Source organism: Octopus sinensis, unplaced genomic scaffold (assembly GCF_006345805.1).
Source record: "Octopus sinensis unplaced genomic scaffold, ASM634580v1 Contig14024, whole genome shotgun sequence".
Lineage (NCBI taxonomy): Eukaryota > Metazoa > Mollusca > Cephalopoda > Octopoda > Octopodidae > Octopus > Octopus sinensis.
This window is the reverse complement of record NW_021833079.1, coordinates 8,806-80,894: the sequence shown is the minus strand read 5'-3', so window position 1 is coordinate 80,894 and position 72,089 is coordinate 8,806. Positions and strand designations below refer to the sequence as shown.

The window sequence follows — 72,089 nt, the reverse complement described above, 5'->3', positions numbered from 1 at the left end:
GAACGTGCATCTAAATTACAACAAATGCGATATAGGCGAGGTGAAACTAGAGAGGGGCATATTACAGGGCGACAGCATGTCTCCGCTGCTGTTCGTCCTCTGCCTAGAACCGTTGAGTAGAGTCCTCACTGCCCAATTCGAACAAATGTCGATCGAACATGAAGGAGGGTGTTTTAGCACCAACCATCTCATGTTCATAGACGACATTAAGCTGTTCGCTCGGTCTTCAGAGATCCTCCACTCAATGGGTAAAGTCCTGAAAGGTTTCATGAAGGCCGTGGGGTTGGAGCTCAACTACGACAAGTCGGCGACTAACACCCCTGTGTGCGGTGACCTAGTCAAAGTCTTGGAGGAACACCAAGGATATAAGTATCTTGGTGTGGTTGAGAGTCCAGCCTCATTAATCACACCCGAAACGAGAAAGTGTGTAGTGGAGGGTGTGCGTAGTAGGGCGGCAATGTTATGTAAGACTCGGCTCAATGCACGGAACTTATTTCATGCCTTGAACGAGTATGCCATCTCATTGCTAAACTACTACGTTGGCCTGATCGAATTCGAGCCGAGTGAGTACGATGAAATGGACCTTATTGTCCGAAGAGTACTCCGAGAGAATCATGTCCACGTGTTGGCAAGCAATAAGGAGAGATTGTACTTGTCTCGCGGGCAGCTAGGACGTGGACTGAGTAACATCGTACACTTAAGTGAGCGAATTCTTACTAAGATGCACGACACCTTGTGGAGTGGGTCGAGTGTATCCCAAAGGAAGGCTGCCATCCTTGCTGCTGAAAAAGCGCGTGGTACACACCTAGGGACCATAAAAGGCTATGTGTCGGCTAAGTATGGTCTAGGTGCTACCCAAGTTAATGTGAAGGAGTTGATCAAACTTCAAAAGGAGTCTTTAATTAAAAAGATCAACTTAAAAGTCCTTCACAAGACTCTCTTTAGCAGCCTGGACAACCCGCACATTGACGTATCGTCGTCATCTACGTGGCTGAAATATGGGAATAACTCTCCCCGATCAGAAGGGTTGTTCTCATATTTGCAGGATAGAAACTTTTTTAATGGTCAACGGAAACAGTGTAACCACTGTAAGAGTAAGGCAATGACCGTTGACCATTTAGCCACGAAGTGCGGGAGTATGCTTTACCATGATTACACATGGAGGCATAACGAGGTGGTGAGGTCCCTCCATCTTTTGCTCTGCAATAAGTACGGCTTGAGGCGGTCCAGAAAGTTGCGAACCCATCGAGTTCAATCGGTGTGTGAGAACTCGAGGGTGTGCATTAAGGTGGATACCCCCATACGCACCTCGATTGTTGTCCAGCACAACAGACCCGACATTGTGGTCCACGATAAGGTCACCGGGGAGATTGTTATCGTGGAGGTGGGCATCACGTGCTTAGACCGTTTGCAGATAGTGGAAGTGGAGAAAAAAAGGAAGTATGACCTCCTTGCAAACGAGCTAGGACTGATGCACCAGTGCAAAGTCCATGTCATCCCGTGTGTGATGACATGGGATGGACTGGTCACCAAATACCACAAGCGGTACTTAAAACAGTTGGATGTAGATAAGTCTCTACAGGCTTATATACAGTCAACTGTTTTTAAGAGGACTCTGGAGAGTGTCTCGTTTGATGCTCGCCGATCCAGCCCTTTCCTGACGTTTAGTCAGCAAGAGGCGCTGGACTGCACCTTCTCGAAGGTCTACAGTGCCAGAGAAGAGGAGGAAGAAGGGGAGGAGGTGCGTGGAGTGCCGCCTTCTGCTCACTTCGAAGGCTCTGGACTTAGTTAGTAAAATTACTTAGTTAATTAGTTTCTTTCTTAATAAAAAACATCACAATTTACCTTTTCCAAATTTGAGTTGAAGTAATATTTATTTCAAATTTTTTTCTATACACAATTTTTCTTTTTTGGGTCGGTAATAATTCAAAAATACATTGAGCAGAAAAGATTATTGATCTAACACAAACTCTAAATACTAGCTTAATTTTACGGTTCAATTTTTTCAAAATTTATTCGTTTTTAAATGAATAAAAGCAGGAAAGATCGAATAACCAAATTTTTTGTCGAGGGGTGTAATTATTTTATTTAATTTTTAATAATAGATAATATATTTGCTCATCGGTCATGTTAGTTGGAACATTTTGTAGACGGGCCCATTTTTTTATTATTATACAATTCGTTTGCGGATCATTTTTAAGCCCTCGCAGGTCAAATTAGGCCCCTCAGGTTAATTAGAGTTCACTTTATTACATTGAAGGCAGGATTTATGGATGTATTAAGACATTACATCAAATTGTTAAGTAACAAAAACTATAACTCCAAATCGTAACTAATCTATGAAAAACTGCCCAGTATGAAATTATGAATAAATTATGAGATTGAAAAACATAGTACTGAGTCAGATCAAAGCATTTAAGGAAAAAGTGAAATAACTGATTTATAAAAAAATAAACTAAAAAGTTAGCTTTTGTCCGAAATTGGAGTGTTTAGATGATCTTTTTAACCAAAAAAACAAGGTTGAGTTTATATTATTTTTTGGTTCCCGAGGAAAATATTCTTTAAAATCCTATAATAGTGCAATTTTTTTTATTAGAAAAGTTAAAATCCATTCTCTTCTTAACAATCTCTGATTCCAAATTTGCTTTTTTTTAGTTAAAAATACAATTTTTTAAGGGGCAAAATTTCTTTGTTTGTATTGATTTAAAAAATTTAGTTTTCAATAATGTTTTAATGAAGTTAGTATGAATGTTATATTATTAGTATTTTAAAGTGTCTATTAATAGTTAGATTAAGTTTTCGTATTTATTTTATGGCAACTTGTTACGTTTCCAACTAAAAACATATATAATCAAATGAACTTTTAAATTCGCATATATAATTTCTTTTTGAGGTACATGGAATAGTTTTCCAGTATCCACACCCCTTTAATTCGACACATTTGAACATTCTCGGCTCATAGCGTCCCCATGCATAGTACAACTTAAGATAAATATAGTCATTTTTAACCAATTTTGCTTTCGTCGTCTCTTCCAAAAAAGAAGTCCCTATCTTCATCATATTTAATATAATATTGTTTTCATTGCTCACCATGAATTGGCCTATATGATATTGATACAAATAAAACCATAAATATAACTATTTTCTGGCTGATTTTTTATCGTCAAAAGTTTTCCACCAATATTCTTACATTTTTCTTGGGCTGTTTTTAGCGTAGAACTTTCGTTGAAATATAAGTAGCAATAATTAGAATGTTGACTACCACAATTACATCGAACTCTTTCTCCTAAAGACAATGAGAAATGAGCAAAACTATTTGAACTGCAAACAACCGCCCTTTCCATGTTACAATCTATAGATTCCCATTTCCCACAATCGTTCATTATAGCACAGGAAGTATCCTTGTCTCTAACATTTTGCCAATTTGAATATTCCATCTATTTTAAACAAACAGAAAATAAACATTTGGTTTTGTATCGATCCACAAATCAGTGTTGTATTTTACCACAAACGAATCTTAAACTAACATAAATATATTTACTGTGAAGAAAACTATTTTCATCAGAAGTTGTTATATATGGCAAACTCATATCATATTTTTGACAAAATTCAGCAGCTTGCTTTCTATTCATATTTTTTTGTGGATTAAAATAGCATTCCATTTTAGTGCATATCATTTGTTGGCCACTACTGGAGACTAAAAATATATTTGATAAGTTACCAATTTTTAATAAAACTGTTAAAAATGGTAATATCTGATATACAAGCATTTTAGAATCCATTCAATTACATTTTACTTGCTAAAATATGAGATTATTTGCAACATATTCTTCAAAGTTGATATTAATTACCACTTTGGACGATCAAGTGCATACAGGTATACCATATGTAGCAAGAGTCCGAGTTTGTTCGATATTTGTAATTTCGAGTATTTAAAATATATATTTTAAATTTGATTATTTTAACCATCCCAGTAATTTCAATCTTAACTAATGGTCTAATAATTATTTTTTTAATTTTAGTAATAAAATTTGTAAGTGGACTAAAAAAGAACAATGGAAAGGAGGTTATCCGCGACTATAGCTATTGAGGTGGAGTAATTGATGAGGTGATCTGTATAATCATTATCTTATTTCTTCCGGCGTGACTTTGGGGGCTAAGTGGCAATTTTTTGTTTTGAAAAATTTGGGTTCTTCATTATGGCAGATCAATGGCACAAGAATAATTAATCAATTAGACAATTCAAGATTTTCTCAAATTAATTAAACGTGTTAGGCTTTTTTAAATTAATTTCTTGTTTTAATAGTAAAAAAAAATTAATTAAAGATTATTCTCAGAATTGTTTCTAAGGAGATATCAGTTATCAAAGCAAGCTAAATGTATGAAGATATCTACGACTTTGAAGAACAAAATGAATTTCAATTGGAAAAAAATGTATTAAAATTTAAATAATTGAATTAATTAAACTTTTATGAAAGAACTTAATCGATTAATCTGTCGTTTTTTAAAAATATTCTTTAAAAATCAACAGACTGTTCAAAAACGGCAAATCAGGATGACTGCAATTAGAAATATGAACGCGGACTCTAGACCAATAACGGCAATTGCTGGCGCAGGATACAAGTCTTCATATCAAAGTCAGCATGCCACTAAATTAAAATTTTAGCAACAACCGACGGTCAGAAGAAAAAAATAAACACAATAAGCCAACTAGAGAGAAAGGAAGACAGTGAAAGGTTTCCTAAGTAAATCAATTTTAAGTTTGGATGTTAAAATAAAAAAACAAGAACTTCAAATCGAGGCTCTTATTTTGGATTCTTGTTATGCAAGCGAACAACGAAATTATCAACAGGCCCTGGAAAAGGCAAGAGAAGCGATTAGATACGAAAAACAACTCCAAAAATTAAGAGAACAAGATCAGAATTATGATCAAAATCTTGACATCAGTTTTTCTGTGAGTTTTTAGATATTGAGGATTCAGGTCAATCTTAATTTGGCTCTCCAATTGACATCAAATGGACTTTACAATGAAGCTCTCAACACATATAGCAACATTGTTCGTGACAAGAAATATATTTCTGCAGGTAAATTTTTGGTCAGGTATAAAAGGTCGTCTTAGAGTAAATATGGGAAATATTTATTTCACTATGAAAGATTATCGAAATGCAATAAAAATGTATCGAATGGCTTTAGACCAGATCCCCAAGAATCACAGACAGTTGAGGTACATACCAAAAATCAATCCCTGATAGAAAACGGATAATGATAAACATTGGAATAAGCTTTATGACAATAGAACAACTTGCTGAAGCTATTTCTACATTTGAGCACATCATTTTAGAAAAGAAAGATCTACAAGCTTCATTTAACCTCCTTATCTGCTATTACCTAATGGAAGATAAAGATGGAATAAGAATGGCCTTTCGACAACTTCTTAGTTTTTATAAATCAAACGACGCAGACAAATATTCATCTTATTTTACAGTGAAACACAAAAATTATATTTTAGAACGGAGATAAAAAATTGGAGTTGCTTCTTAATGTCATTAAAAACGACGAATTATCAAAGTATGAGATCGCCTGCCAACAACGAGACATGACATCGATAAAAAGATCAGCCAAACTAATCTCGAATGTCATCGAACGGGAGTACGAAATAGGATATAATTGGTTTTTACAATAAAGAATTATCTCAGGTGCATTGAGCAGGCCAAAATGACTTCTAACAGTAACCGACTAGTGAATGAACTTGTTATTGACACCGCACTTCTCCACTTAAAAAAGAATAATATTCCAAAGGTTACTTTCCCATGTAAAGCCAGGCAATTGACATCCTCAAATCTTTTCAAAAATCTGACCCTAGGTCATCTGGGACGGCATCCTGTAATCTATCCTTCATATATTTTTTGGTTTGATTATATATGACATTTGAATAGAACGGAGATGTTGAAGAAGCAGAAAAATATGCTGATTTTGCACTAGAAGCTGACAAGCTGAATCCAAATAGTTTTAATTTTGATCCTCAATATTCCAGCTCTTGTCAATAAAGGGAACTGTTATTTTGCACGCGCAGATCTCGAGACTGCTCTTAAATATTATCATTCGGCACAGGAATTCGATCCATTTTGTGTTGGAGCACTGTTCAACATAAGTTTAAAATTTTAAATAATCATTTAGTAATTGTATATAAAATCAAGAAGGACTACAATCGTGCCATTGAATATGCGTTTAAACTTCGAGGAATACTCCCGAATGAGCCACAAGTATATTACCACCTTGCAGACATGTAATAATTCTTAACTATGACCATAGATACTACCAAGTTCAGGATTACGACCACGCTCTAGACTGGTTCATCCAATTAATTGGAATAGTACCCAACGACGCCTCAGTCCTGGAAAAGTTGGGCGAGATACACGAAGCCAGGGGAGACAGGGCACATGCATTTCAGTACTATTCGGACGTATTAATTGGTCTTAATGTTAAGGCTTATAAATGTTATCCAGGCAACTCAAAAATCGTTCAGTGGATTGGAGACTTTTTTATTGACTCTCAGCTCCCAGAAAGAGCTGTATCCTACTTTGAGACTGCGTTGCGAATTAAGTTCATTTTACCTTTTTAAAACGTTTATTAGTCCAAAAGAAATTCACTGGTATCTCTGCTTAGCAAATTGCTATCTCCAAATGGGGAACCAGCAACAGGCATATTCGCTTCTTAAGACAGCTCATGAAGAGTTTCCAAATAACACAGATTGTGATTAACGTCTTTCATACCACTAGGTCTCTCAAACATTGTTCAAATTGCCAAGAAAATAGATCCTTCAGAAGTTCAAGAATATTCCAGTCGATTGGATAAAATATGCAGAGAAAGACAGCGTCGCAGAGTTATTTTGTATATAAAAAATAACAAGGACTCAATTTCTGCTAACAAATTACACCGTCACAGTGTCGGGACTGAAGAAGAACGTATTCTGATATGAATAACTTGCAGGCTCAAGTTCTAATAGGGGACAAAGTGGTAACGAAAAAAGATCAAATTTCACGGCCAGTCACTCTGATTCCCTAGAGTGTAAGTATATAATATAATAAATAGTGGAGGGTACTAGAAATTATAAAACTGAGGAAAAGAGCGATGACGATTTCCAAGTGATGCTCCCTTAGTGTATTAATATGGAAAAAACGTAGATATTTAATTATTTCGATTAAAAACAAATTAATGGTTGTTAATTTGATAGTATTCAATAAATCAAATAGCAATAACAGAACGCTAACTGAGTTTAAAAACTAAAAAAATCCAAACATTATTAAAAAGTTATCAATTAACTAATCATTACAATTTTATCCGCTCGTTATCTGCTGAAAAATAATTTTCTCCTTTTAGAGGAAGAAGTAACAAACACCACTACTTTATTATCCATCACCAAATTAGTCAAGGCTCCTTATCCCTATTTTCTATACTTTCTTCATAAAAACGACTTGCTTCAATTATGAGGCTGCTGGCTGAATTTATTTCTTTATCAGTGATTCTGATCCCGTGCCTTTGGCTCAACCAAAAATCCAAAAATATTAAATTTCAATTGGATTTTATTTTACTTCCAATCTCAATAAAATCCCAATGGTAAGGTGTCTATTTATAGCCAGAATATCAAATTAACTACTTTGGATTACATTATCAGCAGGGCAGGTAAAATATGTGAAACATCATTCCAAAAAATTTTGATTTAAAGAATAAAAATTTTGTAGGAAAAAAAATAAATGTAAAAATATAAAATTAAACACTTAAATTTCTAATGAATCAAAATCACTTAAGGAATCCGAATCAACAGGCGACTGTTCATAATATTTATTTTGACGCATATTGGACTCCTTGTCATCTAAAAATAATAAAAACTCATAAACATTCAAATTTTTTATTCATAATTTCATTTTGAACATTAATCAACTCAGCCGACGTCTTGCACGTAGAGTAAGCTGATAAAAGAGTTTCATTCATATTAAAAAAATTGACAGACCACGGAAAAGGGTCCATGATTAAACGAGCAGAGCGTGAATCCCCTAAAACAATATTTTAGCCTTCCTCCAACCAATAAGACATAAAGCTGATGCAAAGGCTTCAACGCAGCTGAGGGTACAGGCCTGGCCTCCGCGAGTGGGATTTCCGGCCACAAGAAAGGGGAGAAGACGCCCGTGTTTATAATTAAATTTTAAACGACTGAGGTCATCAATTTTGTTCCATGAACAATCGATGGCACATATTCCGTATTTTTCTATTATTTCTCTGTTATTTTTGCATAAATTAAAAACTTGTCACTGAATGAGAGCACGTTTGTAGCCATTGGAGTTAAGACTATTCCATTAAAGCGTTTTTTTAAAGGAATAAATTCGGCAAAGCCGAGTTTTACAAGGCGGACCCCGCTGCATTTTTTCCTGTCACAGTGACCAAGGTTCCAAAGACGTAGAACATAATTAAACGATTCTTAATCATAATTTATAAATTTACTACCACATGAAGAAGATTCAGACATGGGTATTTTAATTATATATTTTATAAAATTATTTTTAAATTATTATGAAAACTGTGAAAGTGATAATGTCAAAAGCAATGAATTAAAAGTTAGATTAATTAAATTTTTCAATTTACTGGTCCTGGGCCTCGCTGAACAGGGCCATCACTTTTCATGATCCTCTTGCTATTAATTTTCCCTTCCTCGGAGTATTCGGTTTTTGTCACCTCATCATGTCTCCTCTTCTTCGAGTTAGCTCCACTTTGGTAAGTGTTCCACACTGCATAATCTTTGTTGAGAATCAATGCTTTAGTCATTACGTCTTTGAAACCATGTTTATATTCTACGAACATTCCTTCTAACGTCTTCTTTAATGCAATCGTTTGAATGTACGCCAGAACATTGTCTTTAATGGCAATCAAATCCATATATATATTTAAATACTTGGAGGCGATCGCATCCCAGGTAATAACAATCGGAAGTATTTTGACTTTGCTTTTGTAAATTATTACTAATTCACCTGTCAGAATATCATATTTATGAAGTTTTTCAACTTCAACTGCTTTTAAATTATCCATACACGTCACTCTAATCTCTATTAGCCATATCTGGTTTAATTTTTTGTCGTATAGGAAAATTTCCGGCTTGTTATATTGAATTTTTGATTCGGTAGGGATTGCAGTGTCAACTCGTATTTCAGCACGATCGTTGGTATAGAGTGAGTCTTTACAAACTGTAAAAAATAATTAATTAATCCGAATGATTAGAGCAACCAATGTTCCGCAAACAATGTGAATAAAGACAACTATGAGTGTTAAGGAGGATTTATTCACGACAGGATTGTGAAGAAACTTGACTCTTTGGAGTTATTGGAGGAGCCATTATTTTGGGCGATTAGACACGTTTCGGCAGCGTGGAAACATACGATTATTTGAATGATACTAAAACAGAGCAAATCGACACTGCTAGTTGTCAGCTATCTCCCAATTAGCTTTATCTCTAAAACAATCGAAAAGATCTAAATAAGCAATTTCTAAATAATCACAAAATTTGCTCCCATTTGTAAATGTGGATTCCGAGAAGGAAGATGCACAAGAGACTGTTTCAAAGAGTTAGAGCATTAACTATCCCGTACTTACAGTAAGAATGCCTGAGTAACTGTGTTTTATTTGAATTTCGCAAAAGCTTTCGATACCGTGTGGCACCTAACCTACTTGAGAGAGTTCATGTAACCGAAGCCGGCATGAAGATCTATCGATGACTGAAGAGAAATCTGTCTGGAGAGAAATCTTTTGTTCGCTATGGGAACTGCCTATTATAGTGTGTAGAACTTAGAAGGAGCCTGGCGGAGATTGGCAAGCTCATCATATATGCTCATGACATCTTGGTCATGAATACCTATCGTCGCCCAATTGTTTAATGCAAACAAATTTGAATGATTTGTTTGATTTTTTAATGATTTAAATCACTGATTTTTATGTTGATTAAAATCAAACAACCCTGACTGACAGCAATCAATCGGAGAAAGTGAAGATCGTCCCTGTCGTTATGACCTGAGACAGGACTGTTTAAATTCTTCAAGAACCATTTGGAGGTGCTCAGAGTAGAGGACAGGGTGAATGCATATATCCAGACACTTATGTTGCCCAAAGAACTTAGAGAGCATGCAACCCAAGATAAGGCACGGGTTAGTGATGCCTGCTGAGAAAGTAGCCCCTAAATCTATACCGTATGTTGACATGAATGTCCCCTCCCGTGCACTGAACGTGGGCCCTAAGAAGGTGAGATTGATGTATCAAATACTAAAAATTACGGAAGCAAACTAACTATTAAAATTGTAAAAAAAATTTTGTGTAAATAAATCAATAATAAATGATTTTTATGGCTAATTTGTTTTTTGCAATTTCAACAAATAAACGATTAATTATATCCTTTCCAAGCAAAAGATGTTACAATTCCGGTATTTTTAAATTCGCTGGAAATTTGTCTTCTATCAGATTCTTGAACTGGCCGTTGTTCCGAATATAATCTTTTATTCTAAAAAAGATTATTTTTATTAAAATATAAACCAATTCATTAATTTTTGTACTTTTCTTGCGTGATCGTTGGAATGTCTCAATTAGTCTTTTTGATGGAGGTGAATAATAGAGACGATCAACGACTCGTTGTATTTCACGTGAAGTCAATTTTTGATATCCAAAACTGGATTGAGGTTGGATTATTCTCCCCCAAATTAGTTTTGGGGTTTTATCAAAAATTGACGACGTGAATGATCTTGTCTGCTCCATCAACAAACCAACTATTAAAATTAACTTTTATACAAGCGTAAATAAATCAATATTTCTTAAGCACAATTAATTTGTGACGCTTATTTTTGTTATCGATTCAATTTATTTAAACACGTCATCTGATAAAAATCAAGACACTTGTGTCTCATAGAGAGTTTTGTTAGCTATAGCCACGGGGTACTGTTAACTATTCTACATCCGTTAAATTTATTTAATAATGTCACTCAATCCATGATTTATCTTATAAAATTATTAGAATTGTGAACGACAACTATTTCCCGATTGAAAGTTATATTTCGACCCAAAAATAAAAATTAACGTTTACATGATAAATTTATCATTACGTATGGAAATATATAATTTAAAGGTTTTAATTTTATTTCTGATAACTTTTAAAAAACTGGAAAATAAAGAATAAGTATTTTTTCATTTATCTCTAATCCAGAGTTGAAAGTATACCGGAGTTGGGCTTTTAAGACATGGGCTCGATGTTTTCTGATACATAACCGACAATAAAAAAATTCAAGTGGTTATTTAAGAATTTAAAAACAATATCGTCAGATCTAAGCATGAAATAAATAATTCATTTGCTAACAAATTATATTTATGCATATCTTTTACTTGTTGTTTCTGTTGTTGTATTACCCGGATAACAAATAAGGGATGAGACCAGCAGCTACCAGAAACAACAGCGCCTTCCTGTGTTGTTCATAAAGGATCTCAGGAGAGAGAATATCAAATTGTCTGTGGATAGGGAGAAGACCGGGAAATTGGAAAAGGTGATCAGTTAAATGGTCGTCAACACGTAAAGGTTGCAAAGAGGAGAGATCGAGTAGTCTTTTTTGATTTCATACATTCAACCAAATTAAGATTGATATACTTTAACACTTTATTATGTCTTCGAGATAATCACTGTTTAGCATCCTACCACACTGCGAGACCAGATGGTCAACAGTCTACCTACTTTTTTGCAATATACGCATAGTGATCCCATCTCGTTTATGCAGAAAATAAATTTCTATCTTGCAAAAAATAGTAAAATTCTTCGCTTTGTGGGTATTATTCAATTGGACAACCATTACAAAGGAGATATTTCAACAGTTAGTTTCTCCATACATTTAAACATAATCAAATGTAGTGATTTACAATTAATTTGGATAAGCAAGTGTTTCCTCTAAGTAACTTAAGTATCAACAATTTCATATTTGAAAGCAAGAAATCCTGCGCTTGTAGGTAAGTGCAATTTTTGTGTTTAAAATTATTCGAAGAATACCATAACTCCACAAAAGACTTTTTCTCGCAAAAAATAGAGTTTTGCTCTTAATATCAAAATTTTTTAGATGCGAAGTCTTTCCTTCACCTACTTATAGACCCGTGGTTTTTGACGATCTTTGCCGAGTAGAAATAAAGTGAGCTTTACGCGTAATATAACGCAAGAAAGACAACACGATTTTAAAGATATACCCATTAAACATCTCCCTTACCTCCAAAAACAGCGATAATTAAGGATCCTGACAGTTTGATCCAATCGCAACGTGGATCGATGCCATAAATGTATTTAAATCTGTAAATCAAAAATTCTTATGTCAAGTGCTTGACACTCAACGATAAGAGGATTGGAATTGTTAAACTAGAAAGAGGAATCCTAGAAAGAGACTCACTCTTTCCCCATTTTTCACTCTCAAAATTGGAGCTTGAATGTGAAGTTTTTGAAGGTGTGTAAAAGTGATCCACATGCGGTCTTATACTCAAAAATATCATGACGCAATATAGATGATGTCAAATATGTAATTTTCGTACAGGCAATGCTCATGAAATACGCAAAATATTAATATAAGTCCATACGTCCGTTTACTTAATGCAATTGAAGCATGTTTCGGTTACATTGATTACTTCAATTAATATTAAAAATGGAAGTATTCGTGACGATTAGGATGGACCTCACTGCCAATGAAAATATTAATAAAAATAATTTATGCTATCCGAATAATCTCACGATTCAACAAAGAATTGTAAATCAAAAAATTATATATTTAAGGATTTTGTTCAAAACCTTCGCGTAGAAGATCTAAAAGTAATTTTTATAGAAATTTAAGTTGAAGCAAAATAAAATAAAAACTGGAACTAACTGTTATAAAAATAATCGGGATTATTGTCAAAAAAAAGTGTTTGATTATTAAACCATAATTGTTTAGGTGAACCATAAAAAAATTGAAAATAAAGACACATATAAAAGACCTGAAATTAAAATGACAATACCTGCAATCGAAAGAAAGAATGAAAATAATTTAAAAATTTGTAGTAATTCTCAGTTAGGAAAAATTAACGAAATGCAGACCATAAATAAAAATTCCAAAAACAACAGGAAATCTGGATTATTACCGATTCAGGATTGTTTTTCACATGACAGACTTCTATTTGAAAAGTATAAAAAATATTTTACACCACCAAAATTTATCGATGTGACGCATTAATTTTATAATTTGATAATAATAATTTTAAAAATATTAATCTCATGATTTATTGATTTACTATCATCTCACTTTAATGAAAATTTATTTGATTTTTGGTTTCATCGGCTTTCATTAGTAAAAATTTCTCTAGGCTTTTGTCGATAATAAATTTTAGGATCAACGATAAATCAGAATTTACCCTGAGGTTCAAGAACGAGGAGAATGTCCTAGCTCTCTATGGAGAGCTGCAGAAGTTAGTATAGTTCAAAAAAAACAATCTAAGATTGAAGAAAGAAAATCTAAAGGAAGGTATTTTTCTTTGATGTTCATGTAAATCCAAGGAGGTACTTGAGCAGTTAAAGGTGGCCTTTCAAAGTATTTTACCATTGCACGCTTTAAAAGAGGAAAGACTCTGAGTACTCTTCGGACAATAAGGCCCATTTCACCGTACTTAGTCGATTCGAATTCGACCAGTTTTTTTTGACTAAAAATCTGTTCCATTGTTTCTGTAACTTTGTCCACGATTGATGCAACTTAGTATGTCAGTCCTGAGTTGCCGATGAAGTATTTTTAATATTAAATTACATTCCCTTTGCTAGTGGTTTGAATTTTTTGTTGTAGATAAAAACAAGCTTCTGAAATTTGAATGGAGTAATATTTTTTTATTTTCCATGGCAAATAGTTTTCAATTCATAATTTTTTTTCGATTTCCTTAAACCAATTTTGATTTGTTTAATTTTCCATAAATTTTTGATTGGATAGAAGTCTGACGATTAACTTGGCCATACCAAAACATTTATTTCGGTTCTTAGTAACCATAAAACAATCATTTTGACTTGTGTTTTGGAGTAACTGTACGAAGGGACATTACGTAGCGTAAAAGTAATTTTACGAAAGGATACTGATGTTCTTGTAATCTTTAAAGCATCGGCCAATTCTTTTCGAGTAATTCTTCATTTTTGATCAACTATTCTTTACATTAACGAGCACAAACGTTGATTTATTTTTTTCCGACACTTTTTCACATCGAATTTGACATTTTCCAATTATAAAATTCATGAATATAATGAATTGAAATTAAATTAAAAAATATACGATTTCATAATAAACGTTATAGAAAAAAGTTATCATTACAAATTGGAAGGCCACCCCTCCTAAAGTCGTGGGGGGGGGGAGGAGAAGGTCGAACAGTTTTTTTTCATGCAGAATATGCACTGGGCGCCACCACAACGACAGGTGAACCGCATCTCAATTCACCCTCTTCACTACTGATAGAAGATTCAAGTATGGACCGGAACTATTCATTGGAGACAATCCTATTCCCTCGTCGCGTACCCAGAAGATCCTTGGCGTGGTTTTCAACTCCTTAATGACGTTCTCAAGTCACGTGGAGGAGGCCCTAGCTAAAGGTCTTCGGAAGTGGAACGTCTTGAAAGCTCTGTTAAAGAAGAGTCCCTTCCCCCTGAAAAATTGTGTCAGCAAGGTCTACCAACAAATGATTGCCCCGACGGTTGAGTATGCCTGCTCAGCCTGGAGGTTTGCAATTGCTTGTTCGAAAACGGAACGCTTGAAATCACTCAGAAGGAAGATTATGCTCCACACTGACCTCTCAGTTGACAGCCTTGCTCCAAGGAGGCGACACAGAAGAATGGACAGGGTTTCCTACGCTTCTGCAAGGAACTGGGAAACCCATTCAAGGAAAAGGTGGCCCATGCAGAGGAATTTCGGTCGGTTATAAAGAAATGCACTCCGATTGAGTTCCTCTGCAGAAGGAAGAGGAGGCGTTTCCGGGTGACGGTTGGGTCATCAGAAGATCATGTAAAGAGAGTCCGGCTGTTGTTGGAGGCAGGGATCACCTAATTAGTTAGTTCTGACCTATCTTTCTCGGTGATCTTGGAGTTAATAAATAATAAATAAATCATTAAAAATCGATGAAACAAGGGAATCACAATTTTTGATGCTATTTCATGTTCCAAATTGGCATGGGACGAGATTACAGACACTTCAATACAACATTGCTTTAAAAAGTTTTGGAATATGACTGTCGGGAAAAAGAAAACATCGGAGAAAGTTTGATTGATTCGGATATTGTGGGAAATGCGATTTTAGAGTTTCTGGGATGATAACAGTAGTGATGAAAAGGACTGCAGCGAACAATTTCTGGAACATTTTGATGATCAACAACTTATAAACAATGCGGAATGCCCATTCAAAATTTTGCTAAATGTTATTAAGCAAGAGACTCCGGAAATGTACTTGATATATTCAGATTCAAAGCAAATATTATAAATTCGATGCGAAAAAAACAAAACACTCAATTAAAATTAACTGATTTTTTTATTAAAAAATAAAAATTGTAGTTATTCGTCTTGGTTATATTATTAAGGTAGATCGAACAAAAGAAACCTAAATTGAACAAAAGAAACCTAAATTTAAAGAAAACTCTCGTTTAGGGAGAAAAGCTCAACATTGTGGATAAATTTCCCATTATGTCTTTCAAATTGATATTTAAGCAAGATATTTTTGTTTATGACAAAACCAAGAATACAATCAGGCTCATTGAGATTGGAATAATTTCGAAAAGTTGCTGGAAACATATCAAAATTGAGAAAATCTATAAATATGGACTGTTAAAAAGTGATTTTTGAATTATTATTTTTCAAAAGTGAGAATAATCCCCGTTGTGCTTATGTGGGACAGAATTGTTCAAAACACTAAAAAAAGCCACTTATGCTAATTTAAAATTGAAATGCAATCAAGGTACATATCCATTTGGTCGTTCTCGAAAGACACTGGAGAGGCTGCAATTGGAAAAATATGGGTTTTCTATCTATGAAGAAAAGTCTGATATTAAAACTTAACTTCTGAATACTTCCGAATATGGATTGCAGATGGATGATCAAACCAATTACCCATTTAGGCTTTTCTTGATCTCTTTAAGAGGAGAATTTTGTATACAGAGTCGATATAAACAAATCAATTTATTAGTTTAGCAAACAAGAACTCAACACTAACAATTTTAACAGTCTATTAATAGCTAGATCAAGTTTTCTTATTAATTGTATGGCAACTTGTTACGTTCCCAACTAAAGACATATATAAACCAATAAACTTTTAAATTCGCATATATAATTTCTTTCAGCTGTACATGGAATTGTTTTCCAGTATCCACACCCCTTCAATTCAACACATTTAAACATTTTTGGCTCATACCGTCCCCAAGCATAGTATAGCTTACAATAAATATTGAAGATTTTAACCAATTGTGATTTTGTTGTAGCTTCCAAAAAAGAATTCCCTATCTTCATAATATTTAATATAATATTATGTACATTGCACACCATGAATTGCCCTATTTGTAACTGACATAAAATACCGTAAATGTAGTTATTTTCAGGGTGATTTTTTATTGTAAGAAGTTTCCCGCCAATACTTTTACATTTTCCCTGGGCTGTTATTAAGGTCGAACTTTCGTTGAAATACATGTAGCAATAATTAGAATGTTGACTACCGCAGTTACAGCGAACTCTATCTCCTAGTTAAAATGAAAAAAATTGGCAGAACTATTTGAAGAACAGACGGCTGCTCTTTTCATGTTACAGTCGACAGATTCCCATTTCCCACAATCATTCATTATAGTGCAGGAAGTATCTTTGTCTCTAACATCTTTCCAATTAGAATATTCCATCTATTTTAAATAAAGAAGAAATGAACATTTGATTTTGAATCGATCCACATGTCAATGTTGTATTTTACCACAAACGAATCTTAAACTAACAAAAATATATTTACTGTGAAGAAAACTATTTTCTTCAATGGTTCTTATATGTGGCAAGCTCATATTATATTTTTGGCAAAATTCAATAGCTTGCTTTTTATTCATATTTTTAGAGGGATTAAAATAACACTTTATTTTATTACATAACATTCTGGAACCACTACCTGAGGCTAAAAGTATATTTTATCAATTACCATTTTGATAGAAAAATGTTAAATATAACAATATGTGGTAAACAAACATTGTAGTATATATTCAACAAATTTTAACTTTTAAAATATAAGAGTATTGGCAACATATTCTTCAAAGATGACTTTAACTACAGATTTAGACAATTACATAAAAAGCTTGTACCATATGTAGCGAAAGTCTGAGTTAATACCGATAAAATCATTTTTAAGTAAAATGAATTTGAATTTTGGGTATTTAAACTTTTAGCAAAATCTAATTAGAACATTGGTGATTTCAATATGTCTGCATTTTCAAATAGAAGTTTATTTTGTATCTAACTTTTCGGTCAATAACAAATTTTTAGAGAAATTACAAGAAAACTAACTAAAGGCTACTTTTCAGTCGATTATTTATCACTAGTCATCACAAATCTCTATTAGAGGCCTACAATGTTATTTAGCGGATTTAGATTTTTAATACTTTTTGGCTGCAAATAAATTAATATTTTTTTAAATAGAAGTTGTTAATAAAAAAAATAAGTCTGTTTTTCCTACGCAACGTAGTGTTTAGTGGACAAAATCGAACGAAAGAGTGGTCCAAATGACCCACTTGTTTTCTCCTCGAATAGTACACTTTCACACGCGGTTAAATAGACTTTCAAAATCTCATTTTTTAGCAATTTTGCCATACTAATTTTTTCCAAGTTTTACTTTAAACCTTATTTTTAATAATTTTGGTACACGTTGAATTATCAAAAAACTAACTGCCAGTAACATAAAAGTTTTTTTTATTGATTATCGAGAAATCTATATCATGTTAACCGTTTTTTTAAATATAGAGATTTTTTTTAAGTAACAAGTAAAATAGAGAAGTTAACTAATTTAGATGAGTCGCCGAGCGGATGGACAGGCAATTTCCACGTAATATCGCGAACGATATCCGCTGAAAAAGCCAGCTCGTTTCACGACTGCCGTGACTCCTCCTCGAGATGATTAAACCAATCTCTGTTAACCGTTGGAAAATAACGATTTAAAATTGTTCAAAATCGATTAAAAAACTTTACATTAGAAAAGCTCAAAAAATTCTAGATTTCATATGCAAGCTTCTCCTACTTTTAACACTAACCCTATGCGCGCTTTCCCCACCCATAACCTTAACTCAAATCCTAATCAAATCTTAAACACAAAACTAGATTTGAAAAAATTTAGATGAAAAAAATTCAAGCAAAATCGTTAGTCAATTTTTGTAATTTGTGATATATGGACGTTAGTTGTTTCACTATTCTCATCTTCGATCAAGTACATGTGAATGTTTCAAGTTTAGTTTTGTTTCAAGTCACAAATGATCATATCCCTTATTAAATTTCGCTTACCTCCTGAGACGGTACTATTCATTTTCCGAGTAGCCATTCTTCCTGTGCTGACGTATGGGCTAGAAGGGTGGATCTTGTCCCCTTCTAAGGCAAGAATTATTAAACTACTGGAAAAAACAAAGTGACTAGCGCTCAAGGTGACCTACGAGATCAAATACCAAGCTTTCAGGAAACTTTTCCTATGATTAATGACCTTGTCGAAAACCAGTTCCGAAAGTTTCTAGAGAGGAGAAGGAAATAGCGGTGAACAACTTTGTGAGTAAGGCCTCCTACTGGCCCTTAACTTTATGTCCGATATCTTTTTTGTGAAAATAAACCTATCTTATCTTTTAAACAACTCTCAGCTTCCAGAAAGAGCTGTATTTTATTTGACTCCTTTAAGAATAAAATTCATTTTATTTTTTAAAGTTTTTTTGTCCGATAAAGATTCTCAGCATTACTTCTTACTATATATCTCGTGAATCTCTCAATGAGAGTTCGGTTTGTCCACGGGTCTTTCGACTTTCTGTTAATATTAATTTTAAAAATCTTTTAATTATTAAATAAAGGTATTTTTTAAAAATTACACAAAGAGTATGGAATAAATGATTAGTCCTGGTGATGTTTGCATAAACTTTAAAAATTAATTTTTCTAGATAAAACTCAAAATACTCAAAAAACCATTAAATAAATTAATTGATGGTAAAAACATGATGTCATTGTAGAAATGAGATCATTGTGTCCCTCCATTAAATTCAGTTTGTTTAAACTTATAGACTCCGATATGACATTCTACCCTCTAGCAGATAATGTGACTAATATAAAGTACTAAAACTAGATCTTGGACGACAAAAATACAAATTTTATCGTTATTGGAGCTGTAGGACTCGAAAGTGTTGGAAAGTCGACTATTCTATCCAAATTTGCTCCGAATCTTGAAAAAAATAAAAATTTTCAGCAACAAAATTTTGCAAATATTGAAAATGCTAGACACGAAACTTCAAGAGTGGAGGTCCTTAAAACAGAAGATATCTTTCTGCTTATTGATACGCCTGTAGTCCATAGATTTGATAGCCTAGCCGCTTTTTTCGATTTCAGTTCTTGACGAGCTCATTTACAAGGACGGAAAATGGGAAGACTATAAGATTACAACTCCCGAACTGGTAGAAGTCAATAGCTATAGGCTTCTAATGCTTATCCTTACAGTCTGTCATGTAATTTTGGTCGTTCACAGTGACATTTTTGACCAAGATTTATTGAGGTTTTATATAATTCGGGATTTTAGACGAATGGAGGTTGCGCAACTTTTTAGACCTGTTCCAATCTTCTCGAATGACTTGATAGAACAGTCAAAAATTGCTGATTATAAACCTCATTTGAGTTATAGCAATGGTTATCAATTTAGTCCATATATTTAACAAATTGGAAGAGGACGTTTTATATGATAATCGGTTTTTTAATAAGTTGGAGACTTTGATGACTTCCTTTTCAAAAAATACTTATTTCAGGCATCGAGGGTCACTGGGTGGTGATAGAGCAAATATTGTTTTATTGCCTCGTATTGAAGGCAAATTAATTGAATTTTAGTTTTATTTAGCTGGGATGAGCCAATTTGATCAAAGAGTTGATAGATTAAGGAGACAACTTGCAGAAATTGAGAGACCACATTTAATTAAGAGTGATCTTTCAGAGTTAAATTGGTCAGAAGTTTTGGGGTTATTTTTAGGTACCATTTTGTTGGGGAAATATGGAAGGTGATTTTAAAAGATAATTCTATCAAAGAATTTGTGGATAAGGAGGCATTATTATATAAGTGATATTTTTTTGTTTCTTAATAATGTTTTATATCTTATATTTATTAAAAAATACAACTCATTACTAATTTTTATGAGAAATTGTAAAATTATTACCCTCTAGTCAAGTTGATCACGGATATTGAGTCGATCATTGTATATAAACATATGTATTGCTAAAAATTAGTTTAAGTTCACGAATCGTGGAAAAAGTCTATCAAAATCTTGTATTTAAGTACAAATTATCACAATTCTAAGGAAAACTAATTTTGACTACTCTTGAACTAATCAAATAATAAACTAACCGTAACATCTTTAAAGAAAATAATCTTCAAATATTGTCAGAATTCACTTAAAATTATCAAGATTTATTATTTTTATCCCCAGATAAATATTATATTCCTCTCCACTCTCTTAATATTATCTAAACGTGTCTATTCTCAATAGATAACGTTAACTTTTCCCCTTAATAAATTACCATTTAAACAATCCATTTTAATAGAAATAAAAGAGGATAACTAATGACAATACTTCAGTTTTTTTCATCACGACAAGAAATTGGGATATTGTACAAAGAGTAATAATTATTCTACAAGCGAATAGTAAATGTCTCAGCCGTATGTAGACAGGCGGAGGAAAATATTGACGTTCTTTTAAACTAGTGGTATTTTTATTTGAAATCTAACTTTTGAAATTAGTCCTCAAAATTCTTTAATTACCAAATCATTAAATAAAAAAAAATAAAAACGGAATAAGCTAGTTATTAAGTACCGGCTCGCGGGATTGAGAGACAATTCCCGCGTAAAACATCCAGCAAGATCCTCTGAATAAGGAATATAAATTCACTGGGATCTCTGAAGCGATGGGTGCACAGACGGCCAAGTTTCTTTGCCCCGAAAACACAGGAAGTCTCAACGGCAATTGCCGAAAGCAAAAGAGATCGCACAAATCCTCGTATTTAGTCAGTTTCCTGGATTCGGCCTTGTCGGCTGACGAGCCAGGTCTACAAGCAGTGGAATTCAAGGCTTCCTTGGCAAAAGATTCGGCACAGGTAACGTCCCAAACAAGCTGCTTCCCGGATTCAAAAGCGAAAAGCGTATGACCGTCGGGACATTTTGCATCTTCAAGGTCGAAACCTGTCGGTTGCAGAATTGAAAGGAAACCAGCTCTTTCCAGAGCTTTGTGAATTAGATTGTTAATTTCAGGGTGCCGAGGAAATCGGCCGGCACTCATTCGACAAGACAGAGGATGTAGCCCAAAGGCGTCAACTTTATCCCCACAACGACAGGGGTGAGGTCTGCAGACAGGGAGTTCAAGGCGATTGCAGATACCCAAACGGAGTGAATCCCTATCGAGAACAGTATACAAAGGCGAAGGAGGGAGTACATTAAGCCAGGAGTCTGAGTATGGCTGACAGGAAGAACGGAAACAGGGCAATCTGTGTTGGTCGAGGAGTGGTTCCAAGTCAGCTGAAGATCGACGGCAAAAAAATTTGTCTTTAATTATAGTTGACGATACAATCCGGAGAAAATTAATGAAATACAAGATACATATGCGACCGGCAAACAAACAGAGATTGTACCTCTCCCTTAACAATTTTAGAAGAGGATTGACTTCAATTTCCTTTCGAAGTGAAAGTATGCTTTTTGGATTCCTTGTGGACTTAAAAAACCGAAATAGTGTTTGCAACAGAAGCTTCTCGATTCGTTAGGAAGAAATGCTGGAAAAACCCATCTGGTCACTATTGAAAAATACTTGAAGCACAATCCACTTGACGAATCAGTTTTAATTAATAAAAAACTTTCGGTGAGTGCCAAATTTTTTCATTTTATTTACTGGACCAGATTTTTTACTCAGGAATGACAAGAAACTCAATACTCATTTGGTAGAATCTGTATTGACGAATGAGAAGGTTGAAATCATATTTATAAAGAATGACTTCGTCTTGGAACATAACAAACCCGATTTGTTTGTTTTATACAAATAAGAAATCAAATTTTTTCCGTTGAAGCTGAGATAAAATCTTCCCAAAATTTAAAGAAAGTGGAGATTGAAAAAATGAAAAAATATGATGTTTTATCGAAAGAGCAAGAATAAGTTATCATGAAAGAGTAAAAATAGTATGAATATGGTTTATTTATTACAATAGGTCCAAAAGAAAAGTGGCCGAGGAATTAGAGCTTAGGGGGCTTGATAACGAGAGCCACGAAGGTCTCAACTTCGGTTTTGCCCCAGGAGACTGTCTTATCTCCCTCAGCGAGTTCGAGTTTTTGCCAGGATCGCGTCAATCGTGTCAACACTCCGCTCATGCAGGTCTTCCAGCGGACTGCTGAGCTCCAGGCCGAATGCCAGTTTGATGGCAAATCGTCTGGTTTTTTCGAGTTTGGCGATTAGAAGGTCCCTTTCATCAGTTTGGTACTAGCCCTCCGAGCCATAGATTATTAGTGGCTGAACACAAGTCTGGTAGATGTGTAGAAACGTTTCTGCGCTCAGACAAAAACGCCTCAGTCCTTTTAGGATTTTCGCTCCTTGTTTCCGCTTTGCATGCACATGGGGTTTGTATGACCCGGTGGGGTCTATAGTTACTCCAGGTAACGTAGGTTCTTCGATATAATCAGGTTCCCATAATCCTCGAAAGTCGGTTTTTTGTCACGACCCATTGAAATCCAACAAATGGTACTTTTGTCCAGAGCGAGATTCAAGCCTTACCATTGCACCAGATTTCAAGTTCCTCCAAGTACGGTTCTAGTCTGCTCCAGGACAGCCTTCTTCTGTGTCGGGGTCCCCACGTCGAGACATCCGTAACCAAGATATCGTCTGCGTAGATAATTAGTCTGCTCGTAGGAAAATGTGGTTTCGGGACGTCGGCCAGAAATATATTAAAGAGCAAGGGGCTGAGAACCGATCCCTGAGGAACACCTCTCCTCAGATTCACGGCCTTCGATAGCAAATTTCCACAACGAATGAACGATTTTCTCTCGCACAAGAAGTCCTTAAGCCATCCGACAGTTTTTCGCCCAGCACCCAACTCCGCTACTTTATCTAACAACCCCAAGTGCCAGACACTGTCAAAGGCCTTGCAGACGTCCAGGCAGACCGCCGTTAGGCAGGCTTTATGTTGTTTGGCCCGAGTCAGTTCTTCCTCAAGAAGCGAGAAACAGTGACCGGTTGATCGACCAGGTCTAAAACCCCACTGTTCCTCCGCGAGTATATTATTTTGTTCCACGTAAGCCGATAAACGATTGAAAATAATTCTTTCCATTATCCTCGACGTTGTGCAGATAAGGCTAATTGGCCTATAACTTCCTGCCTGCGTATTTGGTTTTCCAGGTTTTGGGATCATTCGGACGATTGTTCGTTCCAGCTAGGTGGGACGTGACCATTGTCCCAACTGGCATTGAATAGTTTCACCAGAATACGAAGCAAGCATCCGGGTGCCTTCTTGAATACCTCCATAGGGATGAAGTCAAATCCAGGAGCGTTGTTCTTGCAACCTCTGATTGCTTCGAACGTCTCTTCCGTGGTTATTTCTCTGCACAAGGGTCCATCCAAAACAAGTTTTGAGCGGGAATTTCGGGTCGACTCCTCGAATATTTTCAGAGGCAGGATAGACGAAGGGTCCACCTCCTGAATCCCTGCTAGCTGCTGGCGGAAGACCTCCGGGACTTCCTCAGTAGGAACAAAGCCTCCATCCACCGATTTAAGAATGATTTCTTCTCCTTTCGCTTCCGTCCCGTTCATTATTTTGTATAGTTTCCAGAATTTAGGATTTTTCTTGTTGAGTTTTAAGCATTCTCTCTTCCATGCCTCATCTGTGTTAGCTTTAGTCAGCTCGTCGATCCGACTCTTCAGGGTGTTGATTCGGGCCTTTAGACTTCCAGAGTCCTCCGATTCAAAACACCTCCTTCTTTTGCTTTCCAGTCGCGCCTTGTCTCTGACTAGCTCAGATAGTCTAGTTTCGGACCTCTTCGCGCAAGATCCCTGGGATTTCATATGTTTTTTAGAAGCGAATCTGTCCAGAAAGGCCACCACATGCTTTCGTATGGCCATATCAAGATGATCAATACTTTCACTCGTGGACAGATGCATGTGGGAGAGAGGTTCCAAAGCTGCACCCATGAATATGGCGAACATGGGCCATTGCACAGGGGACAAGTCGTATCCCGTGAAGAGATCTGATACCAACTCCGTAGATGTTCCGCAACAACATTGATTGGGGCAGATGGTCACTCCCAGTCCGCATTTCTATCCGGGGCCTGTCGCAAAAAGGCTCACAGACGCGGAAGAAAGAAATAGTCCGAGGCGATCACCTCCACTGAAGCAGAAATGATTAAGTTCCTCAGAAGTCCAGACATTAAGGTCATATTTCCTTGCGATCCTCAGTAAAGCCCGACCATCTTGGTTAGAGGTCTCGCATCCATAAGCGGTATTTTTGGCGTTGAGATCTCCCGCAAGAATGGCCATCTCATTATCCTCAAAGAACTTCCTGATCACTTCAGGGTAGTTCTGAGGTCCTTCGAGTACATTCCACCGATTGTTATCCATCCAATGGAAGTTAGGAGTTCTAGTGCGATCAGTTCGCATCGGTTCTCTTCAAGGATCCTCAAGTTCTTTACAACAATGTCGGCTTTGTAGTAAAGCGAGGATCCCGTTCCCGCAATCGCCCCCGACCTCCATGGAATGTGGAGGGATCTATAGCCTTCAAATTTGATCTGCCGAGGCCCTTTCATTTTGGTTTCGTTCACAATTAGGACATCTGTCTTTGCCAAGGTCAGAAGGGACCTCAGCTCCGTTGCCCGTCTCATGAGAGACCGGGCATTGATAAGCGTTATCACGCTCACACTTGATTTGGAACGCGGCTGCCCTCGTGCCTGAGCGCCGCCCGTTTTCGTAAAGGGGGCTTTTTCTGTATTGGCTCGGCTGGAGTTGGCAAGATATCCGACGCATCAAGTGGAGATGGAAGTGTCGGCATTGCCTTCTTCCTCAGGTTCTTCGCTTTCGGTGCCTGCCACTCACTCGGGGTCGGCTCCGTCAATTGTGCTAAAATGGGATGGACTCAATCCAAAAATTTCTACAATATGCACGTTTGCTTAATATCAGTAAGAGAATACATGCATACATTCAATTACTTACTATAAAAAAACCCTTGAGAGCATGCTTGTTTCTTATAAAAACAAAGTTGAACCTTGGGAAAAGACTCTTGTACTGGAAAAAAAATAAAAAAGATTTATCACCAAATAAGTGTGTCCACAACATCAAAAAGAAAGAAACTTAGCGGACTAAAAATGTGGTCAAGATTTCAAAATTATCTGCAGAACTGGAACTTGTAAATGTTACAAAGGCAAGGTATGTCTTGAAGTAAAAAACAAAATGTGGTGCATGTTCTATGTTGTTACGAATATAAAAAGACAAAAAAGGAAAACTTTCGAAAATTTAATCTTCGCTGCATGACCTAGTCAGAATTGAAAAAAAACAAATATCTGTGTATAACTCAAGGAAGAACTTCCGTAATGATAATGTTTACTTCGAACTAAACAAGAGACGATTCTACAGAAATTTGTCAGGCAACAATGAAGAGACGTTATATGCTTTTGACAATCAGAAATCTATGTCGTTTTGGGTAAAAAGTTTAGAGCAAAAGGCACGAATTGGTTGGTGAAAGAACAACCGAAGGTGAAGATATGCTGCCAGATTTCACGAATAGTTACATAATGGAAGTCATTAAATATTTCCCTAATTGGAAGGCATCTGGGTGGGCGGAGTATATAATTTCTTTGTTAAAAGATTCAAATCTTTCCACGGATTTTTATATGTTGAAATAATCAATGGGGATTACATGCTCGAAAGCTTGTTTTATAATGGAATAACATACATAATCCCTAAAAAATGATTGTGACACTTGAAAGATTTTGGCCCTATAACTAACATGTATGCCGACATTTTATAAGTTAGTTACCAAATGTGCTAATGGAAAACTATCTGTAGATGCATTTGGGTTAATTCCCGACAATCAACTTGGTACGAGGAGACAGTATCGCCAGTACCTAAATAAGGAGTATTGGTCCCAGCCTACAGTATTAAGAGTGGAAGAAAGACAGAGGCTCACTCGGTTCAGTCTATAATATCGACGGAAAATGTTGAAATCCGAGCTAATATGTCAATTATTACAGAGACAAGAGTCCAATATAAAAAGCCTGATATTTGTGGCTTTGATAAAATAAAGCAAACAATTATTTTAATTGAGGTGAGCATTACATCACAAAACAGCCTCCAAGAAGTCGAAATCGAGAAATTCCATGAATATGATATGACGTATTGGCAGATGAACTGTCAATACTTTATGATGCAGGTGAAAACTATTCCGGTGGGTTTGAAGTGGGACGGAGTTGTCTCGAAATGCTTTACATATTACATGGATAAAATAACCATTGAAAAAACAACAAAAGTTACATCCAATTTTTTACTGAAAAGAACTCTTGAAAGTATGTTAATTAAGCCAAAGCATGGGATGGGGGTATCTGGTGAAGAAACACCTCTGCTACCGACCAACTTGTGGAACTGACATGCTATCGGGACACGTCAATTGAAGCTATGAGACATATAAAAACTTTGTCCGGCGGAGAGTTAGAGAGCGAGCGAGTAGTAGTAAATTCTCCTTCTAAAATGAGGAAAATAACTTCTAACAATAAGGAGTAAAAACCTTAATTAAATAGTGTAGTCCTAGTTAAATTTGGTTCTTTTAGTTCTGTTTGGATTCTCTATTTATTTAAAGAATTTAGAAAAATTAATAGTCTGTTATTAAAAATCTGATCTAACTTAGTTGCAAATTTAATTATATTAAAAAATCATTAATTTAATTATATCTTATAAATTTTTATTTCGTTTAAAGACTAAATTTTTATTTCGTCCCTGGGACATCGTCGTCTCAGGCCGATCATGCGGCCAGGATCGAACCTTTCAGAAGGATCTCCCTCGTTTGGATCGGCGATCACGGGAATAACACAATTAACTGGCTTTGCCCGTGTTTGGTCTTTAATCAATAAATAAAAATAAAGACTAAACTTGATTGAATATTTTATGCTCTTGGCAAGAATAAAGTCGGAAAGAACTAAATGACTGTAGTCGAAAATCAGTATGAATTTGGGAAACAGAACATAGGGAAAAGTTAAAATAAATAGAGGTATACTACACGGAGATTCTCTTTCACCTCTGATATTTGTGTTGTTAATAGACCCTTTAACCCGAATGCTCAACGGAAAATTTCTGAAAATAGTGATGGAACCCGGTTATGGAAAAAATCGAAACAAAGCCAATGCACTCTGTTTTGTTGCAATGTCTGAAAAATACTGAAGTTGATGTTAATGAATCTTGTGGATGACTGATCACTGGAAACAATTCCTCTTTGATTGAAGCAAGTCTGTGCCTACTGCAAGACCGAAAATCGTTTTTAATAATGGAGAGAATAAATACAGCTACTGCAACTATCCAAAAACTGCCCATTCGTGCAGTGAACGTAGGCCCTAAGAAGAGGAGGTTAATTAACAAAATACTAGAATTTACGAAAACTAAATAATTATTAATATCAAAATTCATTTTATTTTTGGCTTAGGAATCATTAATCAAATAATGATACATTTACTGTATTTTATTAAATAAAAATATATATTTAATTATGTTAAGAATGTGTCATAAATTAGTCTATTCAAAAGAATCTTACTGTAACAAAGAATGTAGAATATACCACTTTAACGACGTCGTAATTGAATAATAAAACAATAGAATTTATTGATTAATACCAGTCTATTGTTTTACGACATACCACCTGTGATTTCTAAAGGAGTAGCGGGATTATGAAGTAATAGAAGTGTAAGGTTGGTTTTCTGTGAGCTTATTCAAGATTATAATGGAAGAGCATAATATTGTGGTCATGGGAAGTGGAGGTGTTGGGAAAAGTGCACTGGTCGTAATTATGTTTAAACTTTTACAGACCATTCGATTTACACAAGAAATATTTGTTCATAAATACGACCCGACAATAGAAGATTCTTATTGCAGGAAAAAAAGTAAATAATTATATTTAAATAAATCTATTATAGTAATTGACAATCGAGAATGCTGCCTCGAGATCCTCGACACTGCCGGGACCGAACAATTTTATAGTGTCTATGAGATGTACATGAGGAAGGGAGATGGATTTCTACTGGTCTACTCATTGGCAGAACCACAGACCTTTGAATGGGCTCAATCTCTTTACTCCCGAATCCAGCAATATCACAGTCCTAAAACTATGCCAGTTGTTATAGTCGGGAATAAATGTGACCTTAAATCATCATGGAAGATTCCAGATACTCTCAATGTTCCTGTTTTTGAAACTTCAGCAAAAACAGCTCAGAATGTCGATAGGGTTGATCTGGCTTGTTGAATGTGATTTAGGCATTTATTGAACTTGTGAGGTTAATCAGGGCAAATAAACGTATCGAAAAGTCTGATAAACGCAATCATTGTTGTTCTGTTCTTTAATGATTTTGGAATAAAAATTGATTTATAGTTTTTGGAAAAATTGAGGTTAGTTTGCTACTTTCGTTGAATTCTGAGTTTAATCGAAGAATTTCATGAATTGAATATTTATGAATAATGGATTGTTGAGACTTAAATAGAATACAGATTTTAACTATAATTTGTTACTCACATTTTTAACTATAATTTGTTACTCACAAACATTAATATCTAGTCAAAAACGTTGATAAAAATCGTCAAATTTTTATTTTTTCAAAATATTAAATATTTAAAAGCTCTAGATTTCTCTGCAATAATTAAAATTTTTATTCAGTAGCATCTTAACATATATAATTTATTTAATGGAAATTGTTAAATTTTTTTTATCTAGCTCGCAGGATTGAAAGACAATTCCCGCGTAAAACAGCCAGCAAGATCCTTTGAATAAGGAATATAAATTCACTTTGAGCATCTTAACTATATGAATATAATTTTTGTTATATTTACAACATCTAATGAACGCATTTCTAACTTCTTAGTGCAACTGATGTATTATAACTTTCAAATCCTATCTATCTGTTTTAATTTTCCAGTACAAATGAATATTTAAATTTATACACATCTATTTTCTGCTTATTTTTGTAAATTAAAATGAGAAATAATTTATTTTATTAATTCTAAACATCATCAACAGACAATATTAAATAATATTTTTGTATACAACAGACAATATTAGATAATATTTTTATATTCAACAGACAATGTTAAGTGATATTTTTATATACAACAGACAATACTAAGTAAAATTAGTTAACTAACTATCTAAAATGAATTCATTATTAATAATCAAATCAAACAAAACTCAATGAAAAAACTCGATGTTAAGTCAGAATTTTAGCATAAATCTATAATAAATAAAAATTAAATACCAATGGAACCCTCGTGACTGATGTTTTTTGACCAAAGATTCGATATCTGACTCTATTTATGTTATTTTTAAACGAATATATCCTCCAATGGACACATCCAACCTGTTTCTTTCTTTATTTACAATTCGATGTAGAATGGTAAATCCACATTCAACACAGTATGATGTTGGAAAATAGAGTAGCAATTGTGCTATTTCGTTCCACAATTTTGGATAAGTCTCTTTCACTTTGATATTTTGGAAAAAATAATTGACGTTTGTGGATCATCATAATATAGTTTTAATTCTGGATTGAATTTTAAGTGATTAATTTCTCTTGAATATTTTCTTTTTCTTCTGGCTTCGACAAAAAAGGATTAATCATCCAGAATGGAATTTATAATTCAAGAATATTTTGGAATCGTGGAATCAAATCTTTTCTATACTGAATAAATGTTGCAAAAAGTTAATATCTTCATCATCAAATGTTTGAAAAATTGATTGGAATTCGGGAATATTATAATAATTTCTTTTTCAAGTTATATTTATATAACTTTATTTTTTCGACAAATATTTGAATAATTCTTTTACAATCTATTAAAGTCACATACTTTCCCTGAAGTTTTAATGAAATTTCATTAAATTTTCCAAAAATCCACGTCAAATAAACAATTTCTTTCCTTTTCGATACAATTAAATCTGCTACATTTTTGTTACCCTTAGAAGCTAGAAAATTCACGATTGTGTCAAATAATATTAAAAATCGTTCTAATGCATTTTTATCTGATAACCATCGCACCTATAAAATTGGAAACTATAACCTCAGTGTGAGGCACAAGACGGACATAATGTTTCTTTATCCTCATAGCAAAATTTTCTATAAAGACAATCATACATGCTGTTTACTTTAATTTTGTTGATGGTTTTATAACTATATTTAACGTTTCATGTAGAATTGGTGAAAGAGCTTTTGAAATCAAATGGTATCTATGTAGAACGCAATGTATATGAATCACATTAGGACAATTTTTCAAATATGCTGCAAATCCTTTATACTTCCCAACCATAAACATTGCACCATCGGTGGAGCAAGCAACCAAATTTTCATATGGAATCTTTTTCTCATCCAAAAATAATTTGACTACAGAAAAAATAGAAAATCCAGTAGTATTAGTTTCAACAGATTTTAAAATTTCGTCAGGATTTAAACCCATCAGATCTAATAGAATCACTGATATAAATGGTTTGATGAGATTTTCACCAAAAACGTGGGAACTCTCATTTTTGGCAATAATCATTGCAATTTTATAGGATGCAATTAGTCTTCCTATATATAATTTTAAATAATAACAATTGTTTCTTTCATTAATATTTGTAAAAACAGTGTCAATCGTTTTTTGTTTGCAAAGAGAATACAAAGTACTCAAATGGTCTATCTTTTTTATCCGAATGTTTTCTCCTAAGATAATTAAACAATTTGGACGGTTTCATTTCATCATTTGATAATGACTTATTACACAGTAAGCAGTATGGTCTATTATCAAAGGAATTTTTTATAAATCCAAATGCCAAAAATTCATTTTTATATTGACGATTTTTTAATGTAGACGGACGATTCATACAAGAACAAATACTAGCATTGTAATTTTAAAAACTTTAAAAAACAAAGGTTTACCACTTTAAAAATAAACTAACTTAATTTAAAATGAAAAAATTATTAAATTTATTTTCGACCCCATTACGATTGATCTGGGCTGATTTTCGACCCCAGGTTGAGAACCGCTGGTCTAAACTATATTATATAAAAAAATTAGATACGATTTTCGTTTATTCCATTTTGAGTTTTATTTTGATTTGGAATTCTCCGACATCTCGATTTTTAGATTCTAGTCCATTGACATACTGAAATAGATTACAAATATATTTTTGAGGTTTTTAGTGCAACCCTTATAAAAAAATTTTAATGCAACCCTTATAAAATTTTTAGAAACCCATGTTTTTAGAGTACTAGATGCCCCTAAAAGAAGTTAGACTTTATAGTGATTTGTTTGGCTTTTTTAGGCGACAATAAAAGTCATATTAACGATTTCGAATAATTTTGATTTTTGGATAATATCAATTTTAGAAGAAAGAAGAAAAATATTTATTTAAAAAGGCTGTTAGTAGATTTAATTTCTTTCTCCATCAATAATAAATATTTTTGAATATTCTTTAAAAACCTGAATCGTCCTTTTAAAAAACTTAAAAATAAAAATTACCCACAACACTAATTATTATTTCTTTCTACATCTCGAATGAGATATTACAGAAAGCTAAAAATAAACAGATCTATCTTTAGAGAATTAGATAAGCCATCCTGACATTTAAAAATTTATGATAACAACTTATCCAAAGAGCATCAACTACTACCGCCTTTCACAGTAAATTAATTTAGAATCAAAAATATCAAAAACCAATTCATTTCAAATCCTACAAACTTGACCATTTAAAATCAAGAAATTCGAAGATTTCTTTCCTTATGTCTTGAGAACCTAATCTGAGAAAAAGAAAAAATATAAATTAATTTCCTCAGCAGACTACCACTTCAGATACTACTATAAGACAATACATGCTGAGACACAATATCAAATTTTTTAATCTTGATAGGAAATTTTAATTTAATTTGACAACTCAGACAATTATTTTTTAACTGTAGGAATCACGTTGTATTGAAAATTTTTTAAAAAATATTCGGAAAATTTAAATTACTTTTCTAAGTCAATCTGTTCACTAATTAATATGAGCAATTTTTTTTTATTGTTACAAATAAAATCAGTGTAATGATTTAAAAAGAGTTTAAAAGCTAAATATTTAAAAATTAATTAAATCGTTAATGTATCTGTCGCCTACTATCCTGGTCCAGGGTTTGAATCCTAGAGCCTGTCTATGCCGGAAGCTCCGTTCGGATTTGACAAATGACTCCGTCATAGACGTCTCATCACACGAGAATTCCAAAAAATAGTTAGTTTTCAGATGGGACGTCATGATTTTCCCAGTCTGCGACAGCCGCATTTCAATAAAAGGATATTTCAAAAACAAGAAATCCCATTCCTCAATTCGGACCTCACTCTTCAATTAGGATTAATTACATCATTAATTTTTTCGCTTGCTTTTGTAATACTGTATGATTTGCACGTTGGATTACGTGTTTCGGCTATGCAGAAAGTGCTTTATAATAGTTTATAATTCTGATTTATTATTCCAACTGGACTTGGTTTATTTTTCAGATTGATATAGTGAGAATAATCTCTACAAATTCATTAATTTTAATTTGTAACAACAAATACAAATTGTTTTGCGAATTTAAGTTAAAAAGTCGAAGAAATGAACAATTTTTATATAGTTTCCTTTAATTTTTTCCCTATTAGTTACCTTTATATCCTTTGTTAAGTCAACCTATAAAGTAATACAGTTTTCCCTTGATTGCTCACCATTTTGGCGACTTTTTAAAAAAAATTACACAATTTTTAACAATTCATTTAAAAATTCGTTTAACGCAGCAATTTTAGTTGCTTTCGATAAAATTATATCATCATTGAAGCAAACTTGAATAGACTCCATACAATTTATTCGGGTACTCATTTCAGAATCAATTAATGAATATCTATGTTTCGGAAAACCACAATTTCTCACATAAATTGGATTGATTCTAAGAATCTTCTTTTTGTTTAATTTAAGATCGTTAATTTTACTTCGCGAAATTAATCTTTTGAAACGTGGTATAAACATTTCTGGAAAACGCCTTAAACTTAGAAAAAAGTTATTAATAAAATAATTTATAATTTTTCTTTTTGGATCCTAAGATAGTCACTTACTCATGTTACAAATGAGACACGCGGTTTAAAAAATTATTTTTTTAATAATTCGTCACAGTCCAACAGTGGGCATGTGCTGTAGGTATATCTCGATCGGTTTTTTTACATTTTTTCATTTAAAAAAACCTTTCTAAAATATTGAAACTATATAAATGTTTTTTGTTGATTCTTTTGGTTCGACCAACTTTTATCGATAACGTTCCATTTACCTTCGACACAGTAACTCATAAAATCACATTGATTTTCTGCTTATAACGATTGTTTATTGAAGTTAATATATTTAGTAGTTTATTAATCATTTATAAAATTGACATATTTAAGTAAGATAGTTTCAAGTGATTTTATATTGACGAACTATTTATTTCATAATATCGGTAATATTTTGTTTAAGAAACATATTAACAGAACGACAGACAATTTTTATAGTTTTAATATAATGTCTGATACTTTTTTACAAGACAGTGAAGTTCTAGAAAATAATAAAAACAATGAACAATGCCTTTCCACTGAAACTGATTCTCTAACTGAAAAGGTGAAAAATTCAAATTTAAAATCAATGGAAATTCCTGAATCAGTTACTACTGAAACAATTACAAATTTCAATCAGTTTTTGCATAATTCGCCTATACCTTATCCATTATATTTTCCATTTGTTTTACCAATTCCTAATTTTTCAAATTTTTCACCAAATACAAATTTCAAGTACGAAAAAACTATTAATACAGACGCATATTGCAAAATATGTGATCGACAATACTGTAATAAATATTTTTTTCGCGAACATTGCAGAAATAAACATGGTTTAAAAAATGACAGTGAGAATAGAGGTAATTTGCATGCAGCTACTTGTTCAAGTCAACAAGAAAATCGCAGCAGTTTTTTAAATAATTAATTGGTTTTTTAATTGTTTATAGTATAATTTACAATTTATATAGCACAAAATAGCGATTCTACAATGATTTAATAATGTAATAAATATTTAGATATTGACAATGATTTTTCTTGGAAGACGACTCAAACTAAAAATGTATTTCTTAATTAAAAATCTATTTTTAAGTTAATTCATTAAATATAATTAAATCAATTTTTTACTAAACTAATTTAGGAAATAAACAAATCTGATACAAACGAGTCACTTGAGCAGAATACTTATTGTGACAAAAATATTTTCATAGAACCTGTGGTTAAAACAGAAAACATTTTCACAGATTTAATGAAGCCACAAAAGAAAACAAATAGTGAAATTAATTTTTCAATGAGAGTACAGTGCGAAGAATGCGGAAAAGAGGTATGCAATAAATATTTTTTAAAAAAACATATGAAAAACCGCCATGGAATATCAAAGGAGAATATTTTCAATCAAGAAATAGTAAATAGTCCGAATAATAATTTGGAGTGCCAGTCTGTTGAGTTTGACACGATAAAAATGATCAACAAGAGTAAAGACATGGATAATGGAAATTATATAATAAACATGAACGGAGTCCAAAAAAGTAAATATACATTTACACTCAAATAATAATTAAGAAACAATTTATGCGACTGCAAAACTATACAATATAACTACGTATAACTTTAAAAAGGTATACAATTGCAATATGTGCGGAATTCAAACAAAACAGTTAACTACAATTATATTTCATTTGGCAACAATTCATTTTGAAAAAATTCGTTTGTTTGAACATTACAATATTAAAATAGAATCAGTTTTATCAAAAAGTGAAAAAAATGATGCAAGTGAAGAAATTACTGGACATTTGCAGAATTTCTTAATCAGTGAGGACTATTCAGATCGTATTGTTACACCATCAAAAATAAAAATGAATGTTAGAAAAATTGTAAGTGAACCCACGTACTTCACTTTCAAACTACATCCCTGTGATTAGGCTCAAATTTCCTGATTTTTTTCTTTTAATGTCTGTTTTCTAATTTAAATGGTTAATCAGATTAAAAAAATATTTTGATATTTTTATAGAAAAATTTCTAATCAGTAAGAAGAATTTAATACCAATGTATGAAACAGACGCCCCGGTTGGAATCCTCTAAACAACTCGATTAATCTGAACTCCAGAATGCCGGTCTACGTCGCTGCAAAACTGACTAGCCACCTGGTGCGGTCGTATGTGAACTCGTGGAAAGATTACCGGGTGAAGATGAAATTGCTGGGATTATGTGCATCGGGATCACATGATTAATTTGTCCTTTTTTAAAGTGGTATTGGTGTTGAACAAAATACGAATGTAATCCTGGTTTATATAACTAATAATCTCGTTCTTTAATTAGATATTTTTAATTTTTTGGAAAATACCACAAATCAGTTTTTATTAATTTAATATTCGGTTTTTCAGATATATCTTTGTTTTGAAACTCAATCACAGCATAAGAAAAGTAATTAAAGTATATAAATTATTAAAAAACTCAAAATCTGTTAATTCACTACATCCCAAAATGAATGTATTTTGTTAGCGTAAGAACCAACAATAATAACGGCAAATGACCCAACGAAAAGAAAAATAGTTTTCTTGAAGTCCCCCGAGTTGGATTTTTATAAAACCGATGAGACAAATAAATTAAATAAACATTCAAAGGGCAGCTCAAAACAGAAAAATAGGCATTACCACAAGCCATAATCGGTGCAACAAGACATGTAATTGCCAAATAGCAACTGTGCCTCAAAGATGTGGCCCTGCACTTATCGGGATACAGAAAAGACATCAGTCTATACCCACCCAAAGAATAATCTTCCTTATAATTCCAACTCAGAGAATTAAAATGAGGAAGTTGCCAAAAGTATAAAATTGCCCCAAGCACAAAGCAACCTAAAATCACCCCAAAAGTCTAAACCAGAATCAAAACTCCCTGTAGCAGCATGCCATCCAATTATTGGAGGAATTGCTCCCACGAATGAGCCAACAAATGTATTAGCCACACTGTATCTCTTCATCGGCGTATATATGAATGAATAAAGAATTAGATTTCCAAAAGCCAACATAGCAGTCGCCGAACTAACAAGAGTTGAGAGAATAACAATTCCACTAATTCCAGTCGCCAGAGCAAATGCTAGCGTCCCCTCTGGTCTAAATGTTCTAGAAATGACCAAAAAATACGAAATATTAGACTGAACAAGAACTCTGTCCTTAGTTCGATTCATTTGAGAGTCAAAAGGTATTTCCAAGAGCTAAATGACGGGCTATTTTCTAGGAATATTACTTGGTTTAGCGAAGCAGCAGAAGAAGATGTGAGAAAGGTACCCAGGGATGTAAGCGCAAGTGTTGATAAATTGATGGCGTCACAGGCCACAAGATATCCAACCATTTGGGTCAGGACGACGAGGCCAAAATATGAATAATAGTAAAAATACTTGTTAATCGAGATTTACCTAATTTTAATAGTATTTTTGTCAGTATTTTTATATCATTTGTACCACTATAAGTTATTGGAATATGATTTGGAATTGAATAATTGTTGTTTTTATTTATTTGGTGCAAAAACGCACGAATTTCTGGATCATGTATTTTTTGGTTTTCATAATTCAAATGCACATGTTCTATTGGAATCGGTCTTATATTTCTTGATAATCTGACTTTATGAAATATATGAAGAAATCTTAGCATAATATTTGATCATCAAACCACTGTAGCTAATAACCATTAATAAACTATTTATTACCACAAAAATATTCACGACCGAATAATTTGATTTAAAAAAATAATTAAATTTTAAACATAATAACTTATAATAAATATAACTTTAAACAATTAAATTTATAATAAAGGAAAAATGATAACTCAACTTATTTTTGGATTAAGTCATGTTTATCCTAAGTATTTGTATGTATTAAAAAAACCTAAAGCAAGTCGAGTTGAAAAAGCTCCATAAGTAAGATTTGCTTCCTAGTGAACTGGGAGTAATCCACTACGCACACGTAACAATATTACCACTGATACTAACGTGTAACAGTGCTGTGAGTAAATTTTATAAACATCACTGCGACTAATTGGTCTCGAAGAAACTCATACGAGCTTACATCCACTCTGTGGTCATCTCGAAAATAAGTTTGGGTTGCAAAGCCAGCGACGGAAAAAGCTTTCCGAGTGAGTCGGACTCGAGAAAAACCACAAAAGTAGCCTTCCCTATAAAATGGATAAGTGTGCCCGCCGAAGACATTGGCTAGGGGTCGAAGAAAAGGAAAATCGACTGAAAGCAGACGCTCTAGTTAAAAACTAATTTATACTAAATATTTAATCAAGCTGGAAGCGACTGCAGTTTTTTAAAGTTTACAAAAAAAGGGAAAATAAAAAAACAGGGGAGTGAGGTTTGTGGAATCCAGTCCCTTTTTCACTCAGATTACTTAATTAATTATAAAAAGCTATTGATTATCTTGTTTGCTAAAATTGATTTTGAACTCGTTCTACAGGCGAAGTTTCCATTCTGGAGAATTGATTTTCCCAGTTGTGATGACTTTTATTTACCATGCTACCTCACATCCATGAATGCTTCTCTAAAGTTCACTAACTCTGTTCCCTTCTCTTGTTCTAAACAGTCTGGGTTGGTTGGGGTTTTAAATGTTGAACAGTATTATTCGACAGTGGTATACCGAAATCATATTTTCACCATGAGTGTCAATAAGAGTACGCACTAAGTCTTTACAAGGAAGAATCGGTTTTTCGGCAAAATTGTGAGGTTTCTTTTCTTTAGCTATACGTAATGAAATCATGCTAAAAGCATAGAATTGTCGACAGAGTTTGTATGAAACGATTCAATACTTGATTCTTCATTTTTTGATGCAAAGAATTAAACAAAATTTATTTTTATAGATCAGGTGGGGATGACATGTATGCAAGGGTCATACAAGGGTTGTCTGTTGTATACTATTGTTTGACAAAATTTTCATATAAACAACACATTTTAGCCTTCATCTTTTTCAATACAAGTAAACATATATTTGATATAATCAAGATTATATTTACATATCTTAGTAACATGAGACGAATTCATATCAATAACTTGCTTAACCGCAAAGGTCTACACCCGCTCTCTTGCTCTAAAAGCCTTAGGAGAATCCCCAAGCACGCCAAACAGAATACTAAAACGCCTACTAGAGACAATCAGCATCCCGTGCCGGCTGGAGCCCTTTGGTCTCAACAGAGAAGATGGCAAGAGGCCAGACAGCGTTTCGCTCTTCCAGTAAAGTGATCGCCTGGGACATGCTCTGACACTTTTACGTCACCATGCCTTCTTGCGTCCTTGATCGAAGCTGGCACAGCGGCGACGAAAGCGGAGGTTTGCAAAACCGAAAAATACGGATCCCTCTCTAACAGATTCATCTTCGAACCAGTGTCAGTCAAAACCCCAGGAACGCTAGAACCATCAACTCTTCGTTTCCTCACCCAGAAAGGCCATCACCTCGAAGAATTAGAAACGACCTCCGCGAGCTCAAACGGTTCTTTGAGCGTGTCTCAATTGCTGTCCTTAAGGGGAACAGTTTCTCAATTCTCTCTGTGGGTAGTCCTTGATTGGCTTTTGTTTCTTTGTTCATTTTCTCAAAAAAAATTTAATTATTATTAAAAAATAAAATTTAAATAAAAAATTCAGAAGTTTCTCGCGGACCCCAAGTTGAGAACCACTAGTTTAGAGGAACCAGGACCTTGTAAAGTGTGAAAAGGTTTTGGAGAGTCTTCAAGGCAAGGCTTTGTCCTCCACCCGACTTCTGCTAGACAACTAGTCTCTAAGTATCGGAGTCTATCTGAGGCTTGGTTTGGAAATATGCCAGTCTCATAGTTTTGTATGTGGCGACCCTTGTCTAGCCTTATCCAGAGCTGAGGATTCAAAAATCAACAATAAGGAGATCCTTTCGCCGGGAGATGTTATTTTTAATTAATTTTACCAGTGGTTTTTTTCTTATTAAAGGTAATTTTATTTTTTATGTTATACAGTGCGACTTCGAATTGGGGAAAACCAAGTAGCGGGGAAACCCTCTTTTTTGGGGAAAACCTTGGTTTTGGGGAAATATTTTTGCCATCCCTATAAAATACGATGATTTTTAATGAAATAAACCCCCTACCGGGGAAAAATTTTATATTATCATAAACGATTCATTAATATATTTGTATAATTTTTGATTTATTATTATTTATTTATTGTAACCTGTTTTTCCAAATTTGTAATCAATAATTTTAAAATTTATTTAACCTGGTAACTTAGTTAGTTAGCTAATTAACCTGGTAAAAAACTGAAATTATCAATTTTTAAAGTTATTTTATAAATTTTAGAAAGCCAATACCTAGAAAACTAAATCAAAGTGAAAAGATCAGAATTTGCAAGGATATACAGTCATAAGGACAAAATGATTTGTGAAGAATTTAACATCTCTAAAGGAATGCTATACCGACTAAAAAAGAAAAGGGAAGGAATCTTAGCTCAAGGTTTCTCAACATTCGAAGGGACAATTGGATACGAATTGAATGCCCAAGTTTACGAGATTTTTCGTAATCTCAGGTCGAAAGGTTTTCCAATTAATGGGCCAACCTTAAAGCTTATTGCACGTAAAATTGCGTATAGAAATTCAAATCATGATTTCACTGCTTCTATGGATGGCTTTACAGATTTAAGAAACAATTCGAAATAAAATTCAGAATATTATGTCGCGAGCGCAGCGAGCACGCGAGCGCAGCGAGCAACCACTCAATTTCTAGATCCGATCAATCACAAAAATCTATAAATTGACAAATACCCAGGCTTGTATTTGGGATTAAATATATTCGATAACAAAAATTAAAATCGATGCCAAAGCAGAATGAGCTTTAAAACCGATTTCATAAATAAAAAAATATTTTAAATTTATAATTGATTTTAGAATAATGAGAAAAATCTAAATGCTTCATAATTTATAAAAATGTCAAAACAAGAATCTTCTGAAGGAGCAAGCCTGTCTGCACAGTTCATTTTTGATTAGAAGACCTAATTTTAGAGATTAAAACGAAAAAATAGCAATGAGATTTGTCAAATTATTACCCCCCTCACAACCTAAACAAAATTAGCGTTCAGTATTCATTGATTTTACTTTTTCTATTAAGGTCTACTTATAATTATTTTATGGGATTCAATGGAAACTTAAGTTATTTCAATTTTAATTTTAAATCATGTTAAAATTTTAAATAATTTAATAAATATATTTGTTGATGAACAGGCTTGTTAGCTGTCAATGTGCGCGTCGCGCTCGCGTGCTCGCTGCGCTCGCGACATATTACATGGCGAATCACGATCAGCTGATAAAGAAGGTGCGGAAAACTTCCAATCAACTTTCAATGATTTGCTTGAAAACTATGGGGGAGAAAACATTTTCAACTGTGATAAACTGCATTATTTTATAAAGCTGTTTCCAAAAGGAGTTTTGTTGAAAAAAATGAGTCACACAGCGGACATAAAATAAGAAAAGAACGTATGACACTTCTTTTGTGTTGCAGTTACACAGGAGAAAAATATAAACCGCTTATAATGGGCGTACGAAGTCACCAAGAGTATAAAAGGTGTGAATCTGAGAGAAATTGGCATTGAATATGATGCTTCGTGCAAAGCCTGGATGACAAAAAATATTTTTGAAAATTGGTTATCTCGATTTAACGAGGAAATGAGAGAGAAAAGAAGGAAAATAGCATTGTTATTGACAATGCAACTTGTCATGCTGTTTCTCTCAACTTTCAAACGTCGACGTAATATTTTTTCCAAAAATACAAGTTCCTTAATTCAGCCATGTGACCAAGGGATAATAAAGGCATTTAAGAATCATTTTAATAACTGGATTATGAAAACAATTATCTATGATAAAAAATCCTGCAGGGCAAATAGATGAAGCAATAAAGGGAATCACAATATTGGATGCTATTTCATGTTCGAAATTGGCATGGGACGAGATTACAGACACTTCAATACAACATTGCTTTGAAAAAGCTTTGGAATATGACTGTCGGGAAAAAGAGGACATCGAAGAAAGTCTGATTAATTCCGATATTGTGGAAAATACGATTTTGGAGAGTTTCTAGGATGATAACAGTAGTGATGAAGAGGACTGCAGCGAACATTTATGGAACATTTGGATGATCAACAAGTTATAAACAATGCGGAATGCGCATTCACAATGCTGCTAAATGTTATTAAGCAAGAGACTCCGGAAAATGTACTTGATCTATTCAGATTCAAAGCAAATAGGTACATATGTAGTAGTTGGCGGCCACTTTTTAGCGAATTTTAAAAAAACTATATTTTTTTTAGTTAAAAAAAATATATAATTAAAAATAATACAATATAAAAATAATAAAATCCCACGCTACTTTAATTTAAATGAGAAGTGAGGTCAATCTATTCAATCTACCCACAAATATGTCAGAAGCTATCAATTTCATGCAATCCAGAGGAATCATCCCAAAAAAAAAGTGTGTCGCAACGGACACCAAATGACTTTAAACATTGGCAGCTCTCCGGCTTGGAATTGCTACAGAAGGGGCTGTCGAAGTAAATCGAGTCTAAAAACTGGTATTTATATCATTAAAACTCAACAGGAACGTGGTTAGCAGGAACCAAAGTACCATTCGAAGATAATCCGGTTTGTCTACCTGTGGGCAAAAAATATATCTTCTATGGAGATATGCATGGAAAATCTTGGTTGGGCTTCACATACAACCGTGGACTGGTCAATCTACATGCGTGAAATTTGCATGCTATCATTGACATCTCGTCAGAGATCCAAAATAGGTGTGCGTAAATTTATAATATAATAGGCGGTGAAGGAATGATTGTGGAAATTGACGAAAGTCATTTTTCAAAAAGGAAATACAACAGAGGCAGAATGTTGCCTGAGCAATGGGTTTTCGGCGGAATCTGCAGAGAAACGAACCATGCTTCTTAGAAGCAATACCTGACAGAACAATGAAGACCCTTACGAAGGCTATTCTTGAGAATGTAGAAGAAGGCACCATTCTCATATCAGACTGCTGGAAGGGTTATTCAACAAAAGATCTTCAGGATGCAGGATATCAGCACCTGCAAGTGAATCACAGATATTGTTTTGTTGATCCAACTACGGGTGCACACACCCAACATATTGAAAGGTTTCCTAATTATATAATTATTCCTTAGAATGTGGAGTAGCGCCAAATGGCGTAATAGAAAACAAAGGGGAACAGTCAGACAACACCTTAATAGTTATTTTACGGAGTTCATTTGGCGACAGACAGCCAAAAAGAAAGAATTTGAAACAATCATGGAGTGCATTGCCTTACATTGTCCCCCAGAATCAAAACTAAAATAAAAATAATTAATAATTTTGTATAAAAATAATTAATTTTTTTATAGTAATATTATTTAAAAAGGTAATTATTCACCAAAAAAAATATAGTTTTTTTAAATTCGCTAAAAAGTGGCCGCCAACTACTACATATGTACCAGCAAATATTATGAGTTCGATGTGAAAAAAAACAAAACACTCGATTAAATTAACTGATTTTTTTATTAAAAAATAAAAATTGTAGTTATCCGTCTCGGTTATATTATTAAGAGAGATATCGAACAGGCGAGACCTAAATTTAATGAAAACCTTTTTTTGGGGGAAAACCTCAAAATTGGGGAAAAATTTCCCCAATACGAGGTCGCACTGTAATCATTAGCCGTTTGTTTAATTAAATCGAAATTTCTTTAATTTTTAATATTAAAATATACAAAATAATTTATAAGAGATTTAATTGTTAGTTTTTAATTAAATTGTTTTTAATAATAATCTCATAAATAAATTGCGTATTCTCAAGCTGATAATTTTTGTTGTGCGCTTCTTTGTTTCAGACTACATTGTTTATTTAGTTATTAATATCGGCTTTTTTATTACATTCGCAACTAATTTTTGTACATAGAATTATATCTAAAATTTAATTGCTATTTTTAATTTTAATTTTTATTAATCAATTTAGTTTATATAAAATGAGTTCATGGAATGAGTTCTACGACAAATACCACATCAACCCTTCTTCAAAAATCCCTGAAATTGTCAAAAAATTGAACGAATGTGCTCGAGAAATCAGACGGAACATCGATAAAGAGCTAAAAATGAAAAATTCTGCCCACGCCATGAAAAACTCTAACAACAATCGTTCAACAAGCAGGTTCAAGCACTTTATCGATCAAGAAGCGACTATTATCGACCAATTGATGACAGACTTGAAGGAGATTAACGATAACGTCGGAATATTGGAGACTATTTCGATAGGTTTGCCACCAAACTAATATTAGACTCCGATTGAGTTATATTGAAGACAGAATGTCATTTTTGACAGAAAAGAGGAAGCTAGAAGTCCTAATCAAGAACGGGGCTTCCAAAATGCTGGATCAATGTGATTCTTCGAAGGACAGAAAGACTTATTTGAACGCAGTTGCTATTTACGATTCTTCCCAGCTTAAAATTGACGTGATTGATATGAAAATTCAGCTTATTAAGAATGGAAAAAGTCGGTATTTTATTACATAATACGATTTTGCTGATTTACTACAAAATTTAGTCATTTTTATTTTTATAGGAAATGATAAAGACAGATTTATGATTTTGGAACATCATTTCAAGTTAGAGACAGCTCTGCTGACTGGGACCAACAATATGCTGATGGCTAGCAACGATAGACAGAGATCCAAGCAAGTACAACTGCTGTATTCACAATAGTTGAGGGAGAATGTACAGATTCATCAACGGAAAATATATTTGCTCGATTTATCCATTAATCGGCTCTCTAAAAAAATGGAAATATCATCAAACTCTAATTCTTCTTACGTCAAACCAGTTCCAATAACAGGAACTGTTAATTTGGGGTATATATATGGTAAGTATATTACTAGTGTGAGGGATGTGACTAATTTAGTCAATAATATGGACGATGATATCATTCAATGCATAATCGCTAACAAAAAGGATAATTGGATTAGAAAATATTTCAAAAAATCCAATTCTGGTTATTTTTTGCTGTCAAACAAAGTAGTCAGTCCTTCTATTTCAATTGTTTTCAACATTGACGGGGTTTTCCAGTGTAGTGAACGAGTGGGTGACGATCTTAAGGAATGGACAGAAAGTTTCAAAGTCAATAAAGTTAATTTCCCTTGTCAGCACTTTAGGCAAGGGAATTGGAGATTGAAATTCACCGTGACGTGGAAAAATTGGTTGCATTGGCATATCTACCACTGGATGAGTACTTGGGAGCTACACCTGAATTTGTTGATTTGCCATTGTATCCAAATGGTGTCATTCAATTGAGCGTAATCATTTAATTTAGTTTATGCGTAGTTAACTGTGGTGGAACCACTTATTGGAAAAATAACAAAATCGCTCAACCGTAACAACGCTATATTCAAAAAAGGTAACCGAATCAATTTATGTTTTTATAGAACGGAAATCAAAACAGCTCACAGAAAATCGATCCCTTCTTTGGACAAAGCTGACTTCTGTATTTTCCAGTACAGGGAATGTCCACAGGAATAAAGAGAAGATTTCATTGGATCTGCCTAATGGAACTGTTCCAGACATATCTGTGGGCTTTTTTTCATTCATCTGTAGGGGGTACATGACTACATGGAGTCATCCCCAGTCTTTAATGAATTCGAGAAACTTGATGGTAATAGTATAACTGACTATCATCTCTGTGCTGTCCTGGGAAGGGGTCACTTTGGGAAGGTGGGAGTTCTGATTTTACTAAGAAAGGTTATTTTGTCAAGAAATGTCACGAATGGGCAACACTTTGCACTGAAGGGACTCAAAAAACAGGAAATAATTGCACGAAATGAGCTAGAGGGTGTTTTGGCCGAGCTAAAGGTGCTTCAACTAAGCAAGGATTTGAACAATCCGTTTCTAGTCCAACTTCATGGGGCATTTCAGACTGAGGTTATTTTTCATCTCTAAAAAACAGTTTCATGTGTGTATGGTGATGGACTACATGCCTGGTGGTGATTTGATGAGGCAAATCCATATGGGAATCTTTAATGAGGCACAGACAGTGTTTTATGCGGCTTGTGCTACTCTTGGATTAAAATTCTTACACGAACAGAGAATAATGTACAGGTTAGGAGTGATCGAAATATGACAGAGACCTTAAATTGGACAATCTTGTGATGAATCTGAGAGGATATATAAAAATTGCTGATTTTGGTCTTTGTAAGTTGGACATGGGACATGGAGACCGAACAAACACGTTTTGTGGTACTCCGGAGTTTATTGCTCCTGAAATGCTGACGGAAACGGATTATAATAATGCAGTGGACTGGTGGGAGTTGGGGGTTTTGGTGTATGAGATGTTATACACGGAGGTTGGCCCTTTTCTTATTCCGTAGCCACCTTTTTCTGGGGAGAACGAGGATGAGATATTCGACAACATTGTGAATGAGATTGTCCACTTTCCTCGTGGTTCTTCTAGGAATTGTGTGGACTTTGTGAAAAGAGTTGATGATTGGAATTAAAAGTTTAGTTGTTGAACAAAATACCTGAATTTCGGTTCGGAAGTTCTAAGAGAGATGGATTGGAAATTATGGAGCATAAGTTTTTTTCGGTAACGTTAGGTGTGTAAAGTTAGTAGAAAATAAATTGGGATGCTCTTTATAATCAGACTCTTCCAGCTCCATTTATTCCTTCTATTGTTTTACTTTTTATTTTTAGATATTTTTAGAAAGATATGACGGACTTGTCATGTTTTGATGAAGAGTTTACCGGAGATGCTGCTGTTTTAACTCCTAGTTCGAGTACACTCACATTATCAGCTCACGAGCAGTCGTTTTTTAATGCTTTTTCGTAATTGTGCCAAAATGTATTTCTATCAGCAATGATAGTGTTTTATTATTTTTATCTGAAAAAATGAGTTTTTAAAGAGTTTCGTCGTGTTAAAACATTGTGGTAATTGTTAGCACGTGTGGTTCAGCCTTGATTTTAAAAAAGTGTTTCGGCTGTTCTTGGTCTTGGTTGGATTAGAAGTATCACGTTATGACTTAACTTCATGAATTGGCTTACTTTTATTTTAAAAGAATAGAATTAAATTATGTCTATTCATGAGGAGAAACCGTTATTTATTCAATTCTACATTCTCAATTTTTTAATTAAAAATTGCCGGCGCATAAGGTGGCCTGATAGTTCCCCAGGCGATCGGAAAGGAGACTTTTTGGAAAAGATTATGAGTCTGGTTTAGATTTTTCCCCTATAATCTTCGTCCCCAATCGACATAGAAAGAGAGCGATTCTGGGCCGATGACTCTTGATGTTTCAACGGCTATTGGTGAAAATATGTGGTTTTTTCCCGGGACAAAAATTTCTTTTTATGCGAGATTTACGTGTCTTGCCGCCGAGCCGAGACAGCTACTGGCGAGATTAGATTATATGCCGAGAATGTGTTGGAGCATGTCGTGTTCCAAATGAGACATGTTCCGTGATCGAATGAGAATGTTGTCATGCCATCTGGGCGCTTTCCATCTTTGCGATCCAACTCGACTGGTTCCAGCACATTAGGGAATACACGCAGATGCCATGGAGCGGCTCACCACATCATTAAGCTCAAAGTGGCGAGGGAAACACCCAGCGCTATAACGGCAAGATAATCCTAGGGTGTCATTCGTCTGACCGGAGCGGCATTGATGCTCACGGCAGATGTTTAATCCTAGGCCCAGAGAAACTGCGATGCGGAGGCATTTTTAATCCAGTAATGTCCCGACTGACGCCATTGGGATAGCTATCAGCCAGGCTCCTGAATACTTTTGAGATCCCGCAAGCAGATAAGCCTGGTTGATCAAATTTACACTTGAGGAGCAAAAACTTACGTCCTATTATCGCTGTTTGCGTCCTAAATCATTAGGTACTTCGAAGGAATTAGCGGACCAGCATTTGACAGCCGAAGAGAACTCTAACCGGAAGGATTGCTTGCTTCCAGCCAAGGTCATCAAAAGGGACATCACATATTGTTTCCTTGAGATTCGATGGCATGATGACTTGGATTCTGGATAGAAGCGAGTTGAAGGAACGAAGAATATCGGAAAAATGGTTTGTCGTAATTGATGTTTATAATTTCAGATTTATGATAATTGACTTCAAGACCAATAGCGCGCAATGAAGAGATTAAGATAATCAAGTCATCAAGGACGGATTCAGATGTACCACTTCTCCAATATCTTAGAGAATTTGGTTGACGAGGACAGTGTCAGAATGATCCTTATATTACTCGGAACTACGTTGTTGACGTCTTGGTAATGTAAAATCTGTCCCATTCAAGACAACTTTTGGGGTACCGCAGTGGGATTCCCTGTCACCGGTACCTTTTGTGACATATCTGGAGACGGCACTCAAAGACTTTAGCTTAGCTCAAACTGAAATGATTTATGCAGATGGTAAAATATATTCCGAGACGAAAAAACATTAAACTACATATGGACAAGAATGCCAGAAAGCTAGAAAAATGGTTCATCAAAATTAATGCTGAGAAGAGTGAAACAACAATCATACGTCACGAATTAACACGAACTGATGAAAAATAAAGATACGTAAACAAAATTTTGGTCCCTGATTGGAAATCCTGAAGATATCACTAACAAAAAAATGTTGACCGTCGCGGCCTTTAGAAGAATGGGAGCACTCTGGATTTATCGTAAACAAATCAGCACACATTTGTGTGTAAGACTATACAATGCCTTCGTAAAACCGCTCCTAATGTACAATGCTGCAAAACCTAGGGAGTCTCGCAAACTTTAATGGAAAAACTAGATTTCTTCCATCGTAAACAACTCCGATTGTTGCCTGGCATCAACTACCCAAAGAAAATAACAAATTAGAATTTATAAAAATATGTAATGCAAGACCATTGAGCCTGGATACAATTGAATCAAGATGGAGTCTATTTCGTCTCATCCCTCGGAAGAGCGAATGACACTTGCCAACATAGCAACGGGGAACTATTTCTGCCTAGAAGTGAACAACTCTTTCCGTAGAAGACCTCGTTTGACTTTGCCAGAGGTCCTACACAAGGACCTGACCAATTTAAGACGAAAGTTAAAAAATAGAGATGATCTGGATATCTTTAGAGAAACCGCAAAGAACCGTGGTTCTTGGAGGCAGTTAGTTAAGAAAATGATAGAAAGAATAACCTGAAGTAAAGCCCGGCACAAGCGCAACCATGTACTTAATGAATTAAAAAAAGTTATTTTTTTGAATGTTGGTTAACTTAGAGTTATAGAGGAATTTTCAGCATTTTAGACTAGTTTGTTGTTGCATAACCGCGGTCAGGGTCTGAGACCAGCGGCTAGCAGAAACAACAACGTTTTCACAGGTTGCTCCCAAAGGATTTCTGGGAGTGAACAAAAATTTTTTACGGATAGGAAGATGATCGGGACAGCGGAAAAGGTGATTGGCTGAGTGGTCGTCAACACAGCAGAGGTTACATAAAGGAGAGATAGCATTTTAGACCAGTGCAAAAATGGTAGGATTTATGCAAGTAAATAGGATTTGTGTTCTTTTCATATTAAGATGTTTTTCTATCAGGAGAAAATTGGTTTCACAGTACAGGTGATGGGTGTTGATCTAATGCGTATTGTCTTGTTTTTTACTGATTGAAGTCCTACAGTGGACCTTGTAGATAGACAAGGAGCTCAGCTGAGACTTGCGTAACATAGAACTGGGGGGAGGTATCATTTGTAAACTCATTTGAGGAGTGGTTCTGGGCACCAGTGATGCGACCACTTATCGTTTTTAAAATGTTTATATGCCTGTTTGCCTTGTCCGAGATGTTTGAAAAATGTTTGTTGAAGAACATGGTTGGATCGAAGGTAAATCCGAGAACAGTGGGGTGCTTGGATAGCGGAGGGTCAGAATCAAAGAGAGATAGCTTGGGATGTGTGTTTGATTGTTTCTGCCCAAAGATAATAGGGTGACCAAGGGAGAATAAAGCTTCGAGCCTTTTTTCGATAAGCCAATTCTCACCGAGGTATAGTGTTTGCTGAATGTTGAAGGAAACGGCTTTGTAGTTTTCGCATTTGAGTCAATAATAATGTCTGCGTAAGAAGTTTTTTGGGTCTTTGGCTGGAAAGTCGTGCAAATAAAGGTTGAACATGGTTGAAGACAGCACGGAACCTCGAGATACCTCGCTTGGAAAAAAGTTGCTTAGAAAAATGGTCTGTGAGGGAGACGTAACTCAAGCCCTATAAGAAGTTTCCAAGACAGGATTTGTAGTTTAAGCTTAGGTCGGTCATGTCAATTTTGTTGCTGAGACTACATTTAGAGACGCTGTCAAAGGCCTTAGAGATGTCGACAAAAAATAGGACTGTTCGTTTTAGCGGTCTCTTTTCATTGAAGACGTTCAGGACGAATTGGGAAAGTGTTTTTAAATTAGTAGTTTTTGGGTGCAATGGTTTAAAACCATGCTGGGTTTGGGAAGTTGGTAAGTGTTTGGATACTCGTTAAAAATCGATCGACAGACGTTCCAAGAGCCAAGATGACTCCCTTGAGTCGTGTCTTATCCTTGAAATCCGTCGACCGAGCGAAAAAAGCGAAGCGTCTTGAGGCGGAAGATCCTGGAGGATTTTAAACGGTTGGAGTAGAAAACAACGAGTTTGAAATGTGGCCGTATTTAATAATTTTGCGATCCCCCGCTTGGCTTGACGCGTGCCCAGGATCGAAATTTTCTTACGAGAATGTGTCTGAGCAGGTCCAAATATCAAATAAGGTATTTCCTCTGCTTGTATGGAAACCTATCATAACACATTAGAGATAGGTTTGACTTTTTAAAATACTGTAGAACAAACCCTTAGTTGTGGCTGGATAAATTCGAATCTTCAATCTGGAATAATCAACATTTATCAAATAATCGAGGTGAGGTAAAGCAAGAATTTTTATTTAATAGATAAAATATGTCAAAGGAAATTATGGACACGACCCATGACGAGACTACAAAAATAATTAATTTTAATATCTTTTGTTAAGTATCTTTGAAGTTAATCAAAAATTAAAATATCAAGATTTGTTCAAAGTAAAATGTAACCAGTTTTTCATGAGCATCGTACGTCCGAGTGTTCAGATATCCTTTTCCAAATATACATCGACTGAAACAATATTATTTCTGTCACTGGATTCCTCTCAAAATATTTATCTTAAATCTATTGAGGTCAAATGCTTGAGATTCTTTATAATGCATAATTTCCTAGTTCACACAAAGCATCACTGATCATCTGCCACATCAGATTAAAGTCAGATTGGCAAAACTGTTTCACACCCAAAAAAGTGCACATTATTTAGAGGATAACAATATCTAGGAACTATTATGGTGACTAAACTTGTCTAATAAATTTATCATTCTATATGACGTTTTCTGACAAGATCAAATTGAACAATCAATTTATAAATTTGATAGAATTACTTTAATGTAAAAATTATTCTTGAATTGTCTCATTAAAGTTTATGAGTAACTTTAATTTAGAGGCTAACGTGATCAAGAAAGAGTTAGAGCGTACTATCAGAAGAGATATCTGCTCACAAACCATCTCGATTCAATTTTAAGTATAGTTATCTCAAACAAGTATTAATCAAATTTAATGCTACTTCGTAAAAAATCGTAAATAGCCCTGCCGCGAATGTAAACGACATATCGTCCATTTCGCCCAGGCTGGCCACACATTTTTTTATAGAAAAATCAAGAAGAAAAAAAACATGTAACCAAGGAACTAACTAATCTAAATAAAGTCATGTGTCTCTTCTAGTCCATCTTGCCCCCCCCCCACTTTTTGTTGTGCGGCCGATGAGGACATCCGGTTCCGCGACGGTATCACTCGTCAATCCGGGTGCATATTGGATGCATGGAACCTTCTACTTGACTTAATAAATCATTAACTATGAAATAATATAAATTAAATTAAAATTAATTAAATATATTTTAATTGTAATTTGATATAAAACATATTACTTTGAAAGTAGTTTTGTACTTTCTGGTAAACCGAATTTAAAATAAATTCAATAAATTCAATTTAATATAATGGATGCTCAATTATTCTCAAAAGAAATCATTTCCAAAGTAAGGGTGTGTTAGTATTCAGATAAACGATGTGGTCAAACCACTATGCCTAACTCATGAACAATACGTTCAAGTTCGAGATGGCATGGAAATGGCAATGGAAGCTGGACTTTCATCAAAAACAAACATGACTGCTTCAATAAAAATGTTTCCATCATATGTAACAAATCTACCTACAAATGGTTTTTTTAAAAAACACTATTTTGTAGAACTTGGAAAATTTGTCGCTCTTGATTTAGGGGGGACGAACTTTCGTGTTTTGTTAATAGATTTGAACGGCACAGAAGTTAAAATGCTCAACCAAGTCTTTGAAATTCCTTATTCTGCCAGATATGGAACTGCGGACACTGTGAGAATTGAGATATTATCATTTTCTTAGCTTTTTGACCACATAGCAACATGTATGGAAAGTTTCTTCACTGTTAATGGCATTGACGTCAGCAAAAAGTCAAATAATTCTCCAATTCCGTTGGGATTTACTTTTTCTTTTCCTTGCAAACAGTCTGGACTCAATAACGCTGTTTTAATAAGATGGACCAAGGATTTTAATTGCGAAGGTGTGGTCGGTCAGAATGTGGTCGAACTACTCCATTGTTCTATCGAAAAAAGGGTTTTCTAATTTTAAAACATATTTTAGGATCTGAATGTTAAATGTTTTGCTGTAGTCAATGATACAGTGGGAACATTACTCGCATGTGCCTTGGAAAATCCCGAAACAAGAATCGGACTTATCATTGGTTTTTGTTTTTTCGGAATTTCTAGGAACGGGGACTAATGCTTCATATATAGAAAAACTAGAAAACGTTGAAATGGCTGATAGATCTGAAATTAAAAATACCGACATGGTATTGGTAGTATTAACAATATATTAGATGATAATAAACACGGAATGGGGAGCTTTTGGAGTAAATGGAGAATTAGATTTTGTATTGAGTGAGTTTGACAGGCTCATTGACTCAAATTCAGTAAATAGAGGACAACAAATGTGTTTTTTATATTTCAATACAAAGATACGAGAAAATGATTTCTGGTTTCTATATGGGAGAGATGGTCCGACAGATTTTACTCAAATTGAGACAAGAGGGATGCATTTCCTGTAACTTTTCATCAAAAATAGACGAGGCTCAGTCTTTTATTACCAAGTATGTTTCAGAAATAGTAAAGTATTGTCGTAATGATATTAAAAAAGTGACCCTGATGAAGATATGTCAAACGCACGTAAGGTTTTCTGTGAGTTTGGGGTCACTGACCCATGTCTGCCGTATCTGACTCTACTCAAATTTGTTTGTCAAGTTGTCAGTGAGAGAGCGGCTAGATTGGTTGCCTGTGGTAAGTTGTGGTCTATAAGAAATATTAAGGTCTTGCTGTACTTATTGAACGTGCGGACTCTGATTTTGTTATTATTGGTGTAGATGGATCGCTTTACCGCTTTCATGAGTATTTCTCAAAAACTATGGAGTTAGCACTGTCTCAATTAACTAATAAAAAGGTTATTAATAGTTTAACTAAATATTTTCTTATATACAAATATTCGATACTTAAATCAATTTAATTTTAGTTTAAAACATGCTTATCTACGGACGGGAGTGGAAAAGGAGCTGCAGTTGCTGCATCTGTCGCTTTCAAAAATTGGAAAGCGCAATTTTAGTTATTTTTGGTATTTCTGACATCATTCAATTAACAAAATGATGTTATCTTTCTATTTTCTAATAATTTTCACATTAATTTTTCGATTGTCAATACAATCCGACCTCTAATTGGGGCGCACCTCCAGGGGTGGGGCACCTCTTTTTTGGGGAAAACTCTGTTTTGGGGCATTATAAATTTTTTTAACCAAATTATCAAAAATCAATTAATTTTAACATTCCTATTTGGGTCATTGATTTTTTATTAAATAAAATTAATTATACCAATTTAAAAAATAAATATTTTAAGACACGTTTCATTTTAAATTTCTTGTGTAATGCCTTTGAATTATGAAACCAAGTTGAAGATTGCTGATCATCTTTTAAAGAAAGAACATTCTGAGAGGAGATTATCCATAATGTACAATACTAGCAAGGGAACTATTTTTCGTATAAAAAAGAATATTCTTCCATTTATCAAAAAAGGATTTCTTTCCTCATCATTAAGTGAAAATAAAAACGGATTTGATGAAAAAGTCCTTGATATTTTTCAGCGTCTAAGGGATCAGAATGTTCCAGTTTCTGGAACTCTTTTAAAAAAAATTTCCCTAACTGTTTTTTCGAGAATGGGCTTAAACAAGTTTAAAGCTTCAAATGGATGGTTAGAAAATTCAAGCAGAGGCATGAATTAAAATTCCGAACATTGTCAGGCGAATCCGCATCTGCTGATCATGCGATAATTTTGAATTTTTTATCAGAATTAAATATCAAAGTTGAACAATATGGAAAGGAGAACATTTTTAATTGTGACGAAACTTCTCTTTTTATCAAACTTACCCCACGTAAATCATTCGTGAAAACTGGTGATTCGGCACGGGGCTTTAAAAGGAGTAAAGATAAAGTTACTCTTCATCTATGCTGTAGTTACACTGGAGAAAAATTTGAACCATTAATAATCGGAAAATATAGAAATCCTAGATGTTTCAAAAAATTTTCTCCCGAAATTTATGGAATTTTATACTCTTCGTCCAAAAATGCGTGGATGACAAGAGACATTTTTATATCCTGGCTCAAAAAAATTAATGAAAAAATGATTATTCAAAAAAGAAAAATCTTAATGTTATTAGATAACGCTGCTTGCCACAAAATATCGACATTTAGCAACGTTGATTTTTTATTTTTACCAAAAAATACGACACCAATACTTCAACCATTGGATGCTGGAATCATTAAAAATTTCAAGGATAATTATTTGAATTGTCTAATTGATTTTTTATACAAATTAAATTTGCGGCAAGTGGTAACAATAATCTCAGATGCTTGGAATAATGTATCTGCGGATATTATTTATAACTGCTGGCAAAAGGTTTTTCGACAATCTCCATCAGACTCGAGTTGCATAAATGAATCATCTGAAGAAATATTTAATAATGTTATTGATGAATGTTTTGATGAAATAGAAGATAATGATCCAATATCTATGAGAATATAAGCTGCGAACCATCAATATCACAAATTTTAAGTTTGATGGAAAACTTAGAGACAAACATCTTTGATTTGATTCCAGATTTTCTTCATGATTTTTATGAATTCAGAAAGAAAGTGTCATTAGGAATTAAAAATAAATATAAATATGGAGAAAAATTAACTGATTATTTTAAAAAATAATGTTTTTTTTCTTTATTTATTGAGCTTTTTGAAAAACCTCTTTTTTGGGGAAACCTCTGATTTGAGGCACTTAGTGCCCCATTTAGAGGTCGGACTGTACCTGTCGTTTTTATCTCTAAAATTTTTAAACTATTCTTGATAAAATCAATAGCTCTTGACATATCAATTCCATTTTTTTCGCATTCCTGAACCTTTGGATAGTGGAACATTGTCATCTATTGCTCTAAAAAATGTCAGAAGTCGATCTTCCTTAATGAAAACGCCATAGAAAACTGATATAAATAGTTCCGTACGAGGCTTTATTCTTTTAGAATAATAATTACCAGCACTTTACGTATGCTATTCATAAAAATTTCTGACCTGGGGTACTCCACGGATCAGTTCGAAAATTGACTTATGAAGTTCTTTTTTAGAAAGAAATTATACAAACCATCACAGCCTTGCAACTTGGTAAATATTTAACGATCTTCATATTTAAAGATATTTTCATAAATATTTTATATAAGATTAAAAAAATACATTGATCTAAAACAAGCAAAGACAATAACCGATATGATGTGTGTATGTGATTGAATTTAAAATACATAAAACTCTAATAAAGAAATAAACTAGAATTGTCGCAGATACGCAGCAATTTTTTTGACAGCTATATTTGTATAAATGATGAATGTTATTAGTAACTAATTGAAATAATTGGTTTGCAGGGAATACCACGACCAGGTTGCAATTTTTAGCCCACCCACTCATTAATGGTCAAATAAATTTTGCAAAACTATTTTGATGAACGTATGAATAATGACTGCCACTAGTAACCAATTTAATTGATTGGTTTGCAGGAGGCACCACGAGCAGGTTGCAGTCTTAGCCTCCCTATTAATATACGTCAAATAAAAAATCACATAATTATCCCTTTTTTCCTTTTTATAGGATAATTGTGATTTAGATACATTTTTGAATGTATACATTTTTTTAATCATATGATAAATGAAAATCTGACTTTAGAAATCATGATGCATATTCTCGATATGATTTATTATATTATTGTAAAAAACTATTAAGCTTGAATTTATTGAAGTCATAAATTAAACAATTTTATATGTGATGGAATTTAAAATATATTATTAATGCCCCGCCGCAAGATTTGATGAACGTATGAATATTGACTGCCATTAGTAACCAATTTAATTGATTGGTTTGCAGGAGGCACCACGAGCAGGTTGCAGTCTTAGCCTCCCTATTAATATACGTCAAATAAAAAATCACGTAATTATCCCTTTTTCCTTTACTAGGATAATTGTGATTTAGATACATTTTTGAATGTATACATTTTTTTAATCATATGATAAATGAAAATCTGACTTTAAAAATCATGATGCATATTCTCGATATGATTTATTATATTATTGTAAAAAACTATTAAGCTTGAATTTATTGAAGTCATAAATTAAACAATTTTATATGTGATGGAATTTAAAATATATATTAATGCCCCGCCGCAAGATTGATGAACGTATGAATATTGACTGCCATTAGTAACCAATTTAATTAATTGGTATGCAAGAGGCACCACGAGCAGGTTACAGTCTTAGCCCCCCTATTTTATAGGTCAAATAAAAAATCACGTAATTATCCCTTTTTCCTTTACTAGGATAATTGTGATTTAGATACATTTTTGAATGTATACATTTTTTTAATCATATGATAAATGAAAATCTGATTTTAGAAATCATGATGCATATTCTCGATATGATTTATTATATTATTGTAAAAAACTATTAAGCTTGAATTTATTGAAGTCATAAATTAAACAATTTTATATGTGATGGAATTTAAAATATATTATTAATGCCCCGCCGCAAGATTTGATGAACGTATGAATATTTACTGCCATTAGTAACCAATTTAATTAATTGGTATGCAAGAGGCACCACGAGCAGGTTGCAGTCTTAGCCCCCCTACTTTATAGGTCAAATAAAAAATCACGTAATTATCCCTTTTTCCTTTTATAGGATAATTGTGATTTAGATACATTTTTGAATGTATACATTTTTTTAATTATATGATAAATGAAAATTTGACTTTAAAAATCATGATGCATATTCTTGATATGATTTATTTTATTATTATAAAAGAACTATTACCCTTGAATTTATTAAAGTCATGAATTGAATAATTTTAATCTTAACACTAGCAAAAAAATAACGGATATAATGTGCATATGTGATGGAATTTAAAATACATAAAACTCCAATAAATAAATGAAAACTGCGCAAAGACTTTGTCCAGCATTCAGTCTCTAAAAAATACGCATGATTATCCTTCCTTCTTTTTATAGAATAATTGATTTTTATTTTACGTATAGACATAATCAATATGATAATTTAGACATAATCGATCTCATGAAAATCGATCTCATTATTTTGATAAATTTTTTTACAAACTTCAAATGCCAACCTTCTTCTTAATGAAATGAAAAAAGAAATTAGTAGAGCTACATCGGACCTGGGAGTCAGTCCGACGAAGACGCACTGCGGATCGAGAGGCAGTTTCCGCGTAGAATAGAGACCGGGTCGTGTTTGAAGAACCAGCTAGCCTCCATCCGGTCATGGGTCTTCAAGGCAATTGTATCGCTGAAATAAATTGTATTTTAATAAATTGTATATCATTTTTGTCGCACGTACCATCGATATTTTTATTATTTATTTTTAGCTAAATATTAATTTTTGTCTGATGACTCGGCGCCACATGAGTAAATCTATAATTCAAATTAGCATTGAACAAAAGTAGAATGTAAAATTAAAAGGGCCCTATTCAACCTATTCCTGAAAGATTTCCTGGCCCCTAGGATTTAATTGAGGGGTTTATGTTTCTATAAATATTTTATTTTTTGTCAGGTTTTTTTATTTGTTGTTGTGATGTCGAATTCTAAACGTTTTCGAAAAATTCCCAAGGAAAATAGGATTTCTAAACTCATCTGGGAAGAAAAATATTTCATTATTGAGGTCAATGGAAAGGCTTTTTGCCTAATATGCAATTCTATTATTGTAACTTTAAAAACGTATACAATCGAACGGCACTACCGTTCCCACTCTATTCTTTATGAAAAATTCACTGGTGTTTCTCGGACGAAAAAACTAAAACAAATGAAAGAAGATTATTTAAAGCGATCATCCACTTTCAAAAGTGGGACATATTCGTCTAATATTAACCTGGCATCATACAAAATTAGTTACCTATTGGCTAAAAATATGAAGCCTTATTCTGATGGCGAATTATATAAAACGGCAATCGAAATATTTGCATCGGAATGTTGTTCGCCCGCTGTTTTCGATATTGCACACAAGTTACCTCTAAGTAACGATACTAAAATTAGGAAATAATACCACAATGAACTCACGGATATCCATCTAGATCAGATGTTGCGGATTTCGACATCTAATATCGTACCAGATTTTGAAAATATGACAAAGTAGTTTATAAATTCTTTCATTCATTGATATAACAAATGCGCGGCGATAGGACGCAACTCTAAATTCCATGTATACAGTAAAACAAAAATCATATGTATTTTCTTCAGTTCAACCTGAAATAACAAATATCTTATCTTCATTAAGTTGACAAAGAAATGTGCGGCCCCTATAAATAAAAAATTTGATTTTTGCGGCCCCTGGCTCAAAATTCTTGAGAACCACTGCTTTGAACCATCTATTGCCTACGCCTGCGGATCATGGGTTCCGCGGTTATCGTGGTCCAACAAAAGGCGAATCGAGAAGGTCCAACAAAGGGCCCTCAGATTAACCGATCATTGGTCGCACGATAACAAACACTCCGGTTCGGCTCCTCTGGAAGACCTGATCAAGCTAAAGCTCAGTCTGTTTGCAAATGCCCCGTTAAAAACGGCCTGCTGCCCGGTGCGATCTTGTGTGGGCTCGTGGAAAGATCACTGAGCGAAGATGAGGTCCCTGGTCGAGTGCATCGGGGTCACGTGACTTTTGTTTGATTTTTATTGTGGTCTTGGCGGTTAAATAAATAAAATAAATAAACACTTAAATTGCCCTAATTATTACACTAACTTGTATTTTCAAAGTTGAGATAATTAGCATTTTTTGGATTATTTATTCGGTGCTCTTTTTATAGAAGTAGAAAGACATCTGTTTAAAACGTTACATTGTTCTCGACGTTTGCCAAATGGTTTCTGTTTTCGTTGTTAACGAGTGGTAGTTATCCCATAATTATCGAATTTTTTTTTGAAATGTAAAATATTATTTAGTTTTTAATATTTAAGTAGCAGCAGGAGATAAGATGGAATAGCAATTCCCACGCAAGATGGCTATTGATATGCGTTGGAAAGCCATGTCCGTTCCCGATAATCATTTCTCTTTCTGCTTGCCAGGTCCCCCAGTTTAATAAGGAATTTTTTAGTTCTGGGACCAAGGACTCCCGACGTCTTGACTGGGATCGGGGCAAAGATATGAGGGTGCGAATTATCGAAATTAAGAAGTTGGAATGCTCTTATTTTCTATTAGTGTTGATTTTATTTTGTTCTATTTTGAGACTAGTAGAAAAGTCACAATGTTGCTTATTTGTAAAACAAAGACGTGCTTGCTTGCAAAACAATTTTGGTTCCAATCATCAAAAGAAATTGCTTACCGATCTGTTGGACAACAGACTTTCTATAGCCAATTATACTTGAATGGGCGATATAGAAAGAATATAAAAGTGTTTATCAAAAATTGATTTGTACAAAAATGATTCGATTTTTAATTTACTGTTATTTTTGCTAGTTCAGACTTTATAATCTCAGTGTAATTTTACAGGTGAAATAAAAACATTGATTAAAATCTTATTTTACTGACCAGAATGAGTTATAATTAAGTGTAGTTAAAAATACGACCTAAAAAGAATTCTATCTATAAGTATAGTATAAAACAATCGCGTTTAATAAAAATATCACCAATATGAAATAATGAATAAAAAATTTCATTTAAAAAAGTCAGAAGCAATTCTTTTTGCACTGCTAAGTAAATTGATTCCATCAACGTTAGTCATTATACATACAACTCCACGAATTTGTGAATTTTTATCCGTAGGTTGTATTAGTACCACAGAACTGCCTCCAACTGAACATCCTGTGTGGTAAATATACTTTGGGGCACGTGGATGATCAGAAATAAACCATCCAAGTCCAAAATAGTCTTTCTTTGATTTATAATGTGGGGACCACAGTTCAGAAACAATGGTAGCAGATAGATAACTATTTGAATTAGCTTCATAACTCTCCAGCATAGCATTGGCAAACACGTTTATGTCCAAAACTGATGACAAAATTCCACCTCCCGCATATTTATGAGTCGATTCAGCGTATGGTGAGTTCACGATTTCATTACAAGAATTAAATTTGTAATATCTATATGTAATAGTACTAATTTCAATTACAACCGAGTTCTGTGGAAAATTATTGTGTCGTTTTTATCGAGAAAAGTGTCGTTCATTGAAAGAGAATCAAAAAGTTCTCTAAGAAGTGATGGAAACGATTTTTTTGTTACAGACTCACATATCCCTGATACCAATGTCCAAGCAAAAGTACTGTAATGGGTTCTCGTTCCTATACAGGACCAAAATCATTTCAAAATCAACCTGGAATAAAAAGTAAAGGATCATCCTTAAATAGGGTAAGTGCACTTTTCACGTCCTTGTAACACTGTTTGATGTGAAATTCGTCAATTTCAGAAGTTGGATTATTGTAGTGGCGGATTCCACTCGAGTGCGACATGAGGTGTCGACACGTAATAGAACACAGTTATATAATTTGAACATATTTTACTTCATTTCCGTCAATGAATTTAGCGGGCCAGTCAATATTGTACTTCGAAATAGGATCGTCTAAAGATAAAAGTCCTTCCTGTATTAATTTCCCGACAATTGCAGCAGTCAAGGGTTTACTGATGCTCCCAATTCTAAAAACTGTTTCTGGTTTACACTCGACTAGGTTTTCGATATCAGAGTATCCTAGCCCTAATTGCTCACTTCAAAAATAAAAATACCTTCTGCCCAAACAATAGAACCATTCACGGAAACGGAAATAGCTATACAAGGAAGTCCATATTTTAACTAAAAAACTAGAGAATCAACATTTTACGACTTTAGTATATTGTAAGTAATCTTTGGACTTTGAAATTATGTCAGAGTAAGAGTCGCGATTGATTAACTTTGTAGAAATTTTTTCATTCGTTGATTCAGAATTAGTAGGATTGTGTTTAATTGGATATAAACTGAATGCTAGAGTAGAAGCGACCCCCAGAGTTAAATATTTACCAATATTATTCATACAACCGCAGATTTAAAATATAAATATCTAATAAATTCTCAGGTAAAAAATAAATTTTTAATATAATGTTAATATTATTTAAAACAATATTTTATGAAAACATTTAATATAAAATAATTTTATCAACTCTGTCATTACATTTTCAGGGATAACAATTTGATAAGTTAGAATTACACAATTGAATTTTTTTTAATAAATATTATTTAAAACTAGTTATTGCAACGGTTCTCGATCGCCGTTATCCGGGGAAACAGTTTGGCAATCCGCCAGGCTGCTGGGCTTCCCTTCAATTAATCGATCTTAATTAATTTAATATCATTAATGGTTATTTATAAAAAAAATTAATAAAATATTTTCTATGGATACCAAATGTTTTTAGATTCTAACAAAAATCGTTACACAAAAAATGCTCTTATTGGAAATTGGTATGAAGAAAGACTGCAGGTATAAATCTCTATCATATATCAGTGGATAAAAAATGATTACAAAAGTAATACAACATATGACCAAGACTTTAATATTCTTTCTCCAAACGTTTTAAAAAGAAACTGCGTAAAAAGACCGTTGGAAAATACTAATAGAAATGTATTTTAATAATTTTTATTTTAATCGAAATAGTTTTTTGAATTTGGCAACCAAGAATCTCCTAATACTCCTTATATCACTTGGTATGAAGAGTATTACAACGGAAGATCTCAAAATAGTCGAATTCCTCCAAAGAGAAAATGGAATACAAATTCAATGAGTTGGATTCCTGAAAAATCAGATTATCCTGCAGAAGGTTTGAATTTTGGGCAAAAATAAAAGGAAATGGAATGAAATTTGGAATTTTAGATTCGCTTAAGCTGCGATGGCAAAAAGAAATCAGCGAACTCAAGTCCCCGTCATATCTATCCGAAAACAGAGCAAAATATCAGGAGTACCAATGGAAAATGCCAAGAAATGATGGAAAATGTCATCGAATCGAGTGTTCAATTTCAGAGAATCCGTAATCTTTATGTCATATTGTAAGATACAACAAAACCGCCAAGCAATGGCAATTAAGGGGGGACTCTTCCTATTTAAGTAAAGACCCAAGTCCAAATATTTCTTATTTAAAACAAAAGTAATTATAATCGTAACTACGTCATTCTAAACCACTAACAGGAAAATCAATAACTTAACTTTGATTATCCATTTTTAAACAGCTACGTGTTAACAAAAACACAGGTTTCACTATCTTATATACCAAATATCACAAAATATAAGTTTTTAAATGAGATTAATAGTGAAATGGTAAAAAATTTTAAATGAAAATGAGCAAAAAGAAAGAGTAATTAAATAAATGTTAAACTAGCTCATCTTGAAGGAGTAAAAGTCTCCCATTTCGTCCATTACCCTCAGAGTCTATTGATATTAGTGTATTCATAAACCTTATCAAGCATTTCCCGCGTATGTCCAGAAGATATACAAAATCTAATTCTTGCCCCCATCAGTGAAGTGGCTGGAGAACCAACCAAAGTCAAAGCCAATCCAGAATCCAAGCTATACTTGCCAATCAAATCAATTTTTGCCAGAGACGAAAACACAACGGGAACGACAGGAGAATCCCTGTGTCCGTAAACAAGAAATCCCATTTCCTTTAGTCTTCTCCGGAAATAGCTGAGATTCCGTTTTAAAGACTTTAATCTCTCAATTCCAGACGGCGTCTGTATAATCTGAATTGCCTTGGAGATCTGAGTTGCTACTGGAGGTGGCATAGTGGTACTGTCCATAAAACACGAATTATTCCGAATATAGTTTATAAATGAGTGTGACCCAGCAAGATATCCACCACATCCACCAAAACTCTTTGTGAATGTACCCATGAGGATATCGACTTCTCTGGGATCCACATTCCAATAATCACATACTCCACCTCCACGAGGCCCAAGGGAACCAATGCTGTGAGCCTCGTCGATAAATAAATATGCCTTGTACTGCTTCTTTAGACTAATCAATCGCGGTAGTTTGAGAATTGTACCCTCCATACTTATGGCCAATAAATAAAAAGGGAAAACCTGTAAATCCCCTCCACAATAATCAGTATTTTGTTATAGGGACGATGTGTTCGTGGCTGTCCGTGTATTATGGAACTACGGAGAAGTCGTTCAAGATCATCCATGTCATTGGTTTTGAAGATTTTTATAGTCGCCTTCGAGAGACGAGATCCCAAAATGAGGGACATGTGATTGAGTTGGTCGGATATGATGAGATCTCCCTAAAATGAACCCAGAAATTCAACCTTTCCTACCAAACAGGGAATGTTTAGTGCATTCGTGGCAAATCCCATTGGAAAAGAAATTGCAGCCTCGGTCCCCAAAAATGCTGCCACTGTTGTATTCAGTTCTTCATGGGCATCGAAATCTCCCAATTCCGAAAACGAAGAACACGTTCCTATTCCATATTTCTTTATGCTTTCTGCCACTGCTTCAAATGTAGGAGAAGTCGATTCCGGTTGGGCAAAGTCCAAATAATTGTAGGATCCCATGTTTATTAAATTTTTAAGAATTTTTCCAGTAAATTTAAAAGAAATGTTTCCATCGTCGCTATATCTCTCCGCCATATTACACACAACTCCAGGAGGTCCGCGGATAACTCTCTCAAAGCAGCTTCTTGCTCGTAAATAAATATTTCGTATGTAGAAACTTTCGAAATTTCTCAAAAGTGATCTGAAACCCTTTTTATGTACATTTATCGACTAAATACAGGAATCTCCTTTTCTATTTTTTTGTGCTTGGTTAGACCATATTTTTCTAAAAAATCGCGTAGGTGTCCGAGTAGGTAAATTATGACGAATACGCAATAGCTGTGGACCGAATACCAAAGAGGGACTTCTCTGCATTCATCTTCTGGCCCGTACTGATAGTCCTCCTTTTCGTAGTAGTCACTGATTGTCTGTGGATATATTTGATTAAAAAACCATTTCGCTATTAACAAAATGTTTAGTTTCCTTTCGAGCAACCATAGTTAAACTGAGGTTAGCAACAAAATCAAAAATATTAATTTTTAAATAAATTTAAAAAATATAAATTAATCTAATTTGTATTTGATTTTATTATTAACAGTGCAAATCGTTCCAATGTTTTGACATGTAATTGTCACAAAATGCTACAAGAGCAATGTGAATTTTTTATTGATTTATGTTCCAATTGGGGCATATATTTAATCATTAGTACTAAAGAAACTCAAAGTATTATTTTGATTCATTCCAATGACCTTTTTAAATTAAATTCAATAATCGTTGCTTGACAAATAAAGATTAAAAAGTTTTAATTTAATCTTCTTAATCAATGAATGAGTCTAATAGTCCACATAAAATAATAAATTGTATATACTTATTTCAAATAAACTTGAGAATAGTTTATTAAAAATGAATTAGTGTTTTTATTTTTATGCTGTTTGCAGAAGATACAGCTGACCAGCATAGTGAATAATGACTGCACTAAAATTAATTTATTTTAAGTTGTTAAAACGAATTTTACATTTAAAAAGATCCATTTTTAAGTTTTTTTATAGAATTAATTTTTTCAGCAATGTTCTTTATTCGTTGATGTCGTATCTTATCTGTTTGTCGTTTTTATCATTTTAATTTAACGTTAGAATGATATTTTTTAAATATTTTGATTTTTAATTTAATCTCACACGCGCCTTAAAAATGCCTCAGAAATAATGTTTCGTGATTTAGCAATAAAAAAATATTTATATAAATTATTCAAATGATAAATAGGCCTACTAAACAAATCATTTGATTGCTTATGAGAACACCAGCTGGTCAGATAAATTTTATATCATAAGATACATTGCTATCAAATTCCAGCAGAAAACTTTTACGAGACTATTTTAAATTGATTTTATTTAATTCTTAATCCGTTTACTCTTATTGGTTTCATTTTATCAGTTTTCTTCTGCAAGTTGTCAAGAATGTTTACCTCATATTTGTTATCTTCTTGCATACTGCCAGTGTTTTTAGGTAACGATGCTTTAAATATAAGCACGGAAATTTTTCAGTTTAACTTTGTCCTAGTGATATTTTTACAACTTTGACTATTCTATCACATCTCAGTCCCGAAGGTATTATTTATATCATTTATTTGTGCATTACAAGAACTCAATCGCAGGCAAATCGTATTTATGTTATTTTTCGAACCTTCACTTAATTGAATAAATCTTGATCGACAATTCCAATTTTTATCAATGTATTTGCGTTTTTGTATCTCACCTTATACAGCGTAAATTGTAAATCTGCCTCTGATCAACTGGATCTCTCCCTATACTGCCCGTTTTTTCCGGTCTCAATTTTTAATTCTTTTTCAATTTAAATTCACTTGACAAAACTCTTTCGGTCAAAAGGGCCAATAAGTCTGGTGATAAGCTCTCCAAGAAGCGTTTGACAGTCATGTTTTCCTGCAGTGCTATAGACCAAAAACTTGAACTTTTTGTTATTAGAAAATCTCATCATCCTGGAGATTCAAAATCAACCAGCTGCCAGTTACGTAGTCACCTTCATAAACCGGACGATTTTCACAATATCGTTAGGGTCCGGTTTAGACAAGTTCAGCTGTGATTAATATTTTTTCAATTTCAAAATTATTGAATAATTTAAGATACATCTCTTTTCATATTATAGGTGAAATACGATTTTTCGACATTCGTAAGCTGTTTGGTCACATCTATAAACGCGGCCATTGAGAACCACTTTATTTTAGAAGCAAGGACTAAACTGCTGGTGGTCCTTCTTGAAAACCTTCGAAGGATCGCAAAACGTTTTAAAGTTAAAGAAAATGTTGACATGTTATACGAAGAGGGGCAAAATCACCAAAAATGGAAAAAGATTTAAATATATGGCACGCTCTAAGGTAAATACGGATTGAAATAAACCAAGACTATATTGTGATTTGTCGCCTCGCTTTTTAACAAAATAGTAAAGAAATTTTAGTTATAAATTTGTCAGCATAGACCTTTTTGATTAATAAAACTACACCCAATAAGAAAAAGCGAGCTCTCCTGTTTCTTTGCCAAAGTTTACAAGACATCTATTTTTTAAGTACTTTGATTTTTTATCTTTTTGAATTCTCACAATTTTGATTATTTTTTAGAATTTTGGATTTTTGGGGAGATTTTTCAAGCTAGAACGATTGTTACTAAGATTGGTTTCCATATTCAAAAAAAATCCTGAACTTTATCCAGCAGAGCAATTTACGTTGATATAGCAAAAGTATATGCATTGTATTTAAACTTATACGCATTATCATATTTTTTAAAGTTTCTTTACAATTTATCTATTTTAAGACTTCGGGGTTTCCGTAATTCAGAATTCAGCATGAAAAACAATCGGAATGGTTTGCAATCCCATTGTCCCTAATAAAATAATCTATTTTTTAAGTATGAACATTCATTTGTTTTTTGTAAGATATCTAATATTATTGTACATAAATTTATTTCTACTTTTAAAGAAAAGGAGAAAAAAGGGAAGGAGGTGCATTAGTCCACACCCTCTCCACTTCAAAGGGTCAGTACTAAATTAGGCAATTAATTATTTTCTTTTTATTAATAAAGGTCGTTTTTATTTTTAATCTCCCTAACCCCAGAACCCTTAAACTATAAATCAGGTCTGTATTAATCCAACTAAAAATAAAAAGTACATCAAATTAATCAAAAAATTGATTAAATGTTAACATGTGAAAAAGCAATAAACTGAACTTTTAATAAAATAATTATTGCACCAAAAACCATTTTAGGAATTAATAAAGTTACTGTTAGTTAGATTAAAGATTAACAGATAAGGCTCATTAGTAATTTGCGATAGTCGCCAGAAGACTCGCTTTGAATCGAATTAGAAAGTGCTTTTCCAGTCAATCTCTCATATTCCTCAGAAATATTCAATAAATCCCTCTATATGTCAAAACTACAATTCCGTCACCTCGCGTCGACTGACAATTACAAAATTCAACAAATCTTCGTCGGTCCCGGTCCCTTGAAAAGATTTCTGTAGAAGAGAACTGTAGAATCCTACTGGATGGATAGTCCACGAGTCTAGAATTTAATTTTTGTTTAACTTACAAACAAGTTCCAATAGTTTCTGAGCATCACTGTTAACTTTATTATTGACTGACTTTAAAAAATCATTGTTCGATAACTTAAGAATTTCAAAAATTTTTGAATACAGCTCGATATTCCTGAATGCAAGCCGCAGCCTGATATCGGTTTTGATCGACAAAGATTTCATTAAATAAGCTGGTGTCCTTAATCTTGCCTTTTGTGTTGAAAAGTTCATTGAGGCTCTCTGCTTGCTGCCTTGCAAGTTCTCTGTCAACTAACTGCTCAGCGTTATTGCTATAGATATAATTTTGATTATCTGAATCGGATAACTCATCCCTGTCTTTCTATTTTGAATTATAACTATGATCATACTTCAACTAATCCAGTGAGGAAGGTCCGCAAAATTCCACTTGTTTCTGATTTGATAAGAGCTTGTAATGTTTTTTTAGATCCTAAAAATGAATGTTATTAAATTGACTAGAATTAAATGTCCTTATAAGTTCTGCTCTTTCTGCATTCGTTCTAGTTAGCAGAACGGCAATCAAAAGTGTTTCATTAGTTCCAATTCCCTACATTCTTCTTAAACCAAGATTTTAACTTTTGTGGCTAAAACAATATTCTCTTGGGAATTTTCGTTATCCGACCTCATTAGAGCCAAAGCAAGTCTTCTAAAATCTCCACTCAATTCACTTTTGATTTGTTCACTCAAGTCCTTATAGAGGATTTTGTATCACATGATACTTTATTATATAGCTTGCTATATTGGCTGGCAACAAGTTGCTTTTGATAATTTGATGTATTGCTCAGAAACTCACTAAGAGTACTCTCATCTGTGCCTAAACGTTATTAGCCATTCTATAAATGTACCTCTGCCTTTCATGGCATTATTAACTCTCTCACATTCAGAAGTTACCTGAAAGTTATCGTTGTATCTCAGAGTCCCTCTTGATTCTTTTATTTCAAGTCTTAATGTCATTCAAAACAGACGCTTGCAAAATTAAAAAATTAACTATTTATTACCGGCGTTATTGGAATTTATTTTTTCTCCGAACGAATGTCAAATTACGTAGAATAAAATTGACATATTTTTTCGAAAATTTTTATACGAAATGGATAAAGCAATAACTATTAAAAAATCTTAAAGTTCAATAGAATCGAATTTCTTCAAATTACTATATTGCTATGGTAACTGTCATTCAAAAAGAAAAAAAGAATTGCTATTTTCATTTTAAGTTAGCTGGTTAAGTTTACAGAAATTTGAAAAGTTTTCAAAAATTAGATGCATGAGTGACATTCTTAGTCCCATCTGGATCGCACTCTCTAATGACCCGAGAGACTCCAGATGCGATAAAGAGGGTTCTCTATTCCAATTTAAACTTAATATAATTTGAAGAATAATATTTGTGGTTCTCGCTATCACAATCTGTGATTGCGGTTGAATTCAAATTTTTTTATCCTATCAATAATTTTACCGCTAACTTTTTGCGTTCTGGCAATTGTTTCTACAAAAATCTTAGAAAAGTATAAGTAACCAAATGATTCAACATCCGGATAATCGTTAATGAACACTGTGATAGTTTCCTGGCTCTACAAAGCTATGTGATAATATAGTTATGTGGTGAATTGAAATCATATAATTGGATTTAGATAATTGTTTAAATTGATTGATGTTTTACTTTTTTAAAGTAAATCTAACTACATGATATCATTTCATCACACATAGCTCTATTGAAAGATGCATAAGCGTTTGACGATCTTCAAAGTCTTTCTTTATCGCAGGATTTTATATTCACTACGGCAAAGAATACACTGGTCGCTGATAAATATCAGTAAAATTTTAGTTCCATAATGGTTTTCTTGAAAAAATCTGTTCAGGAGTTTTTTATTTTTCTGTTTTAATATCAAATTTATTAAATTTTATAAATATTTTTTATATCGTATTAGAAATGAATATCGGCATTTAATTAGTTTATCATCCATGAAATATTAATCAAAACTATTTAAAAAGTATTATCATTTTGATTATAAAGAGAATATTCCACAGTTTTAATCACGTTAGTGATAGCTTTTGCATTTTTCCTAAAATTAAGTAATTTGTAAAAACGGGGTAATTGCAGTACATCCAAGTAATCGTAGATGTTCTAATTGTTTGCAGCCGAACATCAGCAGTTTGAGGGCTCGGTTACTAATATTTTGATTTTGTACATTTCATACCTAAGCAAATGGCATCCAGATAAGTCTAGTTTTGTCAAATGAGAACAAACAGTCGATATACATTTTATAGTCATATCAGTAAGCTATAAGGTAAATAAAATAATTTACCTACCCCAAAACAACCAGATAGTTTTAGAGTCTTTAAATATTTACAATTAAGAGATAATATTTTGATTCCTGCATCCGTTATTTTCTAAAAAAATGAAAAAACAAATAAAGACTGAGCAGTTCGCAAGACTAAGATGTTCTAACTGAAAATATTGATACGTTAATTTCTGTAGCCCATAATCCGTAATAGACGAACAATCAGATAAAGTAAGTGATGAAAGCATTCGGTTGGAATTGAGTGCCGAAAGTGTCTAGTCAGTAAATATAATATATGATTTGCCTGATCAGTGCAGGAACACCCAGAAAGATCCAACGTCACTAATTGATTAAGATTTGATAGTAATTCTAATCCTTGTGAGCCTATTTGGTCACAATAACATAGAATTAGATTCTCAAGTCCCAAGCACCTGGATTAAAATTAATTATATGGAACCTTCGAGATATGGACTGAATTGCCGTATTTCCAATTAAATAGCAGTTGGTGAGATTCAAATCGGTCAGGAGAGATCCATGAGGTCCTTCGCTTATGTTTCTAACACCGGTATCAGAAATTCTTGAATTTATACAAAGTTAAAAAAACCGAATGCAATTTGAAAGATTAAGAATTCTTAAATTTGGGAGAAAACTGAGAATTTTCATTCCTTTGTCATCCAGGGAAAAACAGCCAACTAAATTTAAGGAAGATAGAGATTTGATATTCAAATGAGTCAATTTTAACATTTCATTAGTTATGAAACTGTTATCTAATGTTTAAAAAAGAACAAAAAATTACGTCCAATTTCTATTTTTTTGAGGTTTCTGAGATTTCCACACAAATATTGAAATGCTTGATCAGTCAGACGACTAGCCCCGATGAGAGAAATGTGTTCGATTTGTACCATTTTTTCTCCAATGCACTTAAATATTAATTTAAACAATACATTTAAACACTCGTCAGTAATTCCCGGAACTTGATTTATTATTAAAGTTTTTACATTTACGCATCCATTGGCTAATTCATAGAAACCTTTGTAAGTGATCTATACTGTATTTCATTCACCTTAACCTGCCCGCATCCAGAAATATCAAGATACGTCAAAAATTTGCTCATAACTCCCCTCGAAAGAAAATAGATTCCTTTTTCGGTTATTTCAGCGCAACATGCTATGTTCAGAAACTTTAATCTTTTACATTCTCTAAAAAGATTCTATGAATAAAAATACTTTGAAATCGCCTTAAGTGCAGCATCTGATAAATTTGTATAGGAAATGTTTAAATAGGTAAGATTTGTGCATGATTTGACAATATTGATAATTTCAGTGTTCTATAAACATGTAAATTACCAATTATGAAAACAGTGATATTCCGACAACTGGACACGTTGAGGTCTATGATGTTTAGACAAAATCCAATTTCTAGAAAAGTTGCTCTTTTTATAAAAGAATTTTTTAAATTCAAAGAAAGTAAAAATGGACGAGCCCGTCTAAGTTGTTTACACACGAAAGAATCGGTTTGCCTAAATAATTATTTATAACATATTATATTAACAAATGGTCAAATCCGCTAAAATTTATCTAAAATATTAATTGAACAAATCAACTCTGCTCAATAAAGTATTTGACTGTATAAGTGCGTTCCAAGAACGGGAAACTGATTCACAACGAAGAAGAGAGCGAAAGTCCAAATAAGAAAAGATCTAACCAAAAATTGAGGCTTACAACATAATTTACAGCAGTGCTCAAAGATATGGGAAGCATTGAGATCTCATCGTCCCCAGATACCAAATCTTGAGAACAACTTCCTGTATTTAAAATATCGGAAATTTCGAGTTTCTATTAAAAATTGGATAATCGTAAAACCTCAAAATATTCGCGGGTATTTTTGGTCTCCTGAACTTGTTGGCGCCATAAAGTAATCATAAGACGACCAACAGATTGAGTTACAACCTTTTTCATGATGGATAAAGACACTGAAATATATATTTAATATTTACTTATTCTCCGTCCCTTGATTTCGAGATATTTGTCCTAATTTATAAAAATAAACCTGACCTTTATTGTTTTGAAATAAAAAAGTAAACACTTTTTCCGAACCATTTCGTCAACTCTTTTCTTCATGATTGTTCTAATTTTTTTCTTGTAAGATTCTCGAATATGATTTTGCATCAACTTACTTGGAATCAAATCAAAAAAACTACTTGAAATATTTTTGTGTTATTTTAGTCATGTAATATGCACAGGCAATTCTTTTAGACTCATCGGAAGGCTTTGGATCATTTAGGAAACATAGATACCTCGTATTCATTGTCTGGGAAAAAAATGGAAGCGACCTCGATTCGAATCATTTTTGAAATTTTTGGCTTGAGACTATCTTCCACAAACATGTATCTAAAGAATATAAAAATATTTTTTCATGCCGGGATTTTGAAATATCAGTTTTACGTAAGATATTAATG

General features: G+C 33.5%; 7 protein-coding genes and 1 long non-coding RNA gene across 8 annotated transcripts in view; 4 read left to right on the top strand and 4 right to left on the bottom strand.

Annotated features, from left to right (window-relative positions):
• Positions 1-2,962, top strand: part of LOC115230004 — a 4,095-nt gene extending 1,133 nt beyond the window's left edge. The window contains exons 1-2 of the mRNA XM_029800253.1: positions 1-1,177; positions 2,894-2,962. The exon at positions 1-1,177 is cut by the window's left edge and continues 1,133 nt beyond it. Of these exons, the coding sequence (XP_029656113.1) occupies positions 1-1,177; positions 2,894-2,962 (1,246 nt within the window). The remainder of the gene's footprint in view (positions 1,178-2,893) is intronic.
• Positions 2,963-7,778: 4,816 nt separating this feature from the next.
• LOC115230003 lies at positions 7,779-12,552 on the bottom strand. The gene is made up of 3 exons (XM_029800252.1): positions 12,453-12,552; positions 8,673-9,236; positions 7,779-7,873 (listed from the first exon to the last, which is right to left on the bottom strand). The coding sequence occupies exons 1-3, from the start codon at positions 12,550-12,552 to the stop codon at positions 7,779-7,781; spliced, it is 759 nt and encodes a 252-aa protein (XP_029656112.1).
• Positions 12,553-26,491: 13,939 nt separating this feature from the next.
• On the top strand, positions 26,492-28,759 carry LOC115230002 (ras-related protein Rap-2a-like). The gene is made up of 2 exons (XM_029800251.1): positions 26,492-26,819; positions 28,434-28,759. Exons 1-2 carry the CDS (start codon positions 26,492-26,494, stop codon positions 28,757-28,759), a joined length of 654 nt encoding a protein of 217 aa, XP_029656111.1.
• Positions 28,760-34,030: 5,271 nt separating this feature from the next.
• LOC115230001 lies at positions 34,031-35,480 on the top strand. The gene is made up of 4 exons (XM_029800250.1): positions 34,031-34,126; positions 34,700-35,087; positions 35,122-35,265; positions 35,296-35,480. The coding sequence occupies exons 1-4, from the start codon at positions 34,031-34,033 to the stop codon at positions 35,478-35,480; spliced, it is 813 nt and encodes a 270-aa protein (XP_029656110.1).
• A 606-nt stretch (positions 35,481-36,086) lies between these two features.
• On the bottom strand, positions 36,087-36,923 carry LOC115229997 (protoheme IX farnesyltransferase, mitochondrial-like). The gene is made up of 3 exons (XM_036499474.1): positions 36,805-36,923; positions 36,702-36,772; positions 36,087-36,671 (listed from the first exon to the last, which is right to left on the bottom strand). Exons 1-3 carry the CDS (start codon positions 36,907-36,909, stop codon positions 36,362-36,364), a joined length of 486 nt encoding a protein of 161 aa, XP_036355367.1. The 5' UTR covers positions 36,910-36,923; the 3' UTR covers positions 36,087-36,361.
• A 6,965-nt stretch (positions 36,924-43,888) lies between these two features.
• Positions 43,889-44,425, top strand: LOC118761484. The gene is made up of 2 exons (XM_036499475.1): positions 43,889-44,087; positions 44,157-44,425. The coding sequence occupies exons 1-2, from the start codon at positions 43,901-43,903 to the stop codon at positions 44,294-44,296; spliced, it is 327 nt and encodes a 108-aa protein (XP_036355368.1). The 5' UTR covers positions 43,889-43,900; the 3' UTR covers positions 44,297-44,425.
• A 15,581-nt stretch (positions 44,426-60,006) lies between these two features.
• Positions 60,007-60,716, bottom strand: LOC115229999. The gene is made up of 3 exons (XR_003883383.1): positions 60,583-60,716; positions 60,385-60,550; positions 60,007-60,352 (listed from the first exon to the last, which is right to left on the bottom strand). It is a non-coding gene; the product is annotated as an uncharacterized LOC115229999 (long non-coding RNA).
• A 1,936-nt stretch (positions 60,717-62,652) lies between these two features.
• LOC115230000 (serine palmitoyltransferase 3-like) lies at positions 62,653-63,282 on the bottom strand. The gene has a single exon (XM_036499476.1). It carries the CDS (start codon positions 63,280-63,282, stop codon positions 62,653-62,655), a length of 630 nt encoding a protein of 209 aa, XP_036355369.1.
• Between the last annotated feature and the right edge of the window lie 8,807 nt (positions 63,283-72,089).

Bases quoted from the DNA above. Each gene is read 5' to 3' on its own strand.
- LOC115230003 (XM_029800252.1), bottom strand. From the start codon at position 12,552: ATGATATTTTTGAGTATAAGACCGCATGTGGATCACTTTTACACACCT. The intron at 9,237-12,452 runs GTGAGTCTCTTT...TATTTTTTACAG, and splicing joins GAGTGAAAAATGGGGAAAGA to TTTGTAAAGACTCACTCTAT. The intron at 7,874-8,672 runs GTGATGGCCCTG...TATTATTTTTAG, and splicing joins TAGCAAGAGGATCATGAAAA to ATGACAAGGAGTCCAATATG.
- LOC115230002 (XM_029800251.1), top strand. From the start codon at position 26,492: ATGTCAATTATTACAGAGACAAGAGTCCAATATAAAAAGCCTGATATT. The intron at 26,820-28,433 runs GTATGTTAATTA...AATCTATTATAG, and splicing joins ACTGAAAAGAACTCTTGAAA to TAATTGACAATCGAGAATGC.
- LOC118761484 (XM_036499475.1), top strand. From the start codon at position 43,901: ATGTCATTTTTGACAGAAAAGAGGAAGCTAGAAGTCCTAATCAAGAAC. The intron at 44,088-44,156 runs GTCGGTATTTTA...TTATTTTTATAG, and splicing joins GCTTATTAAGAATGGAAAAA to GAAATGATAAAGACAGATTT.
- LOC115229997 (XM_036499474.1), bottom strand. From the start codon at position 36,909: ATGGTTGGATATCTTGTGGCCTGTGACGCCATCAATTTATCAACACTT. The intron at 36,773-36,804 runs GTAATATTCCTA...CCCGTCATTTAG, and splicing joins CTGCTGCTTCGCTAAACCAA to CTCTTGGAAATACCTTTTGA. The intron at 36,672-36,701 runs GTATTTTTTGGT...TAGAACATTTAG, and splicing joins CTTGTTCAGTCTAATATTTC to ACCAGAGGGGACGCTAGCAT.
- LOC115230000 (XM_036499476.1), bottom strand. From the start codon at position 63,282: ATGGAGGGTACAATTCTCAAACTACCGCGATTGATTAGTCTAAAGAAG.
- LOC115230001 (XM_029800250.1), top strand. From the start codon at position 34,031: ATGTCTGATACTTTTTTACAAGACAGTGAAGTTCTAGAAAATAATAAA. The intron at 35,088-35,121 runs GTAAATATACAT...ATAATAATTAAG, and splicing joins CATGAACGGAGTCCAAAAAA to AAACAATTTATGCGACTGCA. The intron at 35,266-35,295 runs GTTTGTTTGAAC...ATATTAAAATAG, and splicing joins AATTCATTTTGAAAAAATTC to AATCAGTTTTATCAAAAAGT.